The following is a 72,089-nucleotide window of genomic DNA, read 5'->3' on the forward strand; positions in this document are numbered from 1 at the left end:
CGAGGTGATGCGCTTCATGACAAACGTCTCGAAGCACTTCATTATGACTGAAGTCAGGGCCACCGGACGGTAGTCATTGAGGCACATTGCCTGGTTCTTCTTTGGCACCGGGTGTATGTTGGTGGTCTTCTTGAAGCAGGTGGTGACCTCAGAGTGGAGTAGGGACAGGTTAAAGATGTCCGTGAACACCTTTGCCAGCTGTTCCGCGCAGGCCGGGCGCGTCGCCTTCCGAGGGTTCACTTTCAGGAAGGCCGATCTGACTTCGGAAGCTGTGATGGTGGGTATGGGTGAGTTATGGGCTGCTGGGACACTCGACAGGGGATGGTTGGTTTCCTGCTCAAACCAAGCATAGAATGCATTGAGTTCATCGGGGAGGGGTGCACTGCCGCCGGAGATACTGTTCGACTTCGCTTTGTAGCCCATTATGTTGTTTAGTCCTTGCGGCAACCACCCTCCTAGTGATAGAGCCAGGAGGTCCAATCATGTTGAAGATCGGGGAGAGGGGTTCGGGGGTGGGTGGGGTAGGTAAGGAATGGGGGGAGGTGAAGTTTGGGGGTGTGGGGGGAGGCAGCACCATCGGGAGTGGGGTATTGCACAGCACATTAAATACGTTTTTTGCAAAACCATTATGATGCCTCTGTCATTTCCTTCCGCAATGTGGGCTGACCTCCGGACCCTTTGCCCATCTCTCCAGCCATCTCCCCCTTCCCGTAGCACTCACCACCCTCTGTCTGTGGACCTTTTGTCCCATCCCCTGGCTGTTTGGATGTTGCATGTGTGGTGTTGCCTCCGCAGTGTTCAAACACAGTGTCCAGGCATCAAGGTTTGATTGGGATGCTCGGCAATGACTCCCACATGCTACATGGCCCATCCACCCACTGGAATCCATTTGACATTTGTGAAGTGCTCACTTCACCACGTTGCCAATTCATTATTAGCAATAGCCAGAGGCCTCAGCAGTCGGTGGAGGTTTTGAGTGGTCATTGGGCACAGGGGCAGGGACAGAGTATGCCCTGAAATGGTGGTGTCGCAAGCAATTTCCCTCCAGTTGCCCAACCTGCGTAGTGTCCCGCACCCCCAGCCGAGTGTCCACCACCCCCCACCGGGCACTGGGATGGTAAGCCCAGTACCCCCGGCCTCATTGCCTGTGAGCAGAGATGGCTACTCATCTCCTTGTCCCACCACAGAAGCCCTTCCTCCAGATTCAAGTTTTTCAAAAGGAGTACTAATCGGCGCCAGTATTAGCATTTGCTGGGGAGGTTGCTGAATGACAGGAGGCCGTTGGATATTGGGTGGCGCTCGTTAATTGTATAGGAGAAGGGCTTAATTGGTTTCTCGCCATGCTACGGCGAGATCCCGATTTCGCCTATGGGAGTGGGCCTGTTGCATCGCAAACTGTTTGGTACTTGCAGCGTATCTTGGGCGAAATTCTCCTACCCGCCCCGCCACATTTCTGCGCTGACCGGCCGGCGGGAGTCTCCGTAACGCCGGCCGGTCAATGGGGTTTCCCATTGTGGGGCAGCCCCACGCCGTCGGGAAACCCCTGGGCGCCGGCAGAACGGAGACTCCCGCCGGCGGAGAATGACGCCCCTTGTTTTTGGTCTCTCCCGCTATTCACCGGCTTGAGCGAGAGCGCAACGAGGCCGGAGAGAATCGCGCCCTCAGTTTGGGTTCCACCATGGCCACTCAGCTCCTGACCTTATTACAGCCTTGATCCAAGCATGTGTAAAAGAGCTGTGCCTCCAATAGCTGTTAATATGCAACAGCAGCCATACCCCTGTAGAGTCTCCTACCCTTGACAACTTTGGGAATTCTGGGCGGGATTCTCCGAAATGGAGGCATAGTGTCCGCGCCATCGTGAACGCCATCGCGTTTCATGACGGCGCGAAACAGGCGCAGGTACTACCGATTCTGACCCCCCCCCCCCACAGGGGGCCAGCACGGCGCTGGAGCAGTTCACGCCCTCCAGCTTCCCTTCCTGGCGCCAACTGGGTGCCGCGCTAACCCACGCATGTGCAGTGGCGCCGCGCCAACCCGGGCATGCACAGGGGACTTCCTCAACGCGCCGGCCCCGACGCAACATGGCGCGGGGGTTCAGGGAATGGCCGCGTAACAAAATAGGGCCAGGGCTGGAGAGACGGGCCCGCCGATCGGTGAGACCCGATCGCGGGCCAAACCACTTCGGTGAAGGAGCCTCCCTCCCCCACCCCCGCAATGGCCGCCGCCCGACCCTGCGCGCAGAGTTCCCACCAGCTGTGAGCAGGTGTGGACGGCGCCAGCGGGACCCTGTAGTTTCCGCGCGGCCGCTTGGCCCATCAAGGCCGGAGAATTGGCGGCCTGGCCGCGGACAGCGGCCCGCGACCGGCGCCTCGCCAAACGCGCTGGCACAAATGGTGCCGATTCTCCGCTCCTCGGAGAATCGCGTGCCGGCGTCGGGGCGGTGTAGTGCGGTTGCGGCATTCCTCTGGCTCGACGCGGGGCTCGGAGAATTCAGCCCTCTGTATCTCAGCAATGGGGACGAGGTGAAGTGCAAAAAAAGGAAAAATCTTTGATAATGCACGTAATAAATACTAGATCACAGAATCTTTAAAAAAAAAATTTAGAGTACCCAATTCATTTTTTTCCAATTAAGGGGCAATTTAGCATGTTCAATCCACCTACCCTGCACATCTTTGTGTTGTGGGGGCGGAACCGTCGCAAACACGGGGAGAATGTGCAAACTCCACACGAACAGTGACCCAGAGCCGGGATTGAACCTGGGACCTCGGCGCCGTGATCACAGAATCGGCGCCGGGCAGATCACAGAATCTTTACAATGCGGTAGGCGACCATTCGGTCCATCAAATCTGCACAGGCGCTCTGTCTAGTCTCATTCCCCTGCTTTATCTCTATAACACTTGCACTTTCTTTTCAGATAGAAATCTAAGTCCTTTTTGTATACATCAATCAAACCTGGCTCCACCACCCTCTCAGGAAACTTGTTCCAGATTCTGCCACCCTCTGGATGAAAATAAATCTTTCCCTTCTTCACTTTTACGCCTTTTGTCAATTATTTTGAATCTGCGTCCTCTTGTTCTTGATGCTCTGTTCAGGGGGAACATGTTCCCATTACTTACCCATATCTTTCAGGGTCTTGAATACCTCTATCAAGTCTCATCTCAGCCTTTTTTTCTCCAAGGAAGATAGTCCCAATCTCTTCTAGCTATGACGAAAGAGAAAAAGCTGGAAAATCTCAGCAAGTCTGGCAGAATCTGTAGGGAGAGAAAAGAGCTAACGTTTCGAGTCCGATGACTTAAAGAGTCATCGGACTCTAAACGTTAGCTCTTTTCTCTCCCTACAGATGCTGCCAGACTTCCTGAGATTTTCCAGCATTTTCTCTTTTGCTTCAGATTCCAGCATCCGCAGTAATTTGCTTTTCTCCTAGCTATGATATGGATAAGTGTTTAATTCAACCATCAGCTTCAAAACAGCAAAATTCACACAGTGATGATACAGAACTTCCTTCATCAAGTTGAACCTTCAGAGCTGAAGATCTTCAAAATGGTGGAGATGCGATTAACACTGCAAATCTAAGGAAATACAGAACCATCTACTTGAGTTAAGAATTAATTATGAATTTCCCTCCACCTTGATTCCCTTGGCTTGCACCCCCCCCCCCCCCCCCCCCCGCCACAGGGCCACCTGTCCCTTGTTCAGTTTTGCTTCCACTGAGCACTGTCCTTTGTTCTCCTATTAACACATTCTGCTATTTTACTATTTTGCCACTATTAGCACTCTTCAATCCTTAATAGCACCATTAACACCCTCCTTTGTCTTATGACCATAATATCTTTGTCAATCTCTCCTTAGCTCCTACCTATCTCTGACCTTCCATTCTGCTTCACCCCCTCGCTAACTGTATAATTTATTATGTTTCTATCTCCCTTCAGTTCTGTAGAAGGGTCATATGAACACAAAACATTAACTGTATTTTTCTCTTCACAGATGCTGCCAGGCCAGATCATCATCTGATTTTATCCAGCATTTTCTGTTTTAATATATTTCAATTATATTTGTACTAGAAGTGGAGGTATACCTCAACTCCAGTGCACAATCTGCGCACAAATACTCTTCAATGAATCTGTAAAATTCTCCAATTTACAGAGGCATTTATTACCAAGCCTAAAATATATTCAGACTTTGTGGAGTTTGCACATTCTCCCCGTATCTGCATGGGTTTCCTTCGGGTACTCCGGTTTCCTCCGGCAGTCCAAAGGTGCGCAGGTTAGGTGGATTGGTCATGCTAAATTGCCCCCTAGTGTCCAAAAGGTTAGGTAGGGTTACGGTGATGGGGTGGGGGCCTGGGCATGTGCAGGGTGCTCTTTTGGTGGGTTGGTGCAGACTTGATGGGCCGAATGGCCTCCTTCTGGGTTATGGTGTTCGGGCCGGAAAGTGGAGCTGAGTCCACAAAAGATCAGCCATGATCTCATTGAATGGTGGAGCAGGCCCGAGGGGCCAGATGGCCTACTCCTGCTCCTAGTTCTTATGTTCTGCTCTTTAGGGATTCTATGCCAAGCAACGTTGGCATTTTGTAATTGTAAAATGAATGTTATACACAATGAATATTTGTGTTGTGTGACAGGGATGTTCTAATACATTTACCGCCATCTTCCCAAAGCAAGTCAGGGTGTGCAATAAATGCCGGCCTTGCCAGTGACACCCAAGTCCTGAAAAATCATCTAGAATTAGTTTTACGGAAATCATGGCGGCATTATTGGCGATGGCTAGGGCAGCACGGTGGCGCAGTGGGTTAGCCCTGCTGCCTCACAGCGCCGAAGTCCCAGGTTCGATCTCGGCTCTGGGTCACTGTCCGTGTGGAGCTTGAACATTCTCCCCGTGTTTGGGTGGGTTTCGCCCCCACAACCCAAAATGATGTGCAGGCTAGGTGGATTGGCCACGCTAAATTGCCCCTTAATTGGAAAAAATGAATTGGGTACTCTAAATTTATAACAAAAAAGAAAAGAAAAAAAAATTATTGCCGATGGCCAATAAAGGCTGGCCTAGCGAAACACACCCACATCCCATGAATTAATTTTTTTAAAATGAAGCCAGGGAATGTTAAAACTAAGAATCTAGGAGATTTAAAACAAAAGCTATTGTTGACAATATTTTTGACGTTTTGTTTCTATTTATGAATGTTTTGTTTGTAAATTAACTGACTGGTTTCAATAATTGAGGGCAGAAAGAGTTACTGCAGCACAACTCAAACAAAAAAAAATTGTTTCCAATCTCATTAAGTCGAGAGATCTGATTACAGAATTTGTGAGCTCTCCAATTACCAGCCTGCAGCTCACTGGGAAGTAAAGTTTCCAGAATCTATTAACATTACAGCTGTAGTTTCATTCTGCAAGAACTAACCAAGATCAAAGAATGAGTGTAAAATTCTTCCAGTATTTACCTGGTGAAAGCTTCACTTTAGAATGTGAGAATGAGATATGCAAGGCACTCGCTTGATTCAATTACAAATTGAGATGTTCAGTATTTGGGAAATTGCCATAAACATTTGGAATTTCCTCTACAGCTTTAGAAAATCACTTTAGTTACCACAACTGCAGAAGTTCATGTCTGTGAATTGGAATAAATGAGAGATGCACAAAACTAAACAGCATTCCTTCATCCACATCTTTAAACTAAAGCAATATTGAAGAACAGCAATGTTACTATTTATCCTGGCTGGTGGAGTGAATAGGGAGGGGGAGCTTAATGTAATTCACATGCCAAAAAATTAAAAGAAATAAATTAGTTAATAAGCTTTAAATGCTCCCATATATTTTAATATAACACTGCTGCCTTTCATCTTCCGCTGTTTTGTCTCTTCTGCTATTATTAAGGTTGTCTTGCCTCATAGACTCCAACCTCCGTGTGCTACCAGCTGTGAAATCTCATGAGTATAAGTGTGAGACAGATGGAAGCCTATTGACTGTAAGGAGCTGGGTGTGTTCAAAGGGTGAGGCACACATAAACAAGCAACTTTTTAACCAAAAATGAGCCGTGCTGCAGTAATGCTACATCCCCACACCGTTGATCAGTGAGAACAACTGAGCTCCACTCATTTGTGGTCAAGCATATGCTGGCAACTATTCTTTCCCCTGCCTTTTGACTTCCGGTAAGCTTTGTAAACGGCTGATAAAAGCTGAAGGCAGAGGAATCCCTTTCTAAAAAAAATAAATCCAATTTCTTAGAAATTGTAGAGCGGTACATTGCACCAGCTGTGTTTTTATTAAACTTTAAGAGGTAATGTTTTGAAAGCAGGATGCACACCTGCTGCTGTTACGTCGCAGTCAGTGTCCAGATCCAGTGTTGCCAGCTCCGTTCTTAATGGTGGTCTCGAGGCCAGTGCCAAAACAGCACTTGAAGCATTAAACATCACATCAGCATGGTGCAAAAGGTCACACATTGCCAAACACACAGTATGGCAGAGGCCTTACTCACAGAACAGTGAAACTTGATAAACCGCAGTGCATCATCTAATTCAGTTATGTGTGTTAATGGAGAAAGTTAATCTTGTAGGTTTCAGAGAGTTGTGTAACTTCCCCTGCATAATACATCTGCAATCGTTGCAAGATGTCATTAATATTCAGTGAGGGGAAAAGCCATTGTGATTTATATTGTGCCACAAAATAATGTAATTGTTAATTATTATACTAAAATCCACCTTTTCCATTTAGACTTCAACAAATGGCGGGGGGGAAACATTTAAGAGCCTTATCGCAAGTGATCTCTACACACACTTAGCAACACCAGTCTTTTCAGAATCATGGCTGTGTGAGTATTAAGTGCACAAAGTGGCGGTCGCTTAGAATTTAAATGATAACACGGCCACAGATTTGTTAGTGAAGGCATGGGGGTTGGGGGATTGGTCTGAGCTGGTAAGGGTTGAAAAGTAACAGCTGGGCTGTATCTTTCAGGAGAGGATCAAATCATGCGTATGAGATAGGCAAACGTTGGCTTAAAGTTTGCTCTGTCTTTGATTGTCGCTTGGATATCTGCCCCATCTCCTGTCAAAAATGTTTGCCAGATGTTTGTTCCAAAGATTGTCGCTGTGCATCCCAATCCCAGCCACAGGCACTCAAATAGGGTTAAGTACTTTTATTTGAAACTCCAATGTTGTAAGATTCAGATTATTGAGCAAGTGGGGCCCTGGTGTTTCTTTCCGACTGTTCCTCCTGAGTTGACTTAGTAAGATTAATAAAATGGTAAAATTTACAGTTTTAAAAAGATTATCAGAGATGACAAAGACCAAGTTAGGACAGAGTGAAATCTTCTAACTAATCTGAAAGGTGGGATACACACCTGCATCAGTGTTAACCCTGGTTGGATGGGTCGGTCATTTAATCTCACCAGGTTAGTTGTACCTGTCCGGAGGACATCCCTCAGCAGCAATTTGGACCTGAGGTGGCTGCCTAAAACAGGCAGGGGTCCAAGGGAACTGATGCAAACTGTCAATGCGGTCCCTTATTGACTTTAAACCCTGTGGGAGTATGTCCCTGAGTTTCAGCAGCCACTTTGTGCCCTCTACCCAGCTATCCTGAGCGGACCTGTAGCATTTAAATGAGGTGAGAAAATCGCCGATTCTGTTGCCGCCAGAAAAGTGCTGTGAGTAAAAGTATACCCTGGCACCCCCTCCCCACTGCCCCCCCCCTCCCCCCCCCCACCTCACTATCTCAGTACTTCATACTGGTTGGTCTCCCCACTGGCTCTCCAAGCTTTCTAAATTGTTCCTCGGATGTGTGGACGCCACCAGCGAGGCCAACATTTACTGTCCTTCCCTAAATAACTCTGAGAAAGTGGAGCTGAGTTTGCTTCTTGAACATCCACAGTCCGTCAGCTGAAGGGATTTTCACAGAGCTGTTGGGCAAGGTACTCCAGGTTTTTGATGCAGCAAGGTTCATAAAATGGTTAAAGAAGGAGGCCATTCAGCCCGTTGTATCTTTGCAAGGGAAACTCGCCTTGTCCCATCCCCTGCCTCTTCCCCATTGAACCATTCTTGCAATTTTTTTCTGCACTCTCTCTAATGCCTTCGCATCCTTCCAAAAGTGTGATCCTCAAAACAGACTCACACAATATTTTAGCTTAGACAAAGCTAGGGTTTTTAGGCAGGTTTAACACGACACCCTTGCTGTTGTACTTTGTGCCTCTGTTTCTAAAGCAAATGAAGGGAGTGTGATATGAGTGTAACACAGGAAAGTGTATGGCTCGAAAAGGAAGTTGGAGATGGTGATGTTCCCATGCCTCCTGCTACTCTTGCTCTTCTCGGTCAAGGACGAGGTGGAGGGTTTGGAAGCTGCTGTTGAAGAAGCTTTGGTGAGTGGCTACCTTCATCTGTAACAGGCCACCTAATTAATCATGAGGTTTTTTTTGTGTTTATTCTAATTGTGTCATCAGTGTCAGCTCATCAACGCCACCATCACCCTGAATCCCCACAATCTGCCAAATATCAGGGGCTGGATTCTCTGATTCTGGGGCTATGCCCCCACACCGGCATGGGAACAATAAAAACAGGTGGAAAACGGCCACCGATTCCCCTTTTGATGGGGGCTAGCAGGAAGGCAGCGTAGAGCACACAGCTCTAGTTGCCGATAAGCCCTGGAGCATTGTCGGGTCCGTGGCTATGCATATGCATGGCGGCGGCCGGCAGCAGCTAGGCCGTGCAACAATGGGGCGGCTGCTCACAGAGCCGGCCCGTGAAATAGTCCCCCCCCTGAGGTCGTCTCGCACGCCCCAGACCACCCCCGCCCCCCCAGTGCCCCCAGCTGCTAATGAAGCCCCCCATGCCCACGGATCGGCCCTCCTCCGACTGTGGCGGCGCTAGACTGATTCCCAGCCGCCACGCCAAGTTCCCGACGGATGGGACCACATGTGTCCCGTGCCATTGGGAACTCGGCCTGTCGAGAAGGAGCATCTGAGGGCGGACTTCGGGCAATGTCCTGAGGCCGTCGATACATGGCGTGGCATACTCTCCGAGTGCGCAGCTTTGAAGTGGGCGGAGCATCGCGAAAGCGGCGCCGCCCCCAATTTGGTCGGGAACTTTGATTCTCCAGCCGATCGCCGAATGAGATTTTGGCATCGGCGACCGGAGAATCCAGCCCCAGAGTTTCCTTTCTTCACGGTGGCAATGTGTGGAACTCCTGCAACAAAGAAAGAGTCAAAGCACACTGATGTGAGGACTAGTTTGTTTATCAATGTGAGAGAAGGGTAAAGGGTAATCTGAGGAGGTCTTTCAAGTTATGAAACAATTTGATTGGGTAGATGTAAGACCATAAGACCATAAGACATAGGAGCGGAAGTAAGGCCATTCGGCCCATCGAGTCCACTCCACCATTCAATCATTGGCTGATTTCAACTCCATTTACCTGCTCTCTCTCCATAGCCCTTAATTCCTCGAGAAGTGTAGTGAAGGTGTTTCCACTTCTGAGGGAGTCCTAAACTAGAGGAAAGTGGCACAATAGTTAGCACTGCTGCCTCACAGTGCCAGGGACCCGGGTTCAATTCCGACCTTGGGGAGGTCTGTCTGTGCAGAGTTTACACTTTCTCCCCGTGTCTGCATGGGTTTCCTCTGGGTACAGCGGTTTCTTCCCACACTCCACAAGATCTGTAGGTTAGATGAATTTGTCATGATAAAATTGCCCTTAGTGTCCAAAGGTGTATAGCTTAGGTGGGGCTCTGGCGATGGGGCAGGGGATTGTGCTCAAATGGGTGCTCTTTCAGAGGTCGGTGTAGGCTTGATGGGCTGAATGGCCACCTTATGATTCTATGAAAAACTCAACAACGAATTCACGAGCAGTCACTTACCCAGAGATAGAGGGCGGGATTCTCTGACCCTCCATGCTGAAATCGTGGCCGGCGCGGGGGCGGAGAATAGCCGTTCACGCCGGAAATCCGGTGGGACACCGCATCCACAGACCCGCCAGTCCCACGCGCGTGGTCGACGCGGCGCCGGTCGGGGGCCGTTGGAACAGGCCCCCGCGGCGATTCTCCGCAGTCGACCGACCGAACTCCCACCGGCATGGTTTACATGTGGTGCTACCTACTGGAAGCTGGGACCCGCGACTGCGGTAGCGGTCCTGGTGGGGGTTATCTGACTCAGGCGGTGTGGGTCTCAGCGGTGTCCAGGCCCACGATCGGGGGCCACCGATCGGCAGGCCATCGCGATCTGGGAGGGACCTGCCTTCCTCCGTGCGGGCCTGCTGTGTGGCTCCACCATGTCGACGGCGCCCACGCGAGGTGGGCCGCCGCACGCATTCACGGACCCGCTTGTGGCCGCCGTGTGCATGCGCGGCCGGGCGGTCTGGCTAGCAGGGCCCCGCCGGCAGCCAGAGCTGCAGGATGCATGCCGGGGCTCTGCTAGCCTCTGGAAAATGGAGAATCACACTGGACCTTCGAGGAAAAAGTCCAGAGTAATTCTCACCCGTTTTCCGGCGGGTGTGGGGCTTAGTCCCCGGAAGGGAGAATCCCACCCAGAAAGTCAAACTTTCAGGAACATGGAGGAGATGGGGCAGATAACATGGATATGCATTGGGGAAACTCGATAAGTACATGAGGGAGAAATAAGTCAAAAGGACTTGCTGATAGAGTCGAATGAAGTAAGAAGTGACAAGGCTTGTCTGGAGCATAAACACTAACGTAGACTATTTGGACAAAATAGCCTGTTTCTGTGCTATCAGTTCTATGTAATATATATCACAGAAAAGGTTAAGTGCAGCTGTAAAAAGAAAAAGTGCTGAAAACCATGTGGACTGTATGCTGCTCATCCCTGGACAGGAAGAGTTTGACCACACACATCATTCATCCTGTGGTGCCTTACAGCATCGCGCCAGAGAGCTTCATGTACACACGCATTGATTTAAGAAATGAATTAAATCCAAGTATGTTCTTTTTTTTTAAAAAAAGCAAGTTAAACTATTTAACCCTGAAATCATTTAATATGACTTGCCAGACATAAATTAATTCTTTTGCTGTAATTCATTCAAATCTGACCGATCATTATTTAAATGATTTCACTTCAAAATAATCATAGCCCTGTAGTATTAGCTTTGCGTGTTGGAATCCTAGAATCCCTATAGTGCAGAAGAAGGCCATTCGCCCCTGTCTGCACCGCCCTCCAAAGGAGCTCCCTACCCATGTCCACTGTCTAGTCCACCCTACCCTATACCTGTAACCTAACCTGCACATTCCTGGACAATTTTAACAAGGCCAATCTGCCTAAACTGCACACATTTGGACTGTGGGGGGAAACGGGAGCACCCGAAGGAAACCCACGCTGACACGGGAAGAATGTTCAAACACCACACAGGCAGTCACCCGGAATCAAACCTGGAATTGAATCTGGGTCCCTGGCACTGTGTGGCAGCAGTGCTAACCACTGTGCCACAGTGCTGCTTCCTACACCTTTATTTATTGACAACAAAATCAGTTTGCGGTATCATCTGACATCTGGTAATTTTGTCGAAATTTGTAAGCTTTTCTCAAAAAAGAATGATATCTGTGACAATGTACATTAAGGTGCTGATATCAAAGCCTGCAAATAGCCCCTTATTCAATATTAATATTTGTAAGCTCCATTCACAAGTGGGTGTAAGATATTCCAAATAGATCTGAAAAAGCAGAATTATTAAGGGAGTTTCTACGAGGTTGAAGTTGCATGCTTTCCATAATAATGTACTGATGCACGATCAATCACTACTGAAGTGAAATTGTAGTCCATCTGAAGGCTTTAATGAACAAGTAGTTACCCCAGCAGCTCCGGTACAGAATGACTGCTGTGGGTGAAACACAGACTCCTATGCTCCGCGTACTGGGCGGAACCAGCAGGCAGGTTCTACCACTCATACTACAGTATAAGGTACATCCCACCTAGATACCACAATACCCCTAATATAGCCTACCACATGTACTTACTGATTATGTTATGTTATAATGATATAATACCTTGGACATATTTACAGTACAAAACATAAAGCACCAATCGCTCATGAGGGATTGGGTAATCATGTTGTGGGTTTATTTATTAAGACTAAGCACATGACAATAGTTATACATGGATCTAAAGATTGGAGGCATCAGAGCTGTGTGTGTTCTGTTCAAAGCAAAAGTGAAGCGATGTCTGGATCATGTGATGCATCATGTTGATATCCTATTATAACAGATCAGAGCATCCAAAATGGATGGAAGTCAAGTGTTTTAGCCCATGATCTAAAGCACCAGGACTGTGTTGAGTATCCCTTTAGCTACAAGAATGTACATTTTGACGCTTGCCCAGCAGATTGAAGATTGGGCCCCAATTTCAATCAGGCTTTAGAGTTGGGTTTCTCCTCATAGGAGAGGGTGTCAGTGGGTGGCACAATGGTTAACACTGCTGCCTCACAGCGCCAGGGACCCGGGTTCGATTCCAACCTTGGGTGACTGTGTGGAATTTGCACATTCTCCTGTGTCTGTGTGGGTTTCCTCCGGGTGCTCCGGTTTCCTCCCACATTCCAAAGATGTGCAGGTTAGGTGGCTTGGCCATGCTAACCTGCCCCTTAGTGTCCAAAGTTAAGTGAGATTCCGGGGATAGGGTGGGGGAGTTCTAGGTAGGGTGCTCTTTTGGAGGGTCCGTGCAGACTCGATGGGCTGAATGGCCTCCTTCTGCACTGGAGGGATTCTATTTTTTCAATGATTTTTGTTTTACAAATTTAGAGTAGCCAATTATTTTTCTTTCTCCAATTAAGGGGCAAATTAGCATGGCAAATCCAGCTAAGCAGCACATCTTTGGGATGTGGGGGTGAAACCCACGCAGACACGGGGAGAATGTGCAAACTCCATACGGACAGTGACCCAGGGCCGGGGTTCGAACCCGGGTCCTCAGCGCTGCAGTCCCAGTGCTAACCACTGCGCCACATGCCACCCTCTATGATTTCAATGATGACTGGTGAGAGATTCCACATCACTCATTTGCACTGTTTGTTAAATAAATATTCACATATTTGATTTGTCTGCGATATCGCTCTCCCATGTCCAAGAAGAAAATTACAGCTAAGAGAGAGGAGGGGACAAAGGAAGAGGAGGGAATGGAGGATAAAGAAAAGCAGATAGAATTTTTATTAATAGCCATTGGCTGCAATTGAATGAGAACAATGTTTCCATGATTAAGCATTTTTGGGAAAGTTGAAGTGCTCACCTATCCCACACATGTGTTGTTATATTGTAATTGCTGTATTCTCTATACAGAAAGCTCTGAAAGAAATATAGTATGAGAAGGTTAAAGCTTGCATAAGTTTTCCATTTCACTAAGTTGATAGAAGGATTAGAGATGTATATACTGGTCAATGCTGGAAACTTTGGCAAATATACAAAACTGTTATACCACTGAGCTGATTCTGGCATTATTGTCTCTTAATTCAAAAGCTTGGCTTAGCATAAGCTCAGAGATCATAAGTTTAAATAGCTCATTGAGCAGGCTGCAGTAACAAGTAATATTTTTGATCCAAGTCACATTTTGCAAAGAACGACTCATGCATTTAATTTTATGCAGTGATAATCATGAGGACGATCCTCCATTTATATTGCATCCTCTCACATCCTTAGGATATCCCAGAACAGTTAATAACCAACTAATTACTAATTGAAGTGTAGTCACCGTTCTTATAAAGGCAAATACAGCAGCCTATTTATGCACAGCAAGGGCCCACATACAGCAAATAAGATGAATGAACAGTTAGCCTGTTTTATTGGTGCTCAAAAAAAGCTTTTAAAGAAGAAACCCATGGGATCTTTTATGGCTATTCGAACAGCGAGCAGCATTCGGTTTAACAGCTCACTTAAAAGACCAAAAACACTGTTGCAGAGTTCTTCAGAAGTGGAGAGGTAGGCAATCAGATGAATTGGCTGAAGGTGGAACAAAGATTAGATGCTCAAATGGGAAGGTAGGAATTTTAAGAGGTCTTTGCAACCAGGAACTGGAACAATAATGTGGAGTGAGTACAGAAGCTAGTTCCAGAGGGTGTGGCAATGTGGCGAAGCAGTCGTTAGAATAAGAGAAGTCCAGAGGCAGAAATATGGAGGAAACGGGTTAGAATACATGGATGCAGGGGATTGTCAGATCCCAAATTCTTTTCCCTCAGAAACTTAAATTATTCATATTTTGATTCCTGCATTAACAGGAAATGGTAAGTTCCAGCCGATCTTTGTTCAAAAATAAGCAGGCACAGAGATGACACCCGTTTCTAATGACTCTCATCTTCTCACAAGAACCCTTTTGTTAATTTATGTGGAAACATTGCTCTGTGAGCAATCTGTGAGCTCTGTGCTGAACAGGCTCTCTCTTGAAGCCCAGATGCTGAATGATAGGTGGATGATTCAGGAAAAAAACGATTTCCTCTGGTAGACAATCCAGACCAAGAGGGCATGACCTTAAAATTAGACCAAAGTCATTTAGGAGTGAAATCAGGAAGTACTTTTTCATGCAATGGGTAAATCTGGAATTCCCTCCTCCAGAATGCTGTGCGTGTTGAACCAATTGAAATTTTTCAGACTAATCTGATGAGATTTTTGTCAGCTAAGCATATTTAGGGATATGGAGCAAAGGTGGGAAAAACCATGTCGAGGATCAGCCATGATCTAATTGTGAACTAAAACAGAAATGGAAAAAAACTATTTTGCTTTTATTTAATTGTGAATGGCTGGACTCTTGTTCCTATGATGAAGTAATGAGTGGACGAGGATAGTGGGTTGAGGGATTGGAAATCCCACCCTGTGACTTCTCGCCTCCTGGCGGCATTAATTCACTTTATCTCAAAGCTGTCCAACAGGGGTCCAGAGTTTCATTTCATGACTTTTTTCTATATGCCGTGCATCCGCCAACAATTACAGACACCTCCCAGACATTCAGGGCTTCTCACAACACTGTTCACGCCACTTGCTTAGATCCACACTCAACCCCATGCATTGCTGTATTCACAGCCTCGGCCTCTCTCTCTTCATCAGCACCAGCTCCCTGTCTTAAAGCTGTCCTGATTCGTAGTGCCATTTCATCTCTTTTTGGCTCATTGCGAAGGATTCTTTTGAGTCCCTGATGCCCCGAATTGTGAACTCCCAGGGGAGGACGGGGAAGCTTCGCTGGATTGACATAACTGAATGCTGATCGGAAGAGCAGGATGATTTTGACCTTTGGAGACAGTAGCAGGAAGCATGCACACTAATAGATGCCCCCACCCCCTCTCCTCGTTCCCCACTCCTTCCAGCCTCCCATGAATTTAAACGGCTTAACTAAGCTTACAGAATTTAACAAGCTTAAAAACCTTTCCTTCCCGCATCACACTTTATTTTAGTGAAATCATAGTGCTCTGATCTGCAGACTGTAAACCCCTTTACTTACTCATGTGCTGGGGTGCTTTGGAATAAGCTATTGTAAGACTTTGTTGGAGGTCTAAAAGGATATCAAAAGAATATTGTGTGATTTAACTTTGAACAGAAGCACTGCACACAATGCCAAATCTATTCTGTGTTGCATGTTCTTTTGGATGAATGGTATTTTTGCCCACATAATTACAGCTAATTATACCGGTCTCACCATATTGAAAATCAGTTTTTCCAAATGCTCCATTGCTTTCCCCTCTATGCTGCATCCTGTGGTACCAATGGAGATGACAAAGGGTTCAGCAGAAGGCAGTTTAGCAGGAAGCGAATAAAGACCACAATTTGGGATCAGGAATGAGGGTATGACTTTAAAGACAGTCAGGCCTTTGTTAACCCACCAATGCTAAAATGATCAAAAATACAGTCTCAACGTTTTTATTGAGGGCTTTCAGATGTCTGTACAGCAGTTCTATCTATTTGGCCCAGAAAACAACAAAACTACTCTTAAAGTCGTGACAAACCGAGTCCAAACAGTTCATTGTTACAAACAGTCGCTTAAGGGCAGCACGGTAGCACAAGTGGCGAGCTCTGTGGTTTCACAGCGCCAGGGTACCAGGTTCGATTCTCCACTGGGACACTCTGCGGAGTCTGCACGTTCCCCCCGTGTCTGCGTGGGTTTCCTCTGGGTGCTCCGGTTTCCCCCCACAGTCCAAAGATGTGCAGGTATATGGATTGGCCATGAAATTACCCTTAGTGTCCAAAAAGGTTAGGAGGGGTTATTGGGTTACGTGGATGGGGTGGAAGTGAGGGCTTACGTGGGTCGGTGCAGACTCGATGGGCCGAATGGCCTCCTTCTGCACTGTATGTTCTGTGTTCTATGTTAATCGCCAGGCAGTGCCATCCTGGCGAATACATGGAATGTTGGTTACTGTGAAGTTTCATTCTAACATTTTAAATTCGGTATCAATGATTTTGACACATGACCTGGTTAAAGTGTTTTCAATGCTTGTAATTTCCACAATATTATGTGAATGAAAAAGGGCATTGATGGCAGACAGAAAGGCAGGGAAACCTTACTGCAAAAAAAGTCACATTTCTTTATGGCCATCGCCAGCGTGTTCACACGCTGCCTGATTGCAAGATCACATTGATCTTACACATTGGTACATAGGTGCTGTTGACAAGGTTGCATTGGCTAGATTATGTTGTGTATCATGATTCATGTTGGCTGATCCTGGAATGGGGTAACGTTGAGATAGAGGGGGAGGGACATGAAGAAGCCAGTCAACTAAAGAAACAGGTTTGTATCAGATTGATTATTGTCCAGTTTAGCATTTGGGAAAAGCTTTTTAACAAAGGTTTTATGGTCCCATTGATCAACCCGTGAGAAGGGTGTTTGGAAAGGAGACTGAATTGCAATATTTCTCCATACATAAGGTTGGATTCTCCGGACCTCCCGCCGCATGTTTCGAGCCTATCACTGGTGCCAAGATTCTGTCCTGCTGCTGCTTGTCAATGAAATTTCCGATTGTAGCCATCCATGCCACTTGGAAACCCACAGGCAGGATCACTGCCAGCGGGAACAGAGAATCCCAACAGCCGGAGAATTCTGGCCATAGGGCATGATTTAATGGAAATTAAATAGAGTCCCATGTCGAGTGCGCTTAACTGGGTGTTTCCCGGTGTTGTCCCCGCTATTAAACGGGACTCTGCTTCATTTTTGGGCCTCATCAAAAGCAGCATGGTGGCGCAGTGGGTTAGCCCTGATGCCTCATGGCGCTGAGGTCCCAGGTTCGATCCCGGCTCTGGGCCACTGTCCATGTGGAGTTTGCACATTCTCACTGTGTTTGCGTGGGTTTCGCCCCCACAACCCAAAGATTGGATTGGCCACGCTAAATTGCCCCTTAATTGGAAAAAATGAATTGGGTACTGTAAATTAAAAAAAAGAAATTTGGGGCCTCGCCGAGGAATGACCCCCCCCCCCCCCCCAAGGTCACACTTAGTCCCATTTCCTGCACTAACGAGATCCGCAGGATGAGATTGGGGCACCATTTTTAAATGGTGCTCTCATCTCTAGAACCACCCCCCCGCAGCCTCCGGACCCCCCCCAATGCCACAACTCACCAATAAGAGGGCCATTGATCCCCCTATACCCAACCTTATAAGGGCACTGCACCCCCTGGTCAGTTCCCCAGAACAGTTATGATGCCACCTGGGCACCTTGACACTGCTACCCGGTGGCATCAGGTGTGGCATTGTATCACCCGGTCCAGGGTCTCCTGATGGCCTGGGAGACCTCCCCCCCACCCAAGTGCTGGTATGCCTAGTCCACATTTGTGGAAACCAGTGCTAAATGGTGCCCCTCAGAGTCTCCAAGGCGTGGCTATTAAGTACCGGGCACTGTGTAGATCCGGCATAGACATATTCAAGTGAGACTAACGATCCTCAATGGACAGGATCCAGATCACGACACTGCCCGAGATCTCGTAAAATCCTGTGAGGCGTGACGAGGCCGGTAAATCTCACGAGAGGTCTTTTGTGTGATTTACCGGCCTTGTTGCGTGTACCGAGTGGGGCACGGCGAAGCTGATTGATCATGCTTATAGTTTTTCAGACCGGTATACCTTGCCTGTATGGGCTATATTTGATGTGCCCATGCCGAGCCTGTTTTCGGTGGGTAGGAGGGATCTCGTAAAATTGTGAGGAGGGGGGTGTTAACAACACCTTCTTGCTCACCCCCAGAACACGGTAGCTTTTAAATAAATAAGTAAGGGTCAATTGAACTTGTTAACAAGCCATCCAACTGCACACTCCCCATCCCCACCCTTTTCCCCTCCCCATAATATGCAGCCCTATGTTTTATGCATGTCTTGTGAGTTACCTTCAGTTTATCAAAGTTGCTGCCTGACAAATGTACTGCATAGTTTGATTGGGCCATCCTGTGTCATCCTTGGGCAGCACGGTGGCACAGTGGTTAGCACTGTTGCCTCACAGATTCAGGGTCACGGGTTCAATTCCGGCCTCGAGTGACTGTGTCGAGTTTGCACTTTCTCCCCTTGTCTGCGTGGGTTTCCTCCGGGCGCTCTGGTTCACTCCCACAGTCCAAAGATGTGCAGGTTAGGTGGACTGGACATGCTAAATTGCCCCTGAGTGTCCAAAAGGTTCGGTGGGGTTACTGGGTTACGGGGATAGGGAGAGGGGTGGGTTTAAGTCGGGTGCCCTTTCCAAGGGCCAGTGCAGATTTGATGGGCCGAATGGCCTCCTTCTGCACTGTAAATTCTATGACAGATATTTTATAGTTTAGGAGGTGCACATCAACAATGCATTTAATTAGCACTTTTAGCATTGTTCACAGGAGCATTATCAACACAATCTGACACTGAGCAAAATAAGGAGATGTTTGAACGAGTGACCAATGGCTTGGTCAAAGATGGTTTGAAGGAGTAAAGGCAGAGAGAAGTTTAGAAAGGGATTGCCTGAGCCTAGTGTATAGGCAGCTGAAGTCACAGCTGCGATTAGCGGAACCCATTAAGGACGGCACAGTGGCACAGTGGCTAGCACTGCTGCCTCACAGCACCAGGGACCCGGGTTCAATTTCGGCCTTGGGTGACTGTCTATGTGGAGTTTGCACATTCTCCCCGTCCGTGTCTGATTGGGTTTCCTCTGGGTGCTCCGGTTTCCTCCCACAGTCCAAAGATATGCAGGTGAGGTGGATTGGCCATGCTAAAACTGTCCCTTAGTGTGCGGGTTAGGTGGAGTTATGGGGATAGGGTGGGCAGTAGGCCTAGGTAGGGTGGATTACAGTCTGAAAGTTGCATTAAACCAGCCTGGGATCCAAGCCTGTCAATCAGACTGATGTCTGGGTAGGCATCCTATCAAGAACGAAAGACACTGTCTGGTATCAAAACCCTCACAGCATGCAGAGAAACGTAGACTTCACTGTTACCTGAACTTAACTCTTTCCCATCACTCAAAATCTACAATGATTTCTTGGTCTAAAATGTCTAGATCTCTTTCGCACTCATCCATAGCTATTTCAACACTATTTATGGAGCACATATGTTCCCCATTTTTTCCTTTCCCTGTGCAATATTTTGCACTTGTCAATATTAAATCAGCCATTGTTCAGCCCACTCACTGTTTTGGTCATTTCTGACTTGCCTCCTTTGATTGCACTGCCCCTACTCAGTGCATCAACATTCTTGCGCTGTGTTTCTGAATCCAAGTTATTGATGTCAATTAGAAACAGCAGTGATACCCACACCGGTCTCAAAGCAGGGTACCCCACTCAGTGCTTCCTCCACACAGGCTTTACTGTTATTTCCTACCCTGTACTTTATAGACTGTGGAATATGTGGACAATTGTGCACTGTGTGCCTCTGATTTGGACCTCTATCCAGTCCTTCTCATCATCAAATAACCTGTTTCTCATTCTGACTTTTACTGTTGCACTAACGCCAAGACTGTAGATATTTAGTAAGCTGCGCATTTGTAAGATCATGAAATTGGTTGTGTTTTCATTATATAACGTTTCGATTTTCTTGTAAAATTGTCCTAACATCTTTCTTTCGCGAACTATTGGAAACACCAAGGGTGGGATTCCCTGATCCCCCAGCCGGGTTTTTCTCAGCGGCACACCATTCGATGATGGCAGGCTTCTCTACTCCCGCCATTTGTCAATAGGGTTTCTATTTGAAGCCACCCCACGTCGTTGGGAATCCCGCCACCAGCACACGGTGCGCCAAATTCTCTGTGCTCGCTAGCAGCCGTAGAAGGGCGGATTTGGAGAATCCCAGCCTTGAAAATAAAATGTAATATAATACCAAAATTCATTGACTACCCATAATCTGTGCTCCTTTGTATATCACTAAAGGAGTTAAGGTGAAATTTCTGAACACATGGTGCTACATTCTCAGTGTGTGTGTTTCACTCAGTTTCAAATCATTGCCAGGGCCAAGCAGACAGCGCGCAAATCGACTGGAGGGAAAGCTCCTCACAAACAGCTGGCTGTCAAAGTTGCCCGGAAGAGAGCTTCAGCCACAGGCGGAGTGACGAAGCCTCATCACTATAGACCCGGCACTGTGGCTCTGAGGGAGATCCGCCACTACCAGAAATCCACTGAGCTACTGATCCACAAACTGCCCTTGCAGAGCCTGGTGCGAGAGATCGCCATGGACTTCAAGACAGACCTGTGCTTCCAGAGCTCGGCTGTCATGGCCCTGCTGGAGGCCAGCGAGGCTTCCCTGGTGGGTTCTTTGAGGACACCAACCTGTACACCTTCCACGCCAAGCGAGTGACTATCATGCCCAAAGACTTCCGCTGGCCCGCCGCATCCATGGGAACGCACCTAAAACCTGGCATCGGCACAAAATGCAACAAAGGCTCTTTTAAGAGCCAGCATCTCTGTCAGGAAAAGAATACCCAGTTATCTCCTCCTTACGTATTTGGCATGGATCTATTGTGGACCAGCGCGTATTTAATTTCTGAATTCTCCATCAGTGAAACGAATAGGCGCCTGAGTGTGGTGACTGGGGGATGTTAATTTAAGCCTACTTGTGACACTAATGAAGATTATTATTACATGTTCCAGTGACAATGCTTACCAACATGGTAATCAAATTGAATGAAGGAAGGAATAGTGTCAAGGGGATGTTTCAACCCTTGTATTGCTTAGTACTGACCTTTGGGAGATATTGAGTAGAAAAGGTGCCCACTGTGGGGAAAGGGCAAATTGAAGAAATCATCTTGGTCAATAATAAAATGGCCTTATGCCTGGAAGGAAGTCACCGTTCCCCCTCCCATTCCAAAAGGGTTATGGCTCTGAGCGTAAGTGTTTAAACCTCTTTAGCTGTTGGGGCCACTGGACGTTGCAAAATTTGGAAGTTCCCCTTGCAGCATTCATCTTTGCCCAGGCAACTAAATCACCCCAGGAGAACCGTGTATATTTAAGGAAATATTTGTGAAACCTTTATTTCCTTTATTCTTCCATATTGTCGAGTTTTACAGTTATCGAGGTTGAAAATTCTGTGCTGCAAAAAAAGAACAGATAACACTGAACAGAACAAATAATAAAATTGAAGATTAATTTGTTATACAGTAGCATGATCTTAGACATTAGAAAGGAAAATAGCTGCCTTGACAGTGGGACGAGTGCCCACCATTTCCCTCACTGTCGTCCTTACAGCATTACAGAGGTTGTCTCTAATTTGTAGTTTTAAAATATAAACCATGTTAAAAAGAGTTCACTGAATAACTGGCATGCATTTCCCATTCTTCTGAAAAAAAAATCTTGAGTTACGACTCCCCCAGTCAATACAGTATCTCTTTAAGGACTGCCAGTAACTGGCCAACGAGTCAAAGATGGAATGATTCTCACAAGCTTTCAATCTCCAACACAGTTTCACATCGTCGCAATGCACACGCCCCTTTGCTGATCTTTTTAGAAAGCTTCTATCAGGATATTCAAAAATAATATATTCCAGAGATTGTCTCGTCCACAGTATTCATTATCCATCACATTCCTGTTGTTCTGCTGCTTTATACTGGAACAGACTGCCTGCTGGGCACCTGCTGGAAGGAAGGTTTGTTCAGTGGATTATGCATTCCATTTTTAACCTGTATTTGATACGTTGTTGCAGCTGACCTGGTCTATTTAACAACATCCAAATGCATGTCATCAAGGACCAGCTGAAAACATAAAGTAGGTTCTCAAATGACTCGACGCCCAGGTCAAACCAAATGAAATAATAAAATCCAAATGGTTTCATCTCATTTTCCGTCAGCCTAGCTCATACATAAACCTGGAGCTCTCAGTACCTTTAGGTTTTATCGCAGCCACTAAGCCTCATTTAAGACAAGAATTCTTCCTGTTGCCTACCTTTTGAAAGATTAAAAAAAAGATATGGACGCCAGGGGCGTCATTCTCCGACCCCCCGCCGGGTCGGAGAATGGCCGTTGGCCGCCGTGAATCCCGCCCCCGCCGAAGTCTCCGCTCCCGGAGATTGGGCGGGGGCGGGAATCCGGCCGCGCCGGTTGGCGGGACCCCCCGCTGGATTCTCCGGCCCGGATGGGCCGAAGTCCCGCCCAGGAATTGCCTGTCCCGCCGGCGTAAATCAAACCTGGTATTTACCGGCGGGACCAGGCGGCGTGGGCGGGCTCCGGGGTCCTGGGGGGGGCGCGGGGTGATCTGACCCCGGGGGGTGCCCCCACGGTGGCCTGGCCCGCGATCGGGGCCCACCGATCCGCGGGCGGGCCTGAGCCGTGGGGGCACTCTTTCCCTTCCGCCTCCGCCACGGCCTCCACCATGGCAGAGGCGGAAGTGACTCTCCCCACTGCGCATGCGCGGGAAACTGACAGCGGCCGCTGACGCTCCCGCGCATGCGCTGGGAAACTGACAGCGGCCGCTGACGCTCCCGCGCATGCGCCGCATTTCCGCGCCAGCTGGCGGGGCAACAAACGCCATTTCCGCCAGCTGGCGGGGCGGAAATCCCTCCGGCGTCGGCCTAGCCCCTCAATGTTGGGGCTAGGCCGCCAAAGATGCGGAGACTTCCGCACCTTTTTGCCGGCGCGATGCCCGTCTGATTTGCGCCGGCTTTGGCGCCAGCCGGCGGGCATCCCGCCGTTGGGGGAGAATTTTGCCCCATATGTTTGAGCAAACTCTTCAATCTTTTAAATACTTCTTTGAATACGTCTATAAATATTTGCTGTTCAAAGTGAGTGTTTCTCTTTTCTTCATATTTGGTTTTTAGTGAACTTTGTAAAAACAAAAGGTAAAACAACATAGTTTTATTGATGTTCCTTTATAGATATGTAGCCATTGATACAATGGAGGTCTTGTGACACAATGGTAGTGCCCCTACCTCTGGTCCAGAAGAGCCGTGTTCTATAGTTCAACATCAGGGGCGTCATTCTCCGACCCCCCAGAGGAGCGGAGAATGGCCGTTGGCCGCCGTGAATCCCGCCCCCGCCGGTTGCCGAAGTCTCCGAAGGGAGAAAAGTCGGCGGGGCGTTAGTGTCGCTGCTGCCGTCGGAGAATGTCACGGGTCTGCGCAAGGCAGCCGTTTTTCGACCTGCCGATATTCTCCCTTCCGGATGGGCCGAAGTCCCGTCGATGTGATGACCGTTCACGTCGACGTAGATTAAACCTCCTTTTCATCGGCGTGACCCTGTGCTCCAGGGTCACGCCGACCAGCGTGGAGGTGAGTGACGGCCTGGGGGGTTGGCTCTGGGCAGGCGATGGCGTGGCCGCAGTCTGAATGCGTGAGGAGAGGTGTGTCTCGGGTTGTGTGTGGTTGTGCGGCGGGGGGGGGGGGGGGTGGTGGTTAGAGTAGGCTGGGCTCCGGGGGTGTGCCGGGAGGAATTCCATGCCTGGGAGGGAGATGGGAGGGGGTCCGTGCCGGGGAGGGGGATGGAGGGTCCGTGCCGTGGAGGGGGATGGGAGGTCCGTGCCGGGGTGGAGGTTGGGGGGGGGTCCGTACCGGGGAGGGGGATGGGGGGTCCATGTCGGGGAGGGGGATGGGGGGGGGTCCGTGCCGGGGAGGGGGATGGGGGGGTCCGTGCCGGGGTGGAGGTTGGGGGGGGGTCCGTGCCGGGGAGGGGGATGGGGGGTCCGTGTCGGGGTGGAGGTTGGGGGGGGGGTCCGTGCCGGGGAGGGGGATGGGGGGTCCGTGCCGGGGAGGGGGATGGGGGGTCCGTGCCGGGGAGGGGAATGGGGAGGTCCGTGCCGGGGAGGGGGATGGGGGGTCCGTGCCGGGGAGGGGAATGGGGAGGTCCGTGCCGGGGAGGGGGATGGGGGGTCCGTGCCGGGGTGGAGGTTGGGGGGGGGGGTCCGTGCCGGGGTGGAGGTTGGGGGGGGTCCGTGCCGGGGTGGAGGTTGGGGGTGGGTCCGTGCCGGGGTGGAGGTTGGGAGGGAGGTCCGTGCCGGGGTGGAGGTTGGGGGGGGGTCCGTGTCGGGGAGGGGGATGGGGGGGTCCGTGCCGGGGAGGGGGATGGGGGGTCCGTGCCGAGGTGGAGGTTGGGGGGGGGGTCCGTGCCAGGGGATGGGGGGTCCGTGTCGGGGAGGGGGATGGGGGGGGTCCGTGCCGGGGAGGGGGATGGGGGGTCCATGTCTATGTTGCCCTGGATGAGGAGGAGGAGGAGGAGGAGGAGGAGCGTGCCAGAAAGGCGGCGCAGGCTGCCGCAGAGGGACAGGCGGCAGCCGCCCAGGCTGGAGGGACACCTGACCGACAGGACGAGGAGAGGGAGGAGGACGTCGCGGCCCCATGGCTACGGAGGCACCCGAGGGCGCCCCGTGTGTACCGGCCCCGGCAGTCATACAAGGACCTCACGGACCGGGAATGCAGGAGGAGACTCCGGATGAGGCGAGAAACCGTGGCACACATCTGCCACCTGCTGGCACACCTGTCACCGCGTGGCACTGGCGGGGGACACCCTCTCCCCGTGTCCGTCAAGGTTACGGTGGCCCTGAACTTTTATGCAACGGGGTCATTCCAGGCACCGAGTGGGGACCTGTCCGGCATATCGCAGACATCGGTGCATCGGTGCATCCGGGCAGTGACAGATGCCCTATATGCCATGGCGCAGCGCTACATCCGCTTCCCCGTGGACCGGGCCAGCCAAGATGCCCGGGCCTTGGGCGTCTCTGCCGTGGCCGGGTTCCCCATGGTCCAGGGCGCGATCGATGGGATGCACGTCGCCGTGCGGCCACCTGCAGAGAACAGGGCCGTGTTCACCAACAGGAAGGGGACCTATTCGATGAACATACAGGTGGTCTGCGACCACCGCATGATGATCCTGCACATCTGCGCCCGTTACCCAGGCAGTGTACACGACTCATACGTGTTGTCGCGGTCATCCATCCCCGGCATGTACAAGGGTCGCCATCCCCGGCTGAGGGGCTGGTTGCTGGGTGACAGGGGCTACCTATTGCGATCGTGGCTGATGACACCTATACGGAAGCCACGCAATGAGGTGGAGAACCGCTACAATGATGCCCATGTAGCGACAAGGGGAGTGATAGAGAGGTGCTTTGGCATGCTGAAGATGCGTTTCAGGTGCCTGGACCTCTCTGGGGGCGCCCTCCAGTATCGGTCAGATAGGGTCGGCCGCATCATTGTGGTGTGCTGCGTCCTGCACAACATAGCCCAGCAGAGGGGCGATGTGCCGCAGGCAGAGGAGGGCGGAGTGGAGGAGCAGCAGGAAGAGGCGCAGTCCTCCCCAGATGAGGGGGATGGGGGTAATGGTCAGGGCAGACGGGGTAGACACAGGCGGGTGGCTGTCCACCATTACCGGCTGGCCCAGCGGGCACGGGACAGACTGATAGCCGCCCGCTTCACTGACTAGGTGGGCGTGGGAATCGGGTAGTATGGCCACAGACCGCACACCATGGCAACAGCCGACCACCCACACCCCCCACCCATCCACCCACCCAGCACCCTCACCCCCCTCCCCAACCCCACCCACCCCACACGCAAGCACACCACCCCCCCCCATTGCCGATCCACCTGCGGCACAACGGGCCGGGCTCACACAGTTGCGGGTGGACGCGTGTCTATTGCAGGCCATGGAGGACGATGACAACCCACCCTGCGGTGAGCTCCTGGCTCTACATCGTTGGACTATGTCTGACCCATGGCCACAGTACCAACATCCACCCGGACCATCCCTGCATGCGGCTGTGACACTGCAGCGCACGGTCCCGTCCTCTGCCCGGGGGATGTTGATGGCGGCCCAGGGGGAAGGAGGCAGACTCACCTGGGGCTGAGGTAAGACCACCCATCACACACACACTTGCGCTCAACGTACATGACACCCCCGCACGCTTTGAACAGAGCACAAAGGCAGCTTCTGTAGGTGTAACATTGACTTTAATAACCAAAGGAATTCATGCACGTGCCCTAGCCCCTAAAACTCATCCGTGCCCTGCACCCGTGCCAACTTACTCAGTGTCTAATTGTTTGGCCTTACGGGCCCTTTGACTACGTCTACGTGGTTCCCCAGACGGTACAACAGAACTGGAGGTGGACTCCTGTGATTCCTGCCCTCTGACACTGGATCCCTTTGGCGGCCGTTTCCTGGGGCGTCCTGGCCTAGATGGGCCAGGCTGCGGCCCGGGCGACTGGGATGGCGAGCTGCCAGCCTGTCCTTACCCGTTGCCCACCCGATGCACCTGGGACGGAAGGGGGGGAGTCCGAGGTGTCGCGGTGTACCGGGACCTCCCCTACAGGGGGAGCCGGGACGGACCACACCACCTCCTCCTCCCTCGGGGTGCCGATGGCCCCCAGGCCTCTACATGGGTGGGGGATGCGAACGGACTGGCCATCCGACGCCGCCCCGACATCTGGCGCTGCCAGTCCTGGAGGCCCATGCTGGTATCGACAGGGGTCTGCAGGTTTGCAGCCATGGAGCCCAGGGGGTTGGCAAACCCTGTCTGTGACAGTGCGACGCCGGCTCGCACATGGCCACTGGCGCCAATGCCCTCAGCGATGGCCTGCAGAGACTGGGCCATGGCCTGCTGAGACTGGGCCATGGCCTGCAGAGACTGGGCTATGGCCTGCTGAGACTGGGCCATGGCCTGCTGAGACTGGGCCATGGCCTGCAGAGACTGGGCTATGGCGTTGAGCGCCTCTGCCATCTGGCGCTGGCACTGGCTCATGGCCTCCTGTGAGAGGGCAGCCATGTCCTGGGCCACAGACGCCGCCTGCACGGAAAGCCCCAGGCCTCGCAAACCGTTCCCCATGTCTGACACCGTCGCACCCATTGCCTCCACCACGGACGCCACCCGTGCGGTGTCACCCTAGGTGGCACGCATGACCGGCACTACTCCCAGCTCCTGGACGCGGGTGGACTCCTCCACCTGCGACTGCAGCCACTGCAAGCCGCCCGTCACCCTCTTCGCTCGTCTCCGGGTCGGTGGTTGCATCGGATCTATGTGTGGGTGTGGTAACTCCAGGAACCCGGGATCCATCTGGGCGGCAGATGTTCGCTTGGGCTGGGCTGCCCTCTGACCGCCCGGCCCCTCTGCTGCTCCTACCTCCACCTGCTGTACCGGGACGGCTGCGTTGTGCGCACCAGTGAGTGTACCAGGCGCCTCATCACTAAAGTGCCCAACCAAGGTGAGTGTTTCTGCGATGGTGGAGGGTGTTGGTGACAGCAGTGGCGTTGTGTCGTGCTCTTCGTCCCACTCTGAGTCCATGGCACTTTGGGGTGGGGATTCGTCTCCACCCATCCACTCTGAGTCACTGTCCGGTATTTCGTCTTCCTGGGTAGTGTTGTCCCGGGTAGGGGTGTCCTGGGCAGTGCTGTCCCGGGTAGTGGTGTCCTGGGTAGTGGTGTCCTGGGTAGTGGTGTCCTGGCTCGGATGTGACGGGGGCCTGTGGCTGCCCCCCTCGTCGCTGGGTGGTCGCTCCCGCACGTGACGGGGGTGTCGTCTCCCTGTTGCTCCAGGTCTCTCCGTCTCCCGTGGTGTGCGAGGGGCATCCTGCGGGCGTCGCATGCTGGAGGGTCCGGGTCTCTCTGTCTCCCATGGCCTCCGAGGGGCATCCTGCGGGCGTCGCATGCTGGAGGGTCCGGGTCTCTCCGTCTCCCGTGGCCTCCGAGGGGCATCCTGCGGGCGTCGCATGCTGGAGGGTCCGTGTCTCTCCGTCTCCCGTGGCCGCCGAAGGGCATCCTGCGGGCGGTCTGCATCTGCGGGGATGGGTGCCTGGACGTTTGGTCCTGCGATACACAATGAAGCATGCATGGTTAGACATCAGGCAGTGAGCAGGTGATATGGGGGAGGGGGATATAGGGGAGGGGGGATATGGGGATGGGCTGTCGGTGGCTCACTTGCTACTACGCTTCCGACCTCTGCATCAGCAACCTCCCGGTCGCCAGGTCTGCCAGTCAGTTCCAGGGCCCTTTCCTCGTGTTCGGTCAGTGGCCTCTCATCAGCGGGGCCTCCTCCAGTCCTCACATGCTCCCTATTGTTGTGTGCGCGCTTATCCTGTGGGGGGGGGGGGGGGGATGGCAGGGGTAAAAGGCAACACTGTTAGGCAGGTATATGAATGCACGCCATCGGTTGCGCGTGCATTGCAGAGGTTAAGGTTAGGGCTGGATTCACTTAGGGATATGGGGGATATGGGGGAGGGGGGGATATGGGGGAGGGGGGATATGGGGGAGGCTCACCCTGCCTGCTCTGACGAGGTCGTTCACCTTCTTGTGGCACTGGGTGCCTGTCCGTGGTGTCAGGGCCGCAGCGGTGACGGCCTCTGCCACTTCCCTCCACAGACGCCGGCTGTGGCGTGGGGCAACTCTGCGGCCGTGCCCGGGATACAGGGCGTCCCTCCTGTGCTCCATCGCGTCCAGGAGCGCCTCCACATCCTGTGACTCGAACCTCGTGGCTGAGCGCCGGCCAGCCATCCAGTCGGGTGTTCCGGTCGGGTGGGGGGGAGCAGCGTGGCCTTATGAGCCGTCACGCCGTGCGGCGCGTATGACGCTGCACGGCGTGAACCACTGCACAAGCGCGGATCCCGTTACGTCGCTGCTAGCCCATTTCGGGCCGGAGACTTTCGACCCATTTTTCCGACGTGACACAAGTCGGATTTGCACCGTTTTTTGCGCCGAACGGCGGACTTTCCGCCGATAACGGAGAATTTCGCCCCAGAACTTGATGGCTGTGGAAGGAGTATTCAAAACTTGGTTCAACGGGCTGATAATCAACTCAGGAACCTTACCCACCACTTCTCCAAAGGGAAAGACGGTGTGAGTGTGAAAATGCGCTAAAAAAAACTGATACAATTTACCAATGATGTGAATCTCCTCGACAGTTCAGAAAAAAGCGGTGATTAAACCTAATTCTGTTTTGTTTTTTTTGTCTGCGTTGCGTCAGTCATTAAGATTATCGTTGCTTATGTTTACTGAGGTTCAACATACATGTAGTAATTTAGTTATTTCTGATGAGGCATGTCTGGCGGTGGTAAACAACAGACATGGGGAAAGATATTTTTCATGGCTCAATGAAATCAGAACCATATTATAGAAAGAATGGGTTGCATCAATGTAATCGTTACCCCTATTTTCACCCATAAAATATCAGCCAAAGAATCAACTCAAAAATAGAATGGGTGGAAACTTTGGCCAGCGGGATTTTCCTTCCTCCCGAAGTCAATGGCCTTTTGAATGGCTCTCCGCATTTTCCGCCCCCTCTTCCTCTGTGATGGGGGTCAAAAAATTCAGCCATCATCCGTAAATTTGCAGGCAGGACATTTTAGTGAACAAATTCTACATTAAAATTTTGGTTTCTTATAAAAATTGTGTCTTTAGATCTCAAAAAACTGTTTGTGAGAAGTTCTCCAGAAATGTATCCTGATAATTCCTGGGAACTTGCTTTACACTGGCAATTACTTTTGTGGCCGATAGTCATTTCTGTTCTTTCAAGGTTTTTAAAAAACATTCCTTATTGACATTCATTCTGAGAAGTCTGGTGATTTCTGGAGACACAAGTTGCATGTATTCGAACAACTGCACAGAGTTTAACCCTTCAAGTGGAACTGAGACAGCATAGGAACTTTGCCAAACTAATGCTAAGCAATGAACTAGGATCTGCACACACACTCTTGCACAGTCAGAATAAATGTATTCGATTTTGGAGTGTATGGGCGCGATTCAACAAAAACATTTCAAAGTATGCTTTTGGGCCCGTTTGGCGGAGTGTTTCACGACGGCCGCATTGGTGAGATTGCAGCTCATATTCAACAACACTTAGTGCCAAAAATGAGCGCCCATGAGAGTTTCACCATTACTGGCTGACTCACCATCTGACTTGCACATCAGCACCTCGCTGCTCACGAGGGAGAGCTGGTTTTAAATGCTGCCTCACCACTCGCTCTCAATCAGCACACAAGCATGACAGCACGCAGACCTGCTCCCGACAATCCGTTAAGGCTTCCATCCCGGGACCCTCAAATCCTCCAAGCTCTATCACCCTTATGTGTCCCACAAGACCATAAGAACATAAGACATCGGAGCAGAATTAGGCCACTCGGCCCATCGAGTCTGCTCTGCCATTCAATCATGGTTCATATTTTTCTTATCCCCATTTTCCTGCCTTCTCCCCACAGGTTCTGATCCCTTTATTAATCAAGAACCTATCTATCGCTGTATTTTTAAAAAATATAAATTTAGTGTACACAATTCATTTTTTTCCAATTAAGGGGCAATTTAGCATGGCCAATACACTTAGCCTGCACATCTTTTGGGTTGTGGGGGCAAAACTCAGGCAAACACGGGGAGAATGTGCAAACTCCACACGGACAGTGACCCAGAGCCAGGATCGAACCTGGGACCTCAGCGCCGCAAGGCAACAGGGCTAACCCACTGCGCCACCGTGCTTCCCTACCTGTCTCTGTCTTAAACACACTCAGTGATTTGGTCTCCACAGCCTTCTGCAGAAAAGAGTTCCACAGATTCACCACCTTCTGGCTGAAGAAATTCCTCCTCTTCTCTGTTTTAAAGGATCGTCCCTTTAGTCTGAGATTGTGTCCTCTGGTTCTAGTTTTTCCTACAAGTGGAAACATCCTCTCACATCCACTCTATCCAGGCCTCGCCGTATCCTGTAGGTTTCAATAAGATCCCCCCTTATCTTTCTAAACTTCAACGAGCACAGACCCAGAGTCCTCAACCGTTCCTCATACGAAAAGCTGTTCATTCCACCTTTGTCAGAATGCCATCCAGCGAGCCAGTTGTGCTGGCAAACCTTGTTCTGCACATACACCCCTGGCCATATCAGGAGCCCCTAGACCCCAGACCTGGGAACAGTAGGGAGTCCATGCTCAGCTGCCCTCCGCCCATCCACACACTTACCCTTTTGTTGCGGGAAGATCCATAGTGGAGATGCAAGTGTTTGGTTGTTGGCAGCTCCCTCTATGGTGCTGATACTTCCAGAATTCAGGCACGCTGTTCAAGCATCGAAGTTTGCTGGAGATCTAACTCATTAATCCTCCTCTGATACATGGCATGCACACCCTCGAGGTAGCACTTGAGAGTTCAGGGGCGTCATTCTCCGACCCCCCGCCGGGTCGGAGAATGGCCGTTGGCCGCCGTGAATCCCGCCCCCGCCCCCGCCGAAGTCTCCGGTACCAGAGATTGGGCGGGGGCGGGAATCGGGTCGCGCCGGTTGGCGGGACCCCCCGCTGGATTCTCCGGCCCGGATGGGCCGAAGTCCCGCCCAGAAATTGCCTGTCCCGCCGGCGTAAATCAAACCTGGTATTTACCGGCGGGACCAGGCGGCGTGGGCGGGCTCCGGGGTCCTGGGGGGGGGACGCAGGGCGATTTGACCCCGGGGGGTGCCCCCACGGTGGCCTGGTCCGCGATCGGGGCCCACCGATTCGCGGGGGGGCCTGTGCCGTGGGGGCACTCTTTCCCTTCCGCCTCCGCTACGGCCTCCACCATGGCGGAGGCGGAAGAGACTCTCCCCACTGCGCATGCGCGGGAAACTGACAGCGGCCGCTGACGCTACTGCGCATGCGCCGGGAAACTGTCAGCGGCCGCTGACGCTCCCGCGCATGCGCCGCATTTCCGCGCCAGCTGGCGGGGCAACAAACGCCATTTCCGCCAGCTGGCGGGGCGGAAATCCCTCCGGTGTCGGCCTAGCCCTTCAATGTTGGGGCTAGGCCGCCAAAGATGCGGAGCATTCCGCACCTTTGGGCCGGCGCGATGCCCGTCTGATTGGCGCCGTGTTTGGCACCAGTCGGCGGACATCGCGCCGTTGGGGGAGAATTTCGCCCCTGGAGTGTGAAGTGCTTTTACAACTAACAAGGCTAATTCCTCATTTGAAATAGCCTTCAGCTGTGAAGCTAGAGGCTGCTCACAGTCAGAGGGTGTGTAATTGAATTTTAGGATAGAAGCTGCAGCAGGGCTCTGCCCTGGAAGAGTCAGGTAGGACAGATAGGCTGCAGCTGGGATTCCGCTGTTATGGGTCTTCACAATATATAAAGATGGCTTGAAGGCCTCACAGATGCAAAGCCCCTCACCCCCCAGGCTCAGGGACGACTCTCGACCTGTAATGCTTCAGCCCTCCGACCAAGCCCAACCGTCTGAATGGTCCCCAAAGCACTGGGGCCATATGCCGGATAATGGAAAGGGCTACTCACCTCCCCAATTCCCCTCAGCAGCCATTGCGCCAGCTTCCTGTTTTTGAAAAGGAGTACTAAAAGATGCCCGCGTGACTTCCCGATGGGGAGTTGGGTAATTCCCGGGAGACCGCTGCATTCGACTTCAATCTCATTAATGAGATTGACATGAATGCAAATGAGGGTCTAATGATTTTCTCGCTAATTTTGGGTGTGATCCAGAATTCGCCAACGGGAACGGGCCGGGTGAATCGTAAAATGGTTTACATCCGGTGTGAATCTCGATTTTGCTCTCTCCCGCTATTCACCCAGCATGCCCAGATCAACGCTGGGCTCAACGTGGTCGCTGAATCGCACCCGAGTGCAATGCATATTTTCTTTACACATGTCTAACATATTTGTTTCGGACATTAATTATTGGTAAAAAATTTACTGACTCATAAGATTTGATTTTACAAGGGTTCAAATCTAATTTATTCATATCTGGCACTCAGTTGAAATCTTTCTCTTACTAGTGAGGTAAAAATAGATGTATGAATGTGTGTTTCTCTCCCTCCTAATTGTATTGGTCTTAAACAAAATAATTTTAAACACTCGCAAGCTAATTCCCATTGATTGTGAGCCAACAGCACTGAATCTCTCACCCTCACTCAGAGAGGCCACAGAAATGGCTGAGGTGGGAGATGTCTTGATGGCAGGGCAAGGACAGGGCAGTTGACGTTGAGCTCAAAGAGCAAGGACAGGGCAGAGATGAGTAAGTTTTACTTTGCAATTGTATCTCACAATCCACATGATTTGGGAAGGCTTCACCTTAAAGCTGGGCACAGAAATAAAGGAGAAATTCCAGACATTGAGATCCTATAACCTGACAAACAGCAGCAATACCACAATATGTTCTCGGCTACTACTTGTAGGACTGATTGATTCATTTTAAAAGTTGATTGCTTAAATAGAAAATGCCAGGCTTTGATCATTTAAATTACAGCAAATCATATAAGTGTTGAATTAGCTATGGAAGGTGATATGGTACGATAAGAAAATTAGTCCTTATCAGAGAATTGCCATCTGTATCCCTCGGTAAGTGATTTTTCTTTTGTGGGATGCTAACCGTCACTGCGTACATTAATTTCAAATGCAGCAAGTATTTCAAATTGACCTAACTGACAACCTCCCAGACCCGTGGTATGTTTGAACAGCGTTAAGCAGAATGTAATTTTATGTGCAGCCAACGTATGGGAGCAAAAAAGCAAACTGAAACTTCCAAATCCAAACTGGTGGATTGTTGTATAGGATTAGAAATAGTTAATCTTCAATGCATTCCAAGAAAATGGATTAATTCATGCTGGTGATCCCCTCTGCTTCTGATTGCATTAGTGCCGAATTAAAAACATTTACTTTTCTGAACTTTCCTTTATTTTGTTTATTGGTAGAGTCACAGCTGTTTCCTCAGGCCATAATACTTTCCTCAAATATGTACTGTTCTCATGCCCCAAATCCTGAAGGGCTCTCTCCATTTGATCGTTTCTCCAAAAAAAATGATAATTTGCACTACAGTTTAAACTGTTAAAACTCCCTTTTTCCCAGCGTACCTTTCTATGCACATTTCCATCTCCTGAGAACATTGTGTGCCTTTCTTCTGAAACACATTTCAGCGGGAATGTCATCCCAGGCCTGTTGAGGTGTGGATGCTAATTATCATTTCTGTGGGGGCAACGATCTTTACTCAATTCTTTACTCAGACATTATTCAGGCTCACAGACACGTGAGAAATGAGGAAGGCGGTCACACAGATTCAGTCCACTTTGTGTGGTCCAAACCCATAGATGTTTGCCCTATATAAGATGATACATACTCTAATTAGAATTGTAGGTAAAATGACAAGTCATTTACTCACCTAGACACCTTGGCCGGGATTCTCCGACCCCGCGCCGGGTCGGAGAATCGCCGGAGAGGCGCGAGAATCGCGCAACACTGCTCTGACAACGGCCCGCCGATTCTCCGCCGCCGTTTCTCGGGTGCCCGCGGGATTGCCGCCGCGCCGGATGGGAGCCATTGAAAGTACCCCTCCCCCCCTGGTGATTCTCCGGGCCGAGATGGGCCGAGTGCCCGCCGGGTTCGGCTGAGACCTGCCGGCGTAGGTTACATATGCTCCTACCCAGCGGGACCTCGGAGTTCTGCCTGCAGGGGCTGTCCTGGTGGGGGGACGGGGGGATCCTTCACAGTGGCCTGGCCCGCAATCGGGGCCTACCGATCGACGGGCAGGCTAGTTCCATGGGGGGCATCTGTTGCTCCCCGCCAAGTCCCTGTAGGGCTCCGCCATATTGCCCGGGGGCCGGCGTGGAGACGGGAATCCACGCGCATGCACGGAATCACACCGGCCATCGCATGCATGGGCGAACTCGCGCCGGCTGTGGCACGCATGCGCAAAGCATGCGCCTGCCGTAGCGCGCATGCGCAAACATGCGCCGGCCGTGGCCTGCTGGGTTTCGGGCGCCGGAGCTGCGGACACCACTCCGCCGCCTTACTAGCCCCCTAGGAAGGGGTGAATACCTGGACATGGAGGCCCGTTGACACCGGAGTGGTTCGCGCTGCTTTTCACGCCGGCGTCAGAACTTGACCGCGGGATTGGCGAATCTCGGCCCTTGTATAGGCTTTTCAAATTTGTCTGTTCTTTTTTTTTATAAATTTAGAGTACCCAATTCATTTTTTCCAATCAAGGACCAATTTAGCGTGGCCAATCCACCTCCCCTGCACATCTTTCGGGTTGTGGGGGCGAAACCCACGCAGACATGGGTAGAATGTGCTATCTCCACACGGACTGTGACCCAGGGTCAGATTCGAACCTCGGACCTCGGCGGCGTGAGGCAGCAGTGATCACCACTGCCCCACCATGCTGCCCCAAATTTGTCTGCTCTAACTTACCTTTTCAACTCCAATCTTGAATACAAATCCAGTAGTGACTGTTCGCGCAAGGACATATAATGCGTTTAGATGACATTTTTCAGATCTCTATTTTAACTAAAACATTAACCCATTTAAAATAAACAGGTTGATGTCTTTGTTGAAACAGTTGGCACAGGAATGTCATACAAAGTGTCATATGTTCATGCACTAACATTGAAAACTGTCAACTCCAGATTAAGCAATAAAATTAAAGACAATAGAGGTGATTCTGCGATCTGATACTCCCATTGGGAGTATCTAGAGCATCTTGCATCATTGCTAAATTTAACTGTGACCAGATTAGAGCGATCAGTATTAGTTACAATTCTAAATTTGGTTCCTGGTAATCTATGTGCAATGTAGAAGAAATAGGAATGTTAAATTAGCCAGAGGTTTTGTTACTGTAATCATAATCCTGGGAAACCCATTAATCTTTACAGAAGAAAAATGAAAAAGTTCACATCAATTGAATTCATAGCTTGTACCTGGTCTGCTTTGAAAAGCAAAATGGCCCTTGCACAATTTATCAATCCCTCAAGCGGTAATGATTTTCCAATGAAACAATGTATAGTGATGGCCCAACTGGCTGAATCGCTCATTTTATATGATCACCCAAAATCAAAATAATCCCCTTCATAATAGTCAGCATGAAAATGAGAGTTCCCAGATGTGGAAAGATCATAATGTTGCTAACTTTTGGTTGGCTCTTAAATGTTGCCCATTGTATCTTTACTTAATTTGCTCTGTTTCTATAACCTTTGCTCTAGAGCCGCCAGGTATCTTTGTGATACCGCCACGAGGTTCAAGTCCAAGTACTGATCAATAACTCAACACACCAATTAGTAAGATTCAAATCAAAACACATTTATTATACACCAGTAAATCACTACTCATGCATAAACTCCACTTTCTAGATTATTCTCTATCACTAAAAGGCCTATACTTAGCTTCGGAATTGGCCTACCAGGTCAGGGGAACAAATGGCCTTTCGTTCGATCTGAGTCTGCAGGATTCAAAAGCTGGTATGGACTGGTAGCTCGGAGCGCCTATCTCGTAGCGTGCGTTGACTGGAGACTTACTTGGTTGATGCGGCAGCTTGGGCAGTTCGCGCTCAAGGGTTGATTTGCTGCTGAGTGACCCTGCCAAGAAGACCGGTTTGAACTTGGGGGCTTTACATTATAGTCCCCAGGGGCTTCGCGCCGTTCGGGGCGGACCCCATATCTGGTTCCAAGTGATCGGACTACGTTCCGATCACTGGGATCGATTTCTCCAATACTGGAGTTGTTCCCTGATCGCTGAGCGGTCCCTGAGTGTCCGTTGGCCTTCCTTTGTCTTGGCTCCTGCTAGCGCCGAGGAGTCTGGTTTGGCCTTATTCACCTTAAATGTTTCGATTGTTCCTGGGGATTGCTCATTAGTATGCAGATGGCTGTGAGTTTCAGTGTTGTCTGGGCTTCTGCAAGTTCTAATACACAGGATTTCTGCACATGCTAGTTTTTGCCTATGTTGGCTGAATTTCCTTGTAGTCTTTTTGGATCTCCATTTTAAGTCGGGAAGTGGCCAACCCAGGTGGCTACAATAAACAACGGTTAAACACCCATCATAATATTCCAGCGACATTCCACAATGTAATTTTTATTTTCCTGCACAAAGTGATGAAAACTTTGGCAACCGTGAATGGCGATTCTGAAATCAAATCCATAGTTTTTGACCCCCCCCCTGCCCGCCCCAAGTTGTTCCTTGGCATCACTTGCTGTTTTGAGAATGTCGGCCATAATTGCAGCATTTGTGTTCACATATTAAGTCAAAGGATGGGCCTTTACAGTCCCGACACTGGTGGGCATCATTCCCTCAGAACATTAGTAAACCAGATGGGTTTTTATGATAATCGACAATGGTTTCATGGTCACCTTTTAGACTTTTAATTCCAGATTTGTATTCAATTCACCAACTGTCATGTCGGGGTTTGAACCCGGGTTCCCAGAGCACAACTCTTGGTCTCTTAATTACTAGTCCAGCGATAATACCACTACGCCACTACCTCCCCGACTCTCACTACTTAGAAGTATAAAATCTATAGAATAACTACAGTTCAGAAAGAGGCCATTTCCCCCAGCTAGTCTACATTGACCATCTGAAAGAACACCCTACGTAGCCCCACTCCCCCACACTATCCCTGTAACCCGATAACCCCACCTAACCTTTAGACATTGAGGGACGATTTAGAATGGCTAATCTAACTAATCTACACATCTTTGGGCTGTGGGAAGAAGCCAGAGCACTTGAACAAAATCCACACAGACACTGGAGAATGTGCAAACGCGACACGGTCACCCTAGGCTGGAATTGTACCTCGGTCCCTGGCACTGTGAGGCAGCAGTGCTGACCATTGTGCCACCATAGTAGCTATCAATATTTCTCTTTGTGACGACCTTACATCCACAGTAAAGTAACAGTGAAGTAAAATTATTAAAAATCCATAATTACGTTAAAATGTCTTAGGTATGGGCAGCACGGTGGCACAGTGGGTTAGCTCTGTTGTCTCACAGCGCCGAGGTCCTAGGTTCGATACCAGCTCTGGGTCACTGTCCGTGTGGAGTTTGCACATTCTCCCCATGTTTGCGTAGGTTTCGCCCCCACAACCCAAAAGATGTGCAGGGTAGGTGAATTGGCCACGCTAAATTGCCCCTTAATTGGAAAAAATGAATTGGGTACTCTAAATTTTAAAAAAATGTCTTCGGTATCAGTAATTATTTTAAAGAATGTTTGGAAAAGGCTTTTAAGCGTTTCCATCCATTGTAAAGGGATCAATTTAAATTTTCTTGGATAATAAAACAATGCTGGTCCATGTGATATGGCGATCCTTGACGTGGGAACAGAACCTACAGGAAGGAAGTTTAGTTATGGATGCCGTGGGGCCAGAAAACAAAAAACTGGTGTAGAACAGCGGAGGGACATTTCCAAGAGTCTGTGTGTGGAATACAGTTAAAAGGGAGAGAAAGCCGAAGGCAGAGTTGGAGAGGGAGTCATGAATTGGACACTTCCACTGCCATGATTCCATTTTGCCAGAACCAACCAAACCATTTACCAAAGTTTATCAAAGGAATCTGCGAAAGGAGCTTCTGGGGAATCTGTGTCATCAAGACTGTCCCTGGGGACTCAGAAGGAGTGGAGCTACTATTACAGTTAACTCAAAGACCAAATCCATTGAGGGAGAAAAGCGAGAGATCCATTGTATCGCAGGCTAAGTTAGAAAGATTGTGAGATTGCCTACGGTGCTATGTTTGCACATGGAATGAGATCCAATCTGTTTTATAATCTGGTGAGATAGTGAAATGAAATGAAATGAAAATCGCTTATTGTCACAAGTAGGCTTCAAATGAAGTTACTGTGAAAAGCCCCTAGTCACCACATTCCGGCGCCTGTTCGGGGAGGCTTTATTGTATCTGCTATTCCATTTGTAATTTATAGTTCATACCAACCACACTTTGCTTGTTAATTTATGTTTAACTCATGTTGACCCTGATTCATTATGTAAAAGTTACAAAAAGTGAAATTGGGGATCATGGGGTAAATGTTGTTATTTTGGTTTACAATTCCCTCACAGGGATCTAAACATTTTCGAAAAGGTCTTTTCGGCTCCACTTATCAATAGTTCATGACTGTGAGTTCCACTGTGAGGACAAATGTCCGTGCAATTGTTTTTGAGATGTGTCCTCTAGTTACTGTCAGACCATTGAAAGTAATTTATTATCTATTACTATCTGCATTATCATACCCCTTTATAAACAAGGTTAGGTGGATTGACCATGCTACAATTGCCCCGTGGTGTCCAGGGATGTGCAGGTTAGGTGGGCTTACAGGGATAGGGCAAGGGAATGGGCCTAGATGGTGTACTCTTTCAGAGGATTGGTGCTGACTCAGATCACAGAATCACACAATGCAAAAGAGGCCCTTTGGCCCATCGAGCCTGTGTAACACGTGAAAAACATCTGACTTGGTGGGCCAAATGGCTTCCTTCTGCAATGTAGAAATTCTATGAAAATAATCTTGAAGACCGCTATCAGGTTCCTCTTTAACCTTCTTAGTGCAAGCAAAAAAAACATGACTTCTCTTCCCTGGACTCCAAACTTCAGCGTCAACAGTGACAAATTCTAAAATGTTCCATCATTTTAGGTACAGGGTACTTGCACTGTAACAAAGTGATATAGCACTCCAACAATTTTTGAACTGCCAATGTTATAGCAAAGCCGTGCTTTGTTGTTTTTTCTTTTAAAGAACACACATGAATTCTGCTCTTTCATTAATCTATTTAACAGAAAGAAAGACTGTGGGTTTTCATTGTTAAGCTGGATGGAGGAATGTGTGCTGGAATGTATAGAAAAACTTGAAGCATGCTGACATTTGATTTTAGTATCATCTCTGGGCCCTGCATGGAAGGACCCAGCATGCTGCATGATACAGAAAGGTCACGATACACTAATTCTTTGTTCAGCCTCCTGGAGTATTGCTGAAGGAAATATGTTCCTTTATAATATGTTGCTAATCAATATGTTTGGATTTTATTGTGAGGACCTATTAACGCTGCAAGTGAAGAATATTATCCATTTCTGCATTGAAAGATTCAACTTTGGCACATAACCATTTAATACAAAAAAATTGTATTTTTTCCCCCCACTGATGTAGAGCGTATAAATACATGGCTAAGCTAACTCAAATGATACAGTGCGTATAATGGGCTACTTTGCTAATAACGTATTTTAATAACCCAGGTATAAACTCAACAACCACAATTCAGCTATTCTACAAATTCAGAAAGCAGCAATTTTTCAAGAAGCAATTAGCAGCAATACAATTTAATTTTTCTACAAGGTAATTGTCACTTGACAGTTTCAGAGTCGTATTCCCAGAAGTTTATATTAATCCAAAAATGGATTCAAATCAAAAAAAAAAAAAAATTCTAAAAAACAAAGTTAATTAGATTTTTGACTACTGGAGTGGCAGCTAATTATATTTTACAATTGCTGAATCAGAAAAAGCACCATAATTGTTAAACCCATATAATGGTATCATAATCCTCGGGCCTAAATAAAATGAAGTTGCAACATATTAATACTTAAGCTTCAGAGCGTATCATTTCTGAGAGAGTTGTACAACTTAAAGGCAGATGTAAAACCGTCATTTACATCTGATGAAGCTTCTAATTAACTGAACTATTTACAGCACTGTGGTCCTCTGCAACCAGTTTCTCCATTATCTTGACAGTCAACAAACTAGTCCCATTACAGCACAGCAGATCTTATGCCTGAGGCAAAGCTGTTTGCAACCACAAATTGTCTTGGTATAAAAGTCAGTGCAATAATCAGCTGCTCTCAGCATTATCAAAACACTGCATTTTTCAGGCCATACCTATGTTACATTACAAAGAATTACATAACATTCTGTTTTTTATCCTTCGTTTACTCTGTAATGCTTGATCTTGGGAAGCATTGACCTCACACAGAGAGCTGGGGGCCTGGCACATTGACCATTCTATCTAACTGCCGTCTTAATAGAATCAGGTTAAAATTCCCAAAATGAGCATTCCTTAAAACCAGTTTCACGCGACCAGATGATCTTGCTGAACTACATGAGTGGTGTGACCTGAGATTCTTTTGATCTGGGTGGTGCTGTTCTCTGAGCATATCAATTATCAGAATGTTTAATGTTGAGTTTTAAGAGGACTACATTCAGAAATGCCTCTTGAACATATTCAAGAGGTGTATATTTATAAAACCTGTATCCCATAATGATGGGACCTCTAAAGTCAAGGAAGATTGTGCTTTTATATCGAAGTTTGGGACGTTCAGTGGTGCAGGCTCCCGTGCTCAGCTGGCTGTAGAGTTTTGCCTTTGGTTTGCGGGAACCCTCCGAACCACGTGACTGACAGTAAAACAGCTCTGATGAGCATGTTCTCGATGCCAGGTATACAGCACTGCGCAAGAACCTCGGAACTGGGGATTTTGTTCTGTCAGCTGCTGTTGCAAACAGATCTCAGACAGCGAAGGTGCTTCCAGATGCTTTATGTGATGGCGCTAGTATGTCCAACTTGCACACCCAGAGATCACTGCCTGGTAGAGTTTATTCCAGAATAAACTCCCATGCTCTTTCCAAAGTCTGTGATTGAGCCTGCCAAACATGGAGATGTGTTTTTCAGGCATGGTTCATTTTGTCATCCAGCGCAGTGTTATTGGAGAGGATACTCCCAAGATAACAGATGTTCTATACTGAACAGAGGGGTGTGTTGTTGCGAATGACTATGGGCCCTTGGAATACATGGCCACGATCAAGGATCTCTGCCTCTTCAGGATTTATTGTCAGGCTAAAGTGTTCTGAAGCTTGAGCAAAGTAAACAATAAGCAGCCGAGTGTCCTCGGGAATATGTGCTATGAAAGTGCAGTCGTCTACGTTCAGTCACTTTTGTGCAAGTCTTGAGCCTTTGCAAGTTGAAGAATTCACCATCTGTCCTGAATTGAATGTGTATTCCTGTGTCAAGATCTTTGAGTGTGTACTGGCACATGGTCAAGAAGTATTTGGAAAACTGAGCTGGAGCCAATAAACAGCCTTGTTTGATGTTGTGGGTGACAGGAAAGGCATCTGATGGTGTACCACTTTGATCACATTGACATCATGCCATAATGAAATGAGCCAATGGCACTGATCATCTTTTCAAGGCAGACTTATTTGTACAGAAACTTCCACAGGCTTTACTGGCTTACTGTATCAAAAACCTTGATCAGGCCAGTGAACTCCACAGAGAGGTCCTTATTCTGTTCACGGGACTTTTCCTGAATTTGGCATGCTTCACAGATCTTGTCCATTGTTCCCCATCCTGCACAGAAGCCACACCAGGATTCTGGGTACACAGAGTCAGTCAGGTGAGTGACAATCCAATTAAGAATAAGCCTTGCAAGATTTTTTCCTGCTGTGGAAGAAGTGATATTCCATGGCAATTGCTTGCTCCCTTTCCTTTTATAGAGATGAGTTGAGGGGGCATCCTTGTAGTCTTGGAGCACAGCGCCCTGTTTGCAAAAGAGATTAGAGAGTTTCCTAACTTTGTGATTCCCTCCAAGCTTGAACACTTCAGGTGGGATGTCATCAGCTCCCAGCAACCAGTCCACAGAAAGCTGCTTTATGACGTTCAAAAGCAAGCTCTTCCAGAGTATTTCGCTGTGTAAGTGACTCAGTATGATGGTACACTGTGGGTTGTTGGTTTAGGAGATTACTGAAGCACTTTATTGTCATGATATCCATATTAACATATCATGATGCAATCACACACACACACTGATGGACAGGTAGATGGACCAACCATCACACACACAACATCACAGCCAATCACCAGTGAGAGCACACGCACTATAAAACAGGGAATGCCACAGTTCCCGCTCATTCTAACAGAAGATAGCTCAGAGCACAGAGCTCACAGCGTGCCACTCAGACATACACCATGTGCTGAGGGCCTCACTAAGATAGTGCTAGGGCTGGGTCCACAGGTTAGCTGGTGAAGTACGAACCACAGCCAGAAGTTAATAGTTATTATTGTACAGAATAATAAAACAGAGTTGTACCATCTACAACCATGGTAGTTCGTTTGTGTATCGGAACACCCAACACGACATGATACCAGGACTGGAAACTCGCCAGCGACTGTGAGACCTACCTGCACCTCTTCAGAGATCTGCCATCCTGCGCCATGGACACCAACAGCCCGCCGCAGCCGCTCCAAATCGCTGGAAGCTGTTTAAACAGCGCTTCCAGCTCTTCCTAGAAGCCACAGACAGGGAGAAAGCGTCGGACACCAAGAAGATTGCCCTCCTCCTCTCCACGGCGGGGCAACATGCCACCCACATCTACAACTCCCTGGCATTCGCGGAAGGCGAGGACAAGACGAAGTACAAGACGGTCCTTCTAAAACTTCAGCGTGGAAGTGAATGAGAGCTTCGAGAGGGACCTCTTCCAGCAGCACCTGCAGGGTAAGGATGAGCCTTTTCAATCTTATCTGACCCACCTCCGTATCCTCGCGCAGTCCTGCGGCTATGAGGCCACCTCCGTCTCCATGATTCGGGATCAGATAGTTTTTGGGGTCCCCTCGGACACCCTACGCCAGCAGCTCCTCAAAATAAAGCGCCTCACCGTAGCCACCGCCATCGAAACCTGCGTCTTCCACGAAAACGCGACCAGGCAGTACTCCCAATTCCAGGCAGCCGAATTGGCATGGCAGGGGTCCTACGAGGCCGAGCGGGTCCAGTCAATTGAGTTCTTCCCGGCCCACGACCCGGACGAGGGCGGCCATTTTGTGCACTTTCCGAGACCTCCCGCGCTTGTACGCGCCAAAAGAGGGGACGTCGATGCAGAGGGACGTGATGTGCAGGCGCGCTCTACGTAGGACCGCACCGCGCATGCGCGGTGGCGCAACGAACGCCATGACATCACGACATGCGGCAACTGTGGATCCGCACACTTAAAGCGGCAATGTCCAGCTAAAATGCGACAATGCCTCCGTTGTGGCAGGATGGGCCACTACGCTGCCTGCTGTCAAGCAGCTCAACTTACCAACCCTCTGCAATTCCGCCAGCCTCACAGGGACGTGCGGGCCATTCAGCCCACATACACCGAGTCATACCCTGACGACATGCAGACCGGTGACGCCGACGACCGGGAATCCTTCCGCGTCGCGGTAATAGACAGGAACCGGATGTCCCCAAGTAGGACCCACCAGCCGATGCCAGTGCACAGCATTAATCCGGGCGATGAATGGTGTGCCACCCTAACGGTCAACCGATCACCAATCACATTCCATTTAGACACTGGTGCCTCCGCCAATCTCCTCGCATGGTCAGCCTTCCACACCTTGAAGGTCAAACCACCGATTCGGCCATCCCACTGACAGCTGGTTGAGTACAACGGGAACATCATCCCGGCCATGGGGTCCTGCCAGCTCGAGGCTGCACACAATTCATACACAGCCACACTGTCTTTTGAGATAGTTGGATCCTCGAAGGACTCTCTGTTAGGCGCACAGGCGTGCAAGAATCTCCACCTCGTTCAACGGGTACACACTCTGTCTCCAGAAGGCATGTCCGATTTCCCGGATGCAGACTTTCGGGCGCGGCTCCACTCGCTCCTCGCCCACAACCAGGAGGTTTTCGAGGGCATGGGCACACTGCCCTACACTTACAGAATACCGCTCAAACCGGACGCCACCCCGGTCATTCACGCACCTCGTAGAGTCCCAGCACCACTCAAAGACTGCCTCAAGCAGCAGTTGCAGGATCTGTAGGACCAAGGAGTGCTTTCCCGGGTCACGGAGCCAACACAATGGGTCAGCTCCATGGTGTGCGTAAAAAAGCCCTCTGGCGAGCTCCGGATCTGCATCGACCCGAAAGACCTGAACAATAACATCATGAGGGAATACTCCCCCATACCCAAACGGGAAGAAATCACAAGCGAAATGGCCCGGGCTAAAATTTTCACCAAGCTTGATGGCTCAAAAGGTTTTTGGCAGATTCAGCTGGATCAGTCAAGCAGGAAGCTGTGCACCTTCAACACTCCCTTTGGCAGATACTGCTACAATAGGATGCCGTTTGGCATCATCATGGCATCCGAGGCTTTTCATTGCATCATGGAACAGATGATGGAGGGCATCGAAGGGGTACGCGTCTATGTTGACGACATCATCATCTGGTCCACCACACCACAGGAGCACATCAGTCATCTCCAGCGTGTCTTTGCATGGATACAAGATCAGGGCCTGCGCCTCAACCGAGCCAAGTGCTCTTTTGGCCAAACTGAGGTAAAGTTTCTGGGGGACCACATATCCCGGTCAGGCGTGCGTCCGGATGCCGACAAAGTGACAGCTATTGCAGCCATGCCGCAGCCGGCAGACAAGAAGGCAGTGCTACGCATTCTAGGGATGGTCAACTTCCTGGGGAAGTTTATTCCCAACCTGGCCTCGCACACAACGGCTCTTCGCCACCTGGTCTAGAAGACAACGGAATTCCAGTGGCTGCCCGCATGCCAGAAGGAATGGGAGGAGCTCAAGATCAAGCTCACCACCGCCCCGGTATTGGCGTTCTTCGACACTACTCGGGACACAAAGATCTCGACTGATGCCAGCCAGTCCGGCAATGGGGTGGTACTCCTGCAACGGGACGACACTGCATCATGGGCCCCGGTCGCCAATGCCTCGCGGGCCATGACCCCCACAGAACAGCGCTATGCGCAGATTGAAAAAGAGTGCCTTGGTTTGTTAACCGGAATCGACAAATTCCACGACTATGTGTATGGTCTTCAGCAGTTCACTGTGGAGACCGACCATCGCCCCCTGGTCGGCATCATTCGAAAGGACCTCATCATCGCGGATACCCTGTCCAGAGCAGTGAGCACACCGCCCGAATCGGAGGGGTTCGTTTGTCAGGTCAATGCACAAGTAGCCTTCACATTGGCCAATCTGCCAGCTACTGATGCACGTCTGGTCCACATTCGCCGTGAGCCTGCGGCTGACCCCCTTCTACAACGTGTGATGCGCCACATGACGGAAGGGTGGCTCAAGGGCAGTGCCCACAATTCTACAATGTCCGGGACAACTTGGCCGTCATTGATGATGTCCTCCTAAAGTTGGACCGGATTGTGATCCCACACAGCATGCACAGGCTGGTCCTCGAACAATTACACGAAGGCCATCTCGGGGTTGAAAAGTGCAGGCGGAAGGCCCGAGAAGCTGTGTACTGGCCAGGCATCAGCGACGACATCGCCAACATGGTGCTCAACTGCCCCACCTGCCAAAGGTTTCAGCTGGCGCAACCCCCTGAGACGCTTCAGCCCCATGAGTTGGTAACGTCCCCCTGGGCATAGGTGGGTGTGGACCTCTTTCATGCGCTCGGCAGGGACTACGTCATTATAATTGACTATTTTTCCAATTATCCGGAGGTCATACGCCTGCACGACTTGACATCACCAGCTGTCATCGGAGCATGCAAGGAAACCTTCGCTCGCCATGGCATTCCGCTCACCATGTCTGACAACGGGCCCTGTTTTGCGAGCCAAGAATGGTCTTCTTTTGCTGCTTCATACGGCTTCACACACGTGACGTCCAGCCCTTTGCATCCCCAGTCGAATGGCAAGGCTGAAAAGGGCGTCCATATCGTGAAGCGGCTCCTCTGCAAGGCTGCTGATGCCAGATCTGACTTCTGTTTAGCCCTGCTGGCCTATCGCTCGGCTCCACTGTCCACAGGCCTCTCGCCAGCCCAGCTGTTGATGGGTCGCACCCTCAGGACCACTGTGCCGTCTATTCATGTTCCTAAACCCGACCATGCTCCAGTACTGCAAAGGATGCGACAGCAGCGTGCTCAGCAGAAGGTGGCACATGACGCTCGGGCAACTGATCTTCCTGCCCTGGCGCCTGGAGACAACGTCCGCATACACCTACCGGAGGGTGGTTGGTCGGCAACCGCCGAGGTTCTCCGCCGCATGGCTCCCCGCTCGTTCCTGGTTCGCATGCCTGATGGCTCCATTCGCCGGCATAATCGACGGGTCCTTCAGCTGCTTCCGCGCTCGCTACGTGATCATGCGCCAGTGCCACGCCTTCCTGTTGTCCCTGATGTCGACTTTGTGGAGCTTCCTGCCACTCTGCCTATTCCTCTCTCGCCCGTGGCCAGGCCCATTCCTCAGCCGGTGGACCCTGACCCACCCTTGAGTCGGTCAACCCAAATTCGTCGCCCACCTAATAGACTGGACTTATGAGCCTGTTTGCACATTGGACTCACTGATTTGTTGTGCAATAATGTTAACGTATTTCTTTCTTGTTGTTACAGGGGTTCTCTTTCGATATTTGATGATTGCACTTGTTTTGTTTGTGGTACAACCTCGTTGTTCTGTTTCACCTGACACCTTCCTATGTATATAGTTTAGCCTCATGTACATGTTGTAAATATTGCACGCACATACTCAGATGCACTCAGTACACACCAATATTTATTACCATATAGGTACATATCCTTGTGAAAATGGGGGATGTCATGATATCCATATTAACATATCATGGTGCAATCACACACACACACTGATGGACAGGTAGATGGACCAACCAACACACACACAACATCACAGCCAATCACCAGTGAGAGCACACGCACTATAAAACAGGGAACACCACAGTTCCCGCTCATTCTAACAGGAGATAGCTCAGAGCACAGAGCTCACAGCATGCCACTCAGACATACACCATGTGCTGAGTACCTCTCTAAGATGAGGTCTAGCCAACGACACCATATTGCATGAAGAATGAAGAAAAAAGTATGCACATGCATTCACTGACACACACGCAGTCACTGACACACATGCACTTATTGACACACACTCACTGACACACACGCAGCCACTGTCAGACACAGCCATTGACACGCAGTCATTGAAAGACACGCAGTCACTGTCACACACAGTTGTTGACATGCACTCACTGAAACACACGCACTCACTGACACACATTCACTGACATAAATGCACTCATTGACACACACGCACCCACTGCTACACAATCAGCCACTGACACACATAATATCAGACTGCTGGGAGTCTTATGCTGATTTCAACACTTTCAATAGTTACAGGTCTACCTCCACTGCTAAACAAGGGGCGGGATTCTCCACTCCCACGCCGAAGTGGCCGCGCCGTCGTGAACGCCGTCGAAGTTCACGACGGCGCAGAACGGCCCCGGTCCCGACCGATTGAGGCCCTGACAATGGGCCAGGATCGGGGCCGCGTCATCTACACGCGCCAGGCCTTGTCGCCCACGTAAAAGCAGTGCCGCATAGATGACGCGGCTGGCGCTGCATAACGGGCATCATCCGCGCATGCGCGGGTTGGCCGGCGCCAACCCGCGCATGTGTGGTTGCCGTCTTCTCTAAGTCCACCCCGCAAGAAGATGGGGGACGGATCTTGCGGGGCCGCGGAAGGAAGGAGGTCCTCCTTCAGAGAGGATGGCCCGACGATCGGTGGGCACCGATCGCGGGCCACCTCACATTCCAAGTAAAGCCCCGTGCAGGATCCCCCCTCGCCCCCCCCCGCAGGCCGCCCACCCAGCATTCACGCACCGCCCACGACTGCAGCGACCAGGTGTGGACGGCGCCGGAGGGAACCCGCCGTTTTGGCCTGGCCGCTTGGCCCATTCGGGCCTCAGAATAGCGGGGGTGCCGGAGGGCCGAAGTCCCGCCCAGAAATTGCCTGTCCCGCCGGCGTAAATCAAAGCTGGTATTTACCGGCGGGACCAGGCGGCGTGGGCGGGCTCCGGGGTCCTAGGGGGGGCGCGGGGCGATCTGATCCCGGGGGGTGCCCCCACGGTGGCCTGGCCCGCGATCGGGGCCCACCAATCCGCGGGCGGACCTGTGCCGTGGGAGCACTCTTTCCCTTCCGCCTCCGCCACGGCCTCCACCATGGCGGAGGCGGAAGAGACTCTCCCCACTGCGCATGCGCGGGAAACTGTCGGCGGCCGCTGACGCTCCCGCGCATGCGCCGCATTTCCGCGCCAGCTGGCGGGGCACCAAACGCCATTTCCACCAGCTGGCGGGACAACAAACGTCATTTCCGCCTCAATGTTGGGGCTCGGCTCCCAAAGATGCGGAGCATTCCGTTTTTGACGCCAGTCGGCGGACATCGCGCCGTTGGGGGAGAATTTCGCCCCTTATCTTAAACCGGTAGCTGCTGCACAATAGCAGCCTAAAGTTAATGTTCCGGGTCTGCTGCTGTTCAGAGTTGTTAATCCTTTGTGCCTTGTCATCAAATCCATATGTCTTGACTCTACTTAGTTGGGAACTGTCCATTTATTTTTTGATAATTGTTATAGTTAAGCTGGGACTTCTCACACTCAGTGGTATTAAATCAATCAGCAATATTTATGTCTTGTCTCATCCTATTTTGGTTTGTGGTTTCCTTTACTCACAATCATGTCCCTGTCTAAAATTTTCTTTAATTTATTCTGCACAAAGAACATCTTCGTAGCAATTTTTCTGACTTCATTCATAGTCTTCATACTTAGATCATGTTGGTAGCCCAATTACTCTTTAGTATTCCAATAAGGACAAACGTCATTTCAAAAATATATCTTCAGAGCCTTAATCTTCATGGCTTTTGACACAGTAATATTCTTTTGTGGTTATTTACAGCCCATCGGAGGGGCGGGATTCTCTCAGCCCGGGGCCAGGCCGGAGAATCCCCACGACCGGCGTGATTCGCGCCACGCCGCCCCGATGCCGGGACATGATTCTCTGCAGAGTGGAGAGTCGGCGCCATTGACGCCAACGTGGTTGGCGCGCCGCCGGTCGGGGGCCGCTCTACTGGCCCCCGCCGGCGATACTCTGCACGGGATGGGTAGAGCGACCGTCGTAAAAAACCCGTGTACCGCCGGCGCCGTTCACACTTGCTCTCTGACGGCGGGAACTCGGTGTGGAAGGGTCGGGGGGCGGCCTGTGGGGGCGGGAGGGGGGTCCGACCCCGGGGGGGGGACCTCTGATGTGGCCTGGCCCGCGGTAGGGGCCCACCGATCGGGGGGTCGGCCTCAGTGACTGGGGGCCTCCTTTCTTCCGCGCCGGCCCCTGTAGCCCTGCGCCATGTTGCGTCAGCGTCGACACGTTGAAGAGAGCCACTGCGCATGCACGCGTTGGCGCTGGTGCCACTGCACATGCGCGGACCCCGCGGCGCTCAGTTCACGCCAGGATCAGCAGCTGCGTGGTCCATTCCAGTGCCGTGCTGGCACCCTATAGGGGCCAGGATTGCTGATTCTGAGGCCGTGTTGACGCCGTCGAGAACCGCGATGGCATTTCCGACGGCATCAACACTTAGCTTCAGGATCACAGAATCCCGCTCAATATCTTTTCATGAATGTAGTGCCATTACATGGATCCAGAACTTTCCAATCTCAATAATGTTTCATTGGATGTTGACACACTTGTTTTTTGGGGTATCAAGAGCAAGATTTCTCAGTTGCCAGTGTCTCTCCTTAGCCATGCAGATCCATGCATGGGGGTGAATCCCAGTATCAGGCCACCCACACATCTGGTGGCGGGCCCCCCTCACCCCACAATATTAATCCTGCCCCCCTTGCTGACAGGGAGGGGGATCCTCCCCCCATCACGGGAATAGTGGGTCACACCTCCCCCACAGCACACATGCATGAAGGCGACCCAATGCCCCCCCCAACCATCACCCACAGTCCCCCATTAAACCGCCCATCAGAACCCCCATCAGTCAATCCCATCGGGACACCCATCTAATATCACCGTCATAGACCCCTACCTGAAAGCTGAAGAGCAGTCCAGGCAGCACAGTGAAATATCCCTGCATTTTCGCTTACCTTTCCTTAATATCTGCTGCCTCAGACAAAGGTGTTGAAAGCAGCAGCTGTTATAAGTGCCAGAGGCTTCCTTGAAAGCTAAGTACACTTCAAATCCCCTGACAGCCTTTGAAATGCAAAACTTCCATTCAATTTCACACAACAGTGATTGAACATAGAACATACAGTGCAGAAGGAGGCCACTCGGCCTATCGAGTCTGCACCAGCCCACTTAAGCCCTCAGTTCCACCCTATCCCCATCACCCAATAACCCCTCCTAACCTTTTTGGACACTAAGGGCAATTTAGCATGGCCAATCCACCTAACCTGCACGTCCTTGGACTGCGGGAGGAAACCGGAGCACCCGGAGGAAACCCACGCAGACACGTGGAGAACGTGCAAACTCCGCACAGACAGTGACTCAGTGGGGAATCAAACCTGGGACCCTGGCGCTGTGAAGCCACAGTGCTATCCACTTGTGCTACCGTGATTGGCAGTTGTATTACTCCAGAGAAAGGTGCTTGGTGGATTGTATATATATCTCTCCCTTCACCCTTGAATGCACCTCCATTACCCTGCTTCAATGCTATCCACAATATTTCTAAACACTGTTGCTTTGATTGACAGCTTTTCACAACATCAAAAGTAGCTATGTGGTTTCACTTTGCCTTATTCACAGCAGAAAGCACTGAGCTGCCCAGATTTGAAACCATTTTTATTTCAGATTGATTACCATTATGCGCATTATATGTTCCAGAATTATTTCCTTTATATTGAACTCCATCATATTTTTTATGATAGAGGCTAGCCTATAGAACCCCCTCACCCCCGCCGCCCCCCGCCCCCCCATCTACTCAATGGTAGAGACTGAGTCAAAACTCTGGAAGCCCATCCCTCACAGTGGTACCTACACCTATACCACATGGACTGCAGCGGTTCCAGAAGGCAGTGCACCATCCAACTTCCCAAGGGCAATTAGGGAGGCAATCATAGAATCATAGAATTTACAGTGCAAGAAATGCAATCCCGACCAGCGACGTCCACATTCTATGAAAAAATAAAAACAAGTACCAGTCCTACAGGCAGTTAATTTTGGGATTCATGGGCATAGAATAAATGTGATATAATTGGACAAGTAATTTAAACCTATTCCCAACTATATTTAACCAACTTATTATGAATAAAGATTTGCATTTATATGGCATCATCCTGACCTCAATATGTCCCAAAACTCTTTAGAGCCACTAAAGTTCTTTCAAAGCATCGTCACTGTTATATTGTTGGAAATACAGCAGCATTATGTAACGACACCCTCGGCAAGGATGCAGTCAATTCCAGCCCCCTTGACCCAAAGTCGCAACACAATTAAATTAACAAATAATTATTTCGAAAAATATCCCAAATCTTTGGCCCTTGGCTGCTCAGTAATTACAGTCCCCAGGTTTGTAAATTTAAAAGCAATTACTTTTTCTTAATATCAAGAACTGTAATGAAGTATGCAGCAAATACAATTGGTTAATAATCATCTAATTCCTAATCCCCCCCCCCCCCCCACTTGAACACATCCCACCATCTACACACAGACAAAAGACAAACAAACACAAAGGGGAGAGAGGGGTACAAATTATAAGGATGAAAGTAAAAAGATAAGAGTCTTTGTTTCAGATGGCTGTTTCTAGCATCTTCCCTTCAAGACTTTCAGTCCGAGGTTTTCTGTTTCCAGTCTGTAATAATTTTCGCCGTAGATTCATTCAGGTCTCTGCAGTTTCAGAAGTACAGCAGCTTTTTGGGAGAAAGCACGAGGGGAAGAGAGCGGGTCCTTCCCCTGAGTGTCTAAGGACCCAACTCTGCTTTCCTTGGTACTCTGGAAATCATCCCACTCAGGCAGTTTCCAATCACCACCTGTTACCGCACAGAATATGGCCTCTTGGCCAACTCATTGACTACCAGCCAACCAATCGAACCGAGTCCTACCCCATCTCTCGGGTGCCACAAAGTCTGAGTTTTGTTGTCCAAAGTTAGCAGAGCATTGTAACTTTTTGAATTCCTCTTTCTCTCTGCTGCTTGACTTAAAGATAGATGTCCAGTAAGCATTCATGGATCAAAAATGAGAATGGCAAAAATAACTATAGGGAGAATAATGGAATCGTCAGGAAGGACCTTTACAAATACTACAGACTCCCACAAATAGCAATGTGATTACAATCAGACAACCTATTTAAGTGATGTTGAGTGAGGAATAGTTATTGGGGAACTGGGAGAAACTCTGCTTTTGGATCTTTTATATCCACATGAGAAGGCAAATGGGGCATTGATTTAAGTTAATCTCTAGTACTTTTCCGTCAGTACAGGACTGGTGTATAAACTTAGATTTCTGTGCTCAAGTCTCTGGAGTAGGTCTTGAACTAGCAACCTCCAGGGGCTGGTTTAGCACAGGGCTAAAAAGCTGGCTTTTAAAGCAGACCAAGGTAGGCCAGCAGCACGGTTCAATTCCCGTACCCAGCCTCCCCGAACAGGCACTGGAATGTGGCGACTAGAGGCTTTTCACAGTAACTTCATTTGAAGCCTACTTGTGACAATAAGCGATTTTCATTTCATTTTCATTTTTCATTTTTTTTCCTGGTTCAAAGATGAAAATGCTCCCATGTGGCCACAACAAAGCAAGTGTGGCTATCATCCAGATTTAGTGGTCAGTGGTGAACATATGTAATTTGTCAGTTGTTACACTTACAGCGACCCAGAACATTTTCTGGGGATTTTTGCATGGCTGCTTACAGTCAGCGGGAATTTGAAGCAGTGCAACATAACCTACAGGATACCCGGGACCTTTTATAACAGGGCAAGTAACAGTGTGTTTTGTTAACCACTCAGATTGAGGAACTCTTTCTGAGCCGTGCAGAGTCTAAACCAGGAAGGGCTAGTTAGAATATTTATTTTGATGTTAATTCATGCACTGATAGTTAAATAAAGAGAGAGGCAATAAGTGGGTGAAGGAGAGAAAAGGGACAAAAAGAAAAGGAAGTTTAAAAACCATCTTATTTGTTTGTTATTTAAATTCTCTAACAGTAAATAAAATCTAAAGGAATGAGACTTTTAAAGTTTATTTTCAGTGCCAGAGAGGCTGTGTGGCAGTATTTCAAAATGATCATGCTGATAATAATTCACCTGCATTTGAATGGACAAATCCCAATTGTTTCTGATGTGTTTTGTGCATATCTATTGGGTAAGTATCCTTTAGGTATCTAAAAGGCCAAACTCCTTGCAGGTACTGGTATAGAGCAGCTTCTGGAATAGCAGGGCAACTTGGACAGAAACACCCTGATTTCAGTGTTTAACTGTGCAGGTTCCAGAAGTTGCAGTCTAATTTATGCCTTATAACAGGGGGTGTTGGTGTTAATAGCTTCACAAATATTCCGATTGGGAAATCTCTTTCTATGTGTAACGTTTGAAGGTATTCAGAGCGAGGCTCTTTTACCAAATTCTCCGGCCTAGGAAATGGTTCTCACCATGTAAAGATGCAGCTGTCACTTCCTTAGCTTGATGCAATAGTACACAGTTTATTTTACTCTAAATTAATGGTCATTGATGTCCCTTTGTTCAGGAATTTGTGGTAAAATCAAGAATCCATTTTTGCTATTCTACAGGCTCTTCCTGCAGATTGTGGACTCAACCGCTACAATAAAGTGCAGCTTATCTTCCCTTGATTGAAGTTTCCAAAGATTGTGTTCCCTTATTAAAATTAAATAATGAAACAAATTTCAATTATTCTGAAGCATTTTCAAACTGGCATTGCTGGTAATAACCACAACACTGGATTCTTATCCTGTACGCTGGGGGCTGGGTCTGTATACTCTTTGATGTCCACATTTGAGTTGCTTCTGGAGGGACAAGGTTGTTTACATTGGCCTCACCTGGAGTACTGTGTTCACATCGAGATGCCAAACCTGAGGAAGAATGTAACACAGAGAGTGCAGAGGGGATTCACAAGAATGATTCAAATGTAAACAACTGTAGCTATGAGGCGAGATCGGAGAGATTAGTTCTGTTTTCCTTGGAGAGAAGAAGGCTGAGAGGAGACTTGATAGAGGCATTCAGTGTCCTGAAGGGGATGGACAGGGTAAATGTTGAGAAATGGTTCCCTCTCAGATATATATCAATAAGTAATAATAATAATAATCGTTATTAGTATCACAAGTAGGCTTACATTAACACTGCAATGAAGTTACTGTGAAAATCCCCTAGTTGCCACACTCCGGCGCCTGTTCGGGTACACAGAGGGAGAATTCAGAATGTCCAATCCACCTAACAGCACATCTTTCAGGACTTGTGGGAGGAAGTCGGAGCACCCGGAGGAAATGCACGGAGACACAGGGAGAATGTGCAAACTCCGCACAGACAGTGACCCAAGCTGGCAATCGAACTTGGGACCCTGGCGCTGTGAAGCAACAGTGCTACCCACTGTGCTACCATGCCGCCCATACTACAGGTACAGGTTCAAAATAGTGTGACCTGAGGAAATGATTTTTCACTGAGAGGGTCTGGGTTGAACATCCTGCGAGGGCGGTGGAAGCAGGTTCAATCGAGGTATTCAAAAGGAGATTGGATTGTTATCTGAAAATAATGTGCAAGGTTACGGGGATAAAGCAGGGGAGCAGGATTAGGTGCTCTTTCAGAGAGCCAGTGCAGACCAGATGGGCCGAATGGCCTCCTTCTGTACTGCAAAGCCTCTGTGATTCTGGGTTGACTGATGGAGGAATTTCCTCTTGCACTACAAAGTGGAGATGCATTGAAATTATGCAAGAGGTGAAAACAAAGGTGATGCGACCATCAATTCACTCGAAGACACGTGGAGAAACAAACCGTGGTTTTAATCAGCTTAGTACTGAGCCTGCCTGTGACCGGTCCAACACTGAAGGCGACCCCATAGGTCAGCAGCTCTTATACGTCCTGTAAAGGGGGTGGAGCCATGTGCGGAGCCCGTACATGCCCCAACATATCCCCTGTGGGAGAAGCCACGCAAAGGCCCATAGGTAGAGCCCACAGAGTTAATAACATAACACAGTGCACTGGTGAATTATCAGTAATTATACATTCACCACAAAAGGAAAGGTTACTTACACCAATTATGCAGCCCTGCTACATTTTCCCATGTTGTAGCGTGGCCTGTTCTGGGGGAATAGGCTTCACTGGGCACTGGAGCTTGCTCGGCACCGCAACCTATCATGAACCCAAGTTCGGAAAATTAGTGCAAGTTGGCTTTCACTGCTGCACAGAATGTCATGTTGTACACTATTTCCATTACTTTCAAACTTCATGTGGGCCCTTTTTGAGACTTGCAAAGAACAGCACTGGAAATGGGCCGTAATCACGTGGGGTATGTAACCATGCTGTCCTTACAGTGTTTTCTCCTCTAGGATAGTGTGAAGAGCAAATGTAAGCGGTCTAGATAATATACTGGGTGTAGCACAATCAATCACTCACAAGGCGAGAAGAGATGTAGTCAATTGATAGCTTTATTACGCAGACTTGTTCCCCAGCAGCTCGGTTACAGAATGCGGCTGCTAGGAGAACCCGGGTTCTTATACTCCGCCTTACTGGGTGGAGCCAGCAGGCGGCAGATTCAATCAGGAGCCAGTGTCTGTCCACCAATAGCCTCTCGGCATCACTGGGTACCATACTACCCCTAATACATACCACCACATTCACCCCTTGTTAAAAAAGAACCCGGCAGGGTGGTGGGTCTCATGGTGGTAGGGGTTTACAAGGTTGATACTGGGATTCCATTAACATAGTGGCTATGCATTGATATCAACTGTTAACTATTTACAATGCCGCTTTTACTGGGCAACTGAATTATTTACAGATCTTGCTTTGTCATGCAGAATCAATGAGTCGCGTGGGTGCCCTGGTCGTCCTTGCCGATCGTCTCAGCTCCTGTGGTGGTGCAGGCGCTAGCTCGGGCACTGTTGTCTCTGGGAGCGTCGCGATGTTTGTTCCTGTTTCACTCCTCCTGGGCGGGTGCGGGAGGAGGACCGATCCACCCGGGAAGGGAGCGGCTGTGAGGTGCGCCGGCAGGAGGGAGGGGGTGATTGGTGTTGGGGGTGTGTGGGGAGCTCCGGCGGGTGCCAGGTCCCGCAGCGAGACAGTGTCCTGTCGGCCGTCGGGATATGCCACGTAGGCGTATTGAGAGTTTGCATGGAGAAGATGAACCCTCTCGACCAACGGGTCCGATTTGTGCGCCCACACACGCTTTCGGAGCAAGATTGGTCCTGGGGCTGCCAGCCAGGTCGGAAGTGACGTTCCGGAGGAGAACTTCTGAGGAAAGACAAGGAGTCGCTCGTGAGGCGTTTGATTAGTTGTGGTACACAGCAGTGACCGGATGGAGTGGAGGGCATCCGGGAGGACTTCCAGCGGGAAACTGGGAGACTTCTGGACCATAGGGCCAGTAGGACGGTCTTCCAGACCGTTCCGTTCTCCCTCGCTAACTGACCGTTCCACCGGGGGTTGTAACTGGTCGTCCTGCTCGAGGCGATGCCCTTGCTGAGCAGGAATTGACACAGTTCGTCGCTCATGAAGGACGCTATGGATGTAGGCGGCGAAACCGAACAGTGTAAAGATGGGGCAGAGGGCTTTAATGACTGTGGCCGCAGTCATGTCGGGGCAGGGGATGGCGAAAGGGAAACGGGAGTATTTGTCAACCACGTTTAGGAAGTACGTGTTGCGATCGGTGGAGGTGAGGGAGCCTTTGAACTCCAGACTGAGGCGCTCAAAGGGACGGGAAGCCTTTATCAGGTGCACTCTATCTGGCCTGAAAAAGTGCGGCTTGTACTCTGCGCAGATTTGGCAGTTCCTGGTGGCTGTTCGGACCTCCTCGACGGAGTAGGGGAGGTTGCAGGTCTTCACGGAGTGGTAGAACCGAGTGACCCCCGGGTGGCAGAGGTCCTCGTGGAGGGCTTGGAGACGGTCCACTTGTGCGTTGGCACATATGCCGCAGGATAGGGCATCGGAAGGCTCGTTCAGCTTTCCGGGACGATACAAGATCTCATAATTATATGTGGAGAGTTCGATCCTCCACTACAAGATCTTGTCGTTCTTGATCTTGCCCCGCTGTGCATTATCAAACATGAAGGCTACCGACCGTTGGTCCGTGAGGAGAGTGAATCTCCTGCCGGCCAGGTAATGCCTCCAATGCCGCACAGCTTCTACTATGGCCTGGGCTTCCTTTTCTACTGAAGAGTGGCGGATTTCTGAGGCGTGGAGGGTACGGGAGAAAAAGGCCACGGCTCTGCCCGCTTGGTTGAGAGTGGCCGCCAGAGCTACGTCGGATGCGTCGCTCTCGACTTGGAAGGGGAGGGACTCGTCGATTGCGTGCATCGTGGTCTTTGCGATATCTGCTTTGATGCGGCTGAAGGCCTGGCGGGCCTCTTTCGACAGGGGAAAGACGGTGGACTGAATTAGCGGGCGGGCCTTGTCTGCGTAGTTGGGGACCCACTGGGTGTAATTAGAGAAAAAGCCCAGGCAGCGTTTCAGGGCTATGGAACAGTGAGGGAGGGAGAACTCCATAAGGGGGCGCATGCATTCAGGGTCGGGGCCGATCATTCCATTACGCACTATATAGCCAAGGATGGCTAGACGGTCGGTGCTAAACACGCATTTTTCCCTGTTGTCGGTGAGATTCAGGGCGTTAGCGGTGTGGAGGAATTTGCGGTGGTTGGCGTTGTGGTCCTGCTGCTCATGGCTGCAGATGGTGGCGTTGTCAAGGTACGGAAACGTGGCCCGTAAACCGTGCTGGTCAACCATTCGGTCCATCTCCCGTTGGAAGACTGAGACTCCGTTAATGATGCCGAATGGAACCCTTAAAAAGTGGAAGAGCCGCCCGTCTGCTGCGAAGGCAGTGTACCTGTAGTCACTCGGGCGGATGGGGAGCTGATGATATGCGGACTTAAGGTCCACGGTGGAAAAGACCTTGCACTGTGCAATCCGATTGACCATGTCGGATATGCGGGGGAGAGGGTACGCATCTAGCTGCGTGTACCTATTGGTGGTTTGACTATAGTCTACGACCATCCTCTGCTTCTCCCCGGTCTTTACAACTACCACCTGAGCTCTCCAGGGACTATTGCTGGCCTGGATTTGACGAATGTGATATAAAATAGTTACTTTAGAGATATTAGTTACTGTAATGTAGAGATAGGCCAGTCTCATTCTGGTGAGTTCACAGACAAAGGATTTCAGACCGCATGGAAAAGCAGGAAGAGGTGTGTCTACGAGAGTGATGCTGAGTAATAGAGGCCAGAGGAAGGGATTGGAAGTGAGCCAATCAGAATAGATCAAACAGGTCAGGAGGGGCATAGGATGACCTATGGGTATCGAGTATGTGAAACTTGATGCCATTTGAATGTATCAATACAGAGCTATTTGTTTGATAACTTCACTTGATTCTGGAGGTACAGAGAGCGAGAGGCATTCTGTACTGCTGTGAACTGAGAAAGCTTGCAAGCTGAATAAAATAACTAATGCTGTACCTGCAAATCCATCTCGACTTTTATTGAGGCCAGACTGACGGGTAAAGAAACTGAGGATTTAACATTTGGTGCCGAAAACCCGGATTTCTCAAGACGATCCTGATCCAACTGCGAAATCAGAATTAGACTGATTATGAACAGGAGGATGGGGAAGAAAGGGCCCTCAATGTACAGCTGGAAAATGACCGCGCATTGATTTTTCCCCTCTTCTTATCGTCTGATTAGTCTGGTCACTCGCGGTTGGTACAGAAAGATCGTCTCGACGAAATCAAAGGTCAGTCTGGGGATTAGCAATTTAATTGATGGGATTTCATATTGTTAATTCGGCTTGGGTGAGGTTATGGGAGGTCGATGGGACATTTGAAATTGAAAATGGTTCACCTCCATGTGTGAGTTAATTCGGCTTGGGTTAGGTTATGTGGTTGATGCAACATTTGAAATTGTAAATGGTTCAACTTCATGTGTGAGTTAATTCGGCTTGGGTTAGGTTATGTGGTTGATGCAACATTTGAAATTGTAAATGGTTCAACTTCATGTGTGAGTTAATTCGGCTTGGGTTAGGTTATGGGAGGTTGATGAGACATTTGAAATTGAAAATGGTTCACCTCCATGTGTGAGTGTGTTAAATATATAGTTGATTAAGCTAAAATTGTACCCTTGGACTGTAGTGGCGAAAAACGCAGTTCCGAGGACTAGTTGAGATTATGGGGAATTCCTTGGATAGCACAAATGATCCAGGCATGCCACTGCAAATATTATGTGATAAGTATCCGGATAAAGCGAAGGATTTTAGAAAATTGTCAGCACAGTTAAGAAGTAAAATGGGAGATGAATGGCCACGAGGGGGCACCAAAGACCTAGAAATGGTTAAGAAAATCCAGGGACAAATTTGGAAAAAGAGTCAAAGTATGAAAGCAAAAGAATTAATTGGATTATGGAGGCAATATTGTCAAGAGGAAAGAGATAAGATCATGATGTCCAGTTGGCAGGACAATGCCCTTAAAATGGGAATTCCAATTAGTGAACAGGGTAACCTAAAAAACATTACAGGTCTTGAAAAAGGAATGTGCATTCAAAAAAAGCGCAAGTAGAGACAGGAAAGACGCGTCAAACAAGAGATGAGCTACGTAGTTCAATGGCTGGCCTTGAATTGACAGAAAATGATAAATTCAATAATTTGGAAAAGTCATTGAAAGTTCCGTCTGCACCTGTAGCATGGTCTGCACTCATTCCAGAACCACCAGAGTATAATAATATATACCCAGTCATTGCTCCCCAGATTCCAAATATGCCAGTAACTCAAGCCCTTTTGGGTGATAGTGTGGGTCCTGATCTACCATCTTCACGATCAGTAGAACAAGAGGAGCTCTGTTCCACAAGCCCAGTTAGCTCTAGGACAAGATCTCGGACAGCGAGAGAGGGGCTTGACCCTCACCAGAAACAATTAAGTATACCACCTAAGTCTCTCCAAACTAAGGAGAAACCACAAGGTTCGGGAACAAAGGAAGCTGCAACAAATTCTTTTGAAGAGAAAGAACTCCCCCTAGTGACAGGGAGAGACGTTGAAGTCTTGGAACAACCAGGGCAAACAGCTAAAGTGCCCCCTGGTGACATTCGGAGACAGTTACCGATTAGGAAGATGCGAAACCCTGACGCGGCGACTGCGGGAGCGAACCCCACGATAGACGTTTACTTCCCATGGACACCCAGTGAGATGATGGCTATTATGTCTACAATCCCAGATAGAAAAAAATCTCCTGCTGCTTTCGTGGATTCCTTGAGAACTACCATCTCAATTTATCAAGCTGATTCAAGGGACCTCTGGGCCCTAGTCCAGCAGATTTTAACCCCAGCAGAGTACCGCAATTATCTTAACCACTTGAATTATGCTAGCCATGCCACACTTCAGCAGGCCTATGCGTTAGACGACGATAGCAGGACACAGATCCTGAATGCGTTGAATAGCACATTTCAAAAGCCCATAAATCTTTCTGTTATCTTAGACCTAAAACCTAAGAAGACTGAAGAGCCAGAGGAATTTCTGGAGCGTTTTAATGAAATCTACCGTGGGCAGTCAGGTGACTTGCTGTATCAAAATGGTCAGAATTCCCCTCAATATTGTGCTATGTTAATGCATTGCCTACCACCTTCTGTGGTTACTGTTGTGAAATGTAATAACATGAATTGGACAGAGAACGACCCTTCCCAGATGGCAAGGGCAGTCAGATTTTATTGGAAGGAGGGTATAGGCCAGGAAGGAGGCTCAGTTACAAAGATTAAGACTGAGTATGTAATGAAAAAGGATGATCTGCAACCCCAACAAGCGGCAGAAATGGTAGTTTACCAGCAGGAGCCCCAATATTGTGACTTTGGGTGGGTGGATCAGCGAGGGGGAGGATACCAAACCCACCCAAAGGGACCCTCAGCTCCTTTTTATGGCCCACCGAATGCATCAACAGCTTTACAACCGCAGCCCCCTCTGAGGGGCCATTGGTCTACTGGGAGAAGAGGACGAGGCAGATATAGAGGGAGCAATGCATGTTTTAATTGCGGCCGTGCAGATCACTGGCAACAGGAATGCCCCTTTAAAAGACAGGCAGTAGAAGGAGATTATCCGACCCAAAGGAGAGGGTACCCACCGAGGGGAGGACAGACGAGATACATTGACTTCTCCCAGGAAAACCCTTTCCCAACACAGGATTGACTAGCTAATTTAGCCATAAGGACTCTCCAATCGGACAGGGAACCTATTATCGCTCTGCAGATAGGAGATCAACATCACCCATTTGTAATCGACACTGGGGCAGCCATGTCTTCTGTGCAATCAGCACTTCGACTACCATTATCCGACCACACGCAGCAATTGTCGGGGTTCCAAGGACAGGTGTGTGAGTATCCTATTTCTGAACCTGTGACAGTCACTTACGAGAATAAGTCTGCAGATCATCAGTTTGTAGTTACTACTGGATTGGACTGTAACTTGTTGGCCCGAGATTTACTGTGTATCTTCCAGCTACAGCTAGAGTGCGGAGATGAGGGGGTAACGGTTACATCATGGAGGATGAGACAACAGTGCTATATTTCTATCACCCCCCAGTGGTGGACGTTAGACATTGAACAGTCACTGCATCACGTTACCCTGGCCTATGACAGAACTGGACGAAACAGGGAGTTGGAGGACAAATACCGGCCATTAATTGAGACCGAATGGCCAGTCAAGGTTAGAGCCACAGTCACGGGAAAAGAAGGTACAGCCGATTCTGTTACAATATCACCACAGTTATGGCCACAGTCAGCTTCGGTAAGCCCTCATATTACACGTCAGGTCCACGACCAGTACCATGCCAGGGATATGGGGCGAATGGTCAGGAGGGCAGTGGATCATTCGGATCCAACAGAGTACGCACTTCAAGTCATGCCGGACGGCACTACCATAAAATATTTTGAGGTCCCTGAAACGATTAACACTCGACTGCAGCATCACAGGGGACATGATGTGTTGGAATATGTCAATCCACAGGTCTGGGCGGAATACCCATCACAAGTGGGAAAGACAAATGTTACACCTATTAAGGTGATGATTAAGGATCATGTAAAGCTACCTTCCATTCGGCAATAACCCTGAAATCTCAAGCTGCTCCGTCAATAGATAAATTAATTCAAGAGCTGTTGAAACAGGGTATTTTGGTCCCTTGCCAATTAGAATGTAACACCCCCATACTTGCTGTGCCTAAACCAGCCAAACCAGACCAGTACCGATTAGTACAGGATTTACGTTCAATCAATGCCATCGCACAGCCGTTACATGCTCTCGTCCCTAACCCTGCCCACATACTGGCTCAAATTCCAGCTCAAGCCCGGGTCTTCGCCATAATTGACCTTCAGCACGCCTTCTTTGCCCTCCCACTTGCGACTGAAAGTCAATATTTGTTTGCTTTCACTTACAATGGGCAGCAGTATACCTGGACCCGACTGCCACAGGGGTTCGTCAACTCACCTACACTCTTCTCCAGATGTCTGCAGACCCAACTCCAGGCCTTGACATTGGAGCATGGTTCCACTCTAGTGCAGTATGTAGATGACATATTGGTGGCAAGTCCTGACGAGCCCAGTAATAGGGATGATGTGATCCAATTATTGAACCACCTATCCTCGTTGGGTTATGTTGTTTCACAAGCAAAGGTCTTGGTGGCTCAGAGAAAAGTTAAGTTCTTAGGAGTTTTACTTACAGCCACAGAAAGAAATCTCGAACCCAGTAGGATTGAACCAATATGCCAATTCCCCGCCCCTACAATAGCCAAGGAGGTTCGTCATTGGCTGGGTATGGTGAATTATTGTCGGCAGTGGATACCAAACATGGCTGTCTATACAAAGCTGCTGATGCCTTACACTAGTGAAGAGGGGAACTTTAGTCTCACCACCGAGGCACTCGAGGCCTTCCGTTGCCTGAAGCAGGCCTTGTTACAAGCACCGGCCCTCGGTAGACCCCTATACGACCGACCATTCCAGATATACTGTACTGTTCTGGAAGGATGTTCAACAGCGGTACTCACCCAGCAACATGGGGACAAGCACCGGCCTGTAGCATATTACTCTTCCAAACTCGACCCAGTGGCGTTGAGCCACCCTGTTTGCACCCAGATCCTGGCAGCGATATACAATAGTTTGCAGGCTGCTGCCAATATCACTCTCCAACAGGATATTACGGTGTATAGCTCCCACTCGGTAATCGCACTATTGGGGCAACTGCAGACTCAGCATCTTACCGCAGCTCGTCAGAATAGGTATGAGATATACCTTTTGAACAATCCACGCCTGACATTTAAATACTGTACCACTATCAATCCAGCCTGTTTTCTTAGCGGTCCCCCTGTCCATGAGGACGCGCCTGGTCACGACTGTTTAGCCTTGATTCAGGAAACTACAACAATAAGGGACGATCTGAGTGATATTCCGTTAGAACAACCTGACATGATTATGTATGTTGATGACAGTGCATTAGTAAGCCCCACTGGCCGGAGACTGTCCGGTTATGCAATCATAGATCAGGATGGTCTGATTCTAGAAGCGGCAGCTTTCCAGACCCCTTATTCAGCTCAACAAGCCGAACTTTTTGCCCTCACCCGTGCATGTATACTTGGGGGAGATCGTCGGGTAAATATCTACACTGACTCCCGATATGCTTTCGGGGTAGTTCATGACTTCGGACAACTCTGGAAGAATAGGGGATTCCTTACCTCGGCAGGCACAGAAATATCCAACTGGGGTTTAGTTAATGACCTACTGCAGGCCCTCCTTATGCCCACGCAGATTTCCGTTATTAAATGCGCTGCCCACACGAATGGTAGGACCCCAGTTGACGTTGGTAATGAACGAGCAGATTGTGCAGCGCGAACAGCCGCGCAAATTCAGCAAGTGATGGTGCCTAAGATGTTAAGTCAGACTAAACGATCTACTATAAATATGTCTGCTTCTGACAAGTCAATGCCAACCATCCAAGACGTCATAAGGTTACAGGAGGACGCTCCTGAGAGTGATAAACAAATGTGGAAACGGTTAGGTTGTACATATGATTGTGTTTCCTCTTTATGGACCACGCCAGCACATCAGACTTGTATGTCTGATGTACTGGCTTTATGGGTCATTGAATGTGTACACTTTGCAACTCATTGTGGGGCTCGAGGGACTAGTGATTTGTTGCTGGACACTTGATGGCACCCTAAAATGCAGGGGTTGGCCCAAAGTATCAGTAATCGGTGTTTGATTTGTCAGCAATATAACACCGGAAAAGGTATCCCTTGTGGGATGGGGCAAACCCCGTTGTCCAGTGGTCCCTTTGAGACGCTCCAAATGGATTACATTGAGTTGGAAAGGTGTCAATGTTATAAATATGTTTTGGTCATTGTGGATGTGTTCAGCAGATGGGTCGAGGCGTATCCGACTATCGATAATAAAGCTGCTACTGTGGTTAAAGTCTTGATGCGGGAAATCATTCCCCGTGCTATTTTACAGGTGTGGAGCATGATGGAGTGGCTACGCACCGTCTATGTGATATTAGGCCTCACTTCGCTTGGCGTGTTATTGGCGATGGACATGGAAAAGGGGAATATTATATATTTTTGTAACCCCAACCAATCTACAAGGATACATCACCGATGCAAAGGTGATGTTCTTCGCTGCCCCCATATACGAGGACATGGTATCGACTCATGGAAGGTCGTCAAAGTTAAGGAGAATGCAGGACTCCTGAAGCAATTGCACCGGTCCCGGCGATGGGAAGGGAACATTTTATGGACATTGCCTTGTTTTTGGAATACATGTAAATTCGATTTTGGATGTGTTAAGAGTGGTGCAATAAAGGTAACATCAGGCCGTCAGAAGAGCGTAGGAAGAGGCTATGAGTAAGTGAAAGGGACTAGAGAGAGGACGGGGCGTATGAGAAGGGAAGTACAGCTAGAACGTAGGTTACCGGGAGATACACTTAAGTTGGTTAAAGGCCGAACTGAGGAAAACCCGGGTAGTATGAATCTCTTCTACCAGATTTACCACCGCTTGTATGGCCAGGGACGGGTTGTCTGCTACCCGAACCCCGCAGCGGTGTCTAGGTTATTTTCTGTTTCACCGCTTTGGGGCACTCCCCAAACGGTGGTTCATTGCCAGCATTCCGAGCCACTGCCCGAGCAAGTCACTCTTCTTTACGATCCGGGTTCAGCACCACCGGCTATTTGCCTTCCCCTTCCTCGGGATAATTCCCATTCACAGTACGATAGGCTGCAACGGTGGAGGGCGTACATACCTAGCCACTTCACTCCCAATAGGGATTCCCGGTCGTACGAGAATTGTTTCAGCAGTGAAGGATACGGCTGTTTGCTGGTAGAGGTGGACACAAATATAACATGTCTGTTCCCCACCTGTACGGACAGGAGGTGCCATATCACCCAGGCGTCTGGCCAATGCGTTTGTTACAACACCACTTGCGTTCCATTGAACGCTGGCCTCCAGCTCCTTTGTGGATGGGCGAATGCCTCTCATATCACTGTTGGGACTAGGGCTTTCCGCATTGCTAGGCGGCCCGAATGGGCGTTTCAAAGCTGGATAAACTGGGCTACTGGGGGGTCCTTACGCAACCGATATGCTGATTGTGATGCTAGCCTGCACACGGAGCAAGGATACTACTTTTTATTTAATGGTACAGCGACCAACGTTTTGTCACCCCCATTTCCCCGCCGAATTGCTATAGGGACTCTAGTCCCTACCACAGTACCCTGCCCTTCGGCGTGGAAGCTGCATAATCAGTTAGCACGCCGGGCAGTCTCTGCTGAATTTTGCGAGAACTGGAAAAAACCTCAGGTTCTTGCACCCAACCGGGGCCACTCAGCCGGGTGGGGGATTCTCAGCGTATTGACACTGGGAGGTGTGGGGGCTTCCTTGGCTGTCAGTGACAGGAATTATTTTATTTGTGGCCTTACCATCTTGGGAAATGAAACCTTGGGAGCCCTCGGGGCAATAACCAAGGAATTGTCTCAGCTACGGTTGTTTGCAATGCAGAACCGGTATGCTCTTGACTATCTTCTGGCCCGTGAGGGTGGGGTATGCGCCATAGTGCAGGGCAAGCATATCATGTGAGTTCAAGACTTGACCGCTAACATCACTAAATTTATGGATCGCATACGGGATCACCTGGACGGGATGCAGGATCCTGGCTCTTGGGGTAACTGGGGATTTGGAGGTTGGAAGGACTGGTTGATAAATATGGCCAAGTATTTAGTGGTAGCTATCGGCTGCATCTTTGTGGGCCTGGCCATCCTTAAATGTGTGATGGGTAGAATGCGGGGTGCACTGGATCAGATCAACGCCCCTAAAAACTTAACTGTTAAAATCCATGAGGGTGAAGCAGATGAGGGGGGGCTAAGCCAGGAATTGGAAATGCAGCGACGGATCTTTTTAGATGAGGAACCGTAGCTATGGATTGGATAGTCCGGTTATCATGGAATGATAAAAGGAGGGAATAACGAATGTGATATAAAATAGTTACTTTAGAGATATTAGTTACTGTAATGTAGAGATAGGCCAGTCTCATTCTGGTGAGTTCACAGACAAAGGATTTCAGACCGCATGGAAAAGCAGGAAGAGGTGTGTCTACGAGAGTGATGCTGAGTAATAGAGGCCAGAGGAAGGGATTGGAAGTGAGCCAATCAGAATAGATCAAACAGGTCAGGAGGGACATAGGATGACCTATGGGCGTCGAGTATGTGAAACTTGATGCCATTTGAATGTATCAGTACAGAGCTCTTTGTTTGATAACTTCACTTGATTCTGGAGGTACAGAGAGCGAGAGGCATTCTGTACTGCTGTGAACTGAGAAAGCTTGCAAGCTGAATAAAATAACTAATGCTGTACCTGCAAATCCATCTCGACTTTTATTGAGGCCAGACTGACGGGTAAAGAAACTGAGGATTTAACAGATTATGCCTTCCTTCAGCAGCCGCTGGACTTCAGACCGGATAAATGTTCGGTCCTGGGTGCTGTACCGTCTGCTCCTAGTGGCGACGGGTTTGCAATCCGGGGTGAGGTTCGCAAACAAGGAAGGCGGTTCAACCTTGAGGGTCGCGAGGTTGCAGATAGTAAGTGGAGGTATAGGGCCGCCGAATTGGAACGTTATACTCTGAAGGTTACATTGAAAATCTAACCCCAGGAGAGTGGGAGCGCAGAGGTGGGGGAGGACATAAAGTCGGTAATTCTTAAACTCTTTCCCCTGCACCGTTAGATTCGCGATGCAGAACCCTTTGATTTCTATGGAATGGGATCCCGCTGCCAGAAACATCTTTTGGGTACTCGGGTGGATTGAAAGAAAACAGCGTCTTACCGTATCCGGATGGATAAAACTTTCCGTGCTCCCAGAGTCGATCAGACATGGCGTTTTGTATCCGTTAACCAGCACCGTCGTCGTTGCCATTTGGAGCGTCCGGGGCCGCGACTGGTCCAGGGTCACCGAAGCCAGTCGCGGTTGCTGCATCGGGGCGTTTTCTTCAGACCCCGTGGGGCCGTCCATGCTGGGGTCCTTGGCTGTCAGCCAAGATGGCGGCGTCCACGGATCGCACGCGGTCGGGGGCAGACAAAATGGCGGCGCCCATGAATCGCCCGCGGCTGGCGGGGCACAAGATGGCGGCGCCCATCCCCCCTGCATGGAGTCCGGGACCCAAAATGGCAGCACCCGTTGGCCGCACATGTGATCCCAGTTCTCCCCCGGAGATTGCGGCGACCCCCCGGGACTGGCACACCGCTAAATAGTGCCCTTTCTTGCCGCAACTTTTACAGAAGGCCGACCGGGCAGGGCAACACTGCTGGGGGTGTTTTGATTGCCCGCAAAAGTAGCAGCGGGGCCCCCCCGGGTGGTCTGGTGCTCTGGCCGCGCATGTTGGTGGGGGGATGGGGGGTGCCGGGGAGTCGGTTGCAGCGGGGGACCGCGGAGCCCAAGGGGCTGCCACACGGTTGGGGGCATAAGCACAGGCATTCTGTGATGCCACATCGAGGTAGGCCGCAAGGGCCCGTGCCTCCATGAGCCCCAGCGAGTCTCTTTCCAGCAGTCGCTGGCAAATTTGGGATGAGGTCATACCTGCTACGAAAGCATCCCTGATTAGGAGTTCCGTATGTTCGTTAGCCGTCACCGGTGGGCAGTTGCAGCTCCTTCCCAATATTAGCAGCGCGCTGTTGAACTCGTCCAGCGATTCTCCAGGGATTTGCCATCTCATTGCGAGTTGGTAGCTTGCGTAGACCTGGTTTACGGGCCGAATGTAGATCCCTCTCAGCATGGTGAGCGCCGTCAGGAAATCCTCCGCATCTTCGATGAGCGTGTAAATCTCCGGACTCACCCTGGAATGCAGGACCTTCATTTTCTGGTCTTCAGTAGGTCTGCTGGGGGCCGTTCGGAGGTATCCCTCAAAGCACGCTAGCCAGTGTTAAAAAGTGGCCGCTGAGTTTGCTGCATGGGGGCTGATTTGCAGACACTCCGGGGTGATCCGGAGCTCCATAGTCCTTTAAAGTGTGCGTAATAAATTGTAGCTCAATCAATCACTCACGAGGCGAGAAGAGATGTAGTCAATTGATGGCTTTATTACGCAGACTTGTTCCCCAGCAGCTCGGTTACAGAATGCAGCTGCTGGGAGAACCCGGGTTCTTATACTCCACCTGACTGGGTGGAGCCAGCAGGCGGCAGATCCAATCAGGACACAATGTCTGTCCACCAATAGCCTCTCGGCATTACTGATCGTACTACCCCTAATACATACCACCACACTGGGATCAGATTGTTAGCTTCAGAACACGTGGAGAATTTGATTTGATTCCAATTCAGCAAGATGAGTTTTCAAATCAATTCTTTGGAAAGAACACAAGGAACATTTGGTTGGCATTAGTTATCGCTAAATAATCAGAAGATTTCCACCCGTGTAATTTTATTTCAATATGGTGTAAAAATTCTCCCATAGACGAGAGAGTTAATAAACAACTGCTGCTGAAGCAGATTATTAATGGAATACAGTATTGAACTAATTATGAAACTGTCCCGTCAGGCTTTAATAAGCCTGTTGCACTGCCACATTTTTTTGTTGATGCAAAAAAAGGCAAACCGATGTGGGCTGTTGGAACTGGTAAAACTGGACCTTGTTTACTTTTCTGTGAAGTGGCTGTGACAGCACAGTATGAAACTTGAAACAGGGACTAATGTGTTGAAAGCCCTTGAGGAGCCCCTTAGGCCAAACTAATGTCTCGAGCTATGCTATGTGCAGCATTTAAGTCTGCTGCAGCGTTGTCTGGCATGTGTTTAAATCCTGTTTGGTTTTTGCATCATGATTACAATTTGCACAATTCATCTTAAAAAGGCAAATTCAAAGTGTTAAGTGCTGCTTTAACCCTTGAAGAATTTTAATTTCTTTTGAACAAGTCACATTTCAAATGCATTTCGACGATTGAATGTTTCACTAAAATGGAGAAATTCCTCCTGCAGCCTTTGAAACGCCACTGTCCTTCACAACAGCCTTATTGATGACATTTCTATCTTAACACAGTATGTGTGAACACCGAGTTCAATTTCAATTTGTTTCTGAGTTTAGCTAAAAGGTGCCATATCAATTGTGGGAATCAGAAGAATGTGTACTCAGTGTCCAAACAAACTGCTTCAGGCCTACACCTGCTCCCATTTGGAATTGGCGATATTTTCATTGCGGAGTCAGCCCATGTAAACAAGCCATTCAAACTGAAATATGTCCTGCAGTTCTGTGCGGTAGACACTGGGCATTGAACACATGGGAATTCGGAGATGTGCATAACATGATCATTTAAAAAAATAAATTTAGAGTACCCAATTCATTTTTTCCAGTTAAGGGGCAATTTTGTGTGGCCAATCCACCTACCCTGCACATCTTTGGGTTGTGGGGGCACAATCCACACAAACACGGGGAGAATGTGCAAACTCCACACGGACAGTGACCCAGAATCAAACCTGGGAACTCGGCGCCGTCAGGCAACAGGGCTAACCCACTGTGCCACCGTGCTGCCCTGCATAATGTGATCATATGCTTGCTATGCATGTTGTCATGAAACCTAACACTAATTGGACTGACGCCCACCCATATAATAATTGCTGGGTAAAGTCAAATAAAGGATTTTTAAAATATCCATTCAAGGATGTGGGCGTCACTGGCTATGCCAGCTTTCATTGCACATCCTTAACTGCCCTTGAGAAGGTGGTGGTGAGCTGCCTTCTTGAACTTCTGCAGTCCATGGGGTGTTGGTGCAGCCACAGTGCTGTAAGGGAGTGAGTTGCAGGATTTTGACACAGCGACCGTGAAGGAATGGTGACATAGTTCCAAGTCAGGTTGGTGAGTGACTTGGAGGGGAGCTTGCAGGTCCTGGTGTTCTCAGGCATCATATGGGCAGCACGGTAGCACAGTGGTTAGCACTATGGCTTCAAAGCACCAGGGTGCCAGGTTCGATTCCCGGGTTGGGTCACTGTCTCTGTGGAGTCTGCATGTTCTCCCGTGTCTGTGTGGGTTTACTCCTGGTGCTCTGGTTTCCTCCTACAAGCCCCGAAAGATGTGCTGTTAGGTGAATTGGACATTCTGAATTCTCGCTCTGTGTACCCGAACAGGTGCTGGAATGTGACGACTAGGGGATTTTTCACAGTAACTTCATTGCAGTGTTAATGTAAGCCTACTTTTGACAATAAAGATTATTATTATTATGCTCTTGCCTTTCTAGATTGTAGTGGTCGTAGGTTTGGAAGGTGCTGTCTGATCTCCTGCAGTGCTACTTGTAGATGGTGAACACGGCTGCTACTGGTGGTGGACGGGGTGAATATTTGTGGTAAGGAGGACAATCAAGCGAGCCGGTTTGTCCTGGACAGTGTCAAGCTTCTTGAGTGTTGGTGGAGCTGCATTCAGGGGCAGCACTGTGGCGCAGTGGTTAGCCCTGCTGTCACACCACAGAGGACCCGGATTTAATCCCAGCCCTGGGTCACTGTCCATGTGGAGTTTGCACATTCTCCCCGTGTCTGCGTGGGTCTCATCCCCACAACTAAAAGATGTGCAGAATAGGTGGATTGGCCATGCTAAATTGCCCCTTAATGGGGCAGCACGGTGGCACAGTGGATAGCACTGCCGCCTCACGGCGCCAAGGTCCCAGGTTCGATCCTGGCTCTGGGTCACTGTCCGTGTGGAGTTTGTACATTCCCCCCGTGTTTGCGTGGGTTTCATCCCCACAACCCAAAGATGTGCAGTG

The 72,089-nt window shown here is 49.5% G+C and overlaps 1 protein-coding gene and 1 long non-coding RNA gene across 2 annotated transcripts in view; both read left to right on the forward strand.

Moving 5' to 3' along the window:
- Positions 1–8,253: 8,253 nt before the first annotated feature.
- Positions 8,254–35,663, forward strand: LOC140387325 (histone H3-like). Its single transcript, XM_072470252.1, has 4 exons — positions 8,254–8,343; positions 14,178–14,183; positions 20,289–20,618; positions 35,529–35,663. Exons 1-4 carry the CDS (start codon positions 8,254–8,256, stop codon positions 35,661–35,663), a joined length of 561 nt encoding a protein of 186 aa, XP_072326353.1.
- Positions 35,664–71,577: 35,914 nt separating this feature from the next.
- The window catches only part of LOC140387169 (uncharacterized), a 17,207-nt gene continuing 16,695 nt past the window's right edge, over positions 71,578–72,089 (forward strand). Inside the window, exon 1 of the long non-coding RNA XR_011933756.1 lies at positions 71,578–71,675. This is a non-coding gene — a long non-coding RNA (uncharacterized lncRNA). The remainder of the gene's footprint in view (positions 71,676–72,089) is intronic.

The sequence above is a fragment of the Scyliorhinus torazame genome, chromosome 12, assembly GCF_047496885.1.
Source record: "Scyliorhinus torazame isolate Kashiwa2021f chromosome 12, sScyTor2.1, whole genome shotgun sequence".
Taxonomy (NCBI): Eukaryota; Metazoa; Chordata; class Chondrichthyes; order Carcharhiniformes; family Scyliorhinidae; genus Scyliorhinus; species Scyliorhinus torazame.

What these genes read in the sequence shown, in the direction of transcription:
- LOC140387325 (XM_072470252.1), top strand. Translation starts at nt 8,254, where the DNA reads ATGGTGATGTTCCCATGCCTCCTGCTACTCTTGCTCTTCTCGGTCAAG. An exon ending in AGGCCAGCGAGGCTTCCCTG is followed by an intron (nt 20,619 to 35,528) that starts GTGGGTTCTTTG and finishes TAAAATAAACAG; the next exon opens with GTTGATGTCTTTGTTGAAAC.